Source organism: Salvelinus alpinus, chromosome 9, assembly GCF_045679555.1.
Source record: "Salvelinus alpinus chromosome 9, SLU_Salpinus.1, whole genome shotgun sequence".
Taxonomy (NCBI): Eukaryota; Metazoa; Chordata; class Actinopteri; order Salmoniformes; family Salmonidae; genus Salvelinus; species Salvelinus alpinus.
In genome coordinates this window covers 48,746,082-48,807,029 of record NC_092094.1, presented here as the reverse complement: position 1 = coordinate 48,807,029, position 60,948 = coordinate 48,746,082, and the positions used below count along the sequence as shown (strand labels likewise).

General features: G+C 43.0%; 1 protein-coding gene across 3 annotated transcripts; it reads right to left on the bottom strand.

Moving 5' to 3' along the window:
- Positions 1-8,372: 8,372 nt before the first annotated feature.
- LOC139530247 (ceramide kinase-like) lies at positions 8,373-45,139 on the bottom strand. 3 transcript variants are annotated; one of them, XM_071326462.1, is made up of 13 exons: positions 44,853-45,139; positions 15,515-15,649; positions 15,265-15,387; positions 14,966-15,091; positions 14,228-14,294; positions 13,497-13,642; positions 11,976-12,050; positions 11,222-11,374; positions 10,994-11,099; positions 10,753-10,838; positions 10,454-10,659; positions 10,089-10,300; positions 8,373-8,877 (listed from the first exon to the last, which is right to left on the bottom strand). In XM_071326462.1, the coding sequence occupies exons 1-13, from the start codon at positions 45,001-45,003 to the stop codon at positions 8,790-8,792; spliced, it is 1,674 nt and encodes a 557-aa protein (XP_071182563.1). In that variant the 5' UTR covers positions 45,004-45,139; the 3' UTR covers positions 8,373-8,789. The 3 variants fall into 3 exon arrangements, with proteins under 3 accessions (XP_071182563.1, XP_071182565.1, XP_071182564.1); XM_071326464.1 differs by lacking the exon at positions 44,853-45,139 and adding an exon at positions 44,101-44,191; XM_071326463.1 differs by lacking the exon at positions 44,853-45,139 and adding an exon at positions 43,726-43,868.
- Between the last annotated feature and the right edge of the window lie 15,809 nt (positions 45,140-60,948).

Genomic DNA, 60,948 nt, shown 5'->3' with positions numbered 1-60,948 from the left:
TATTTGTCACATTTGACTGTGTAAAACCTTGCAGTGCTACTTTTTTAAATCTGAGAGTGGGGTGGATATATAGCATTTTGCAACAACATTTGACTGTTTGTCTCTCTGAAATGAAACCATCTGGTGATAGATTTCAAACAAATACATGTCTGTCATTTAACAACCCTATGCCATGATTATCATTAAAAAAATATATAAAAAAGAATCATAATAATTTGCTAAAATTTCTGAAAATTTAAATATAGTGTTTTGGTGAGCGTCAGAGGGCAGAGAGGAAATCTGTTTTTCATTGGCTGAGTGGCGAGAGGATGAGCTTTTGATTGGTCTGGGTTGAGAGGAGATGGAGAAAATGTATCTTTCATTGCTTGAGAGGAGAGACCCAAGGTCCGCTTTCCCTGCTACAAAGGCAGCCAACCCATGATCAATATGGTAATTTTCCCTGTTCACTGAGCTCTCGCTCTTGCTCTCTCTCTCTCACACAAAAGTATCCAATGATAATCCGTTAGGTGAATTGACCTCACTGTGTCATATAGCTTCTTCACAAGCATCTCTTCAGCAGAAGCAGATCCTTTAACCGTTTCAATGAGAAAAGGAGTACATGGCAGCACAGGCTTTTCATGAACACTGTTCCCAATGGATGAGCTCCCAAAAGAATCATGGATCCAGTCGATTAGACCCGCAGTGGGACACGACCCATTACAGATGCGTATGAGTATGTATGCTTAGTAGTATAATTTACAGGACAGTGTGTGTGCGTGTGTAACAGCAAGCACTACTGGAATATTTTACAGCATCATTAGCTGTGCAATTCCATCTGCATTTAGCGGTGAAACAGTCCAGTTGCTAATTTCTCAGCCATAGCAGGAAGGTCAATTAGCACATCCTGGAAATATTTTCACTGAATGATCGATGTAAGGACAGTAAATGGCAGACAAATCTGTTTACTCTTATGTTCCTGCTAGCGTATGTGGATTTTCTAGATAAACTCTGCACTGCAGTGGCTCAGTGGGTTGACTGATAGTATGGAGAGATTAGTGATAGCAGCAGTTTCTCCATGTGACCCCCATCAAGGCTGGCGTAGAAGTGAACTGCTGCTTTTTCATCTTGCTAAACAGCACCAAACACTGACTGGAGTTTGGTTGGGATATCTTGCTCTCTCACCAGGCACACTCTGAATCTCACCATGTCTATTACAGTAAGGGCTCTATTCAACCTGTATCGCTGAAGCGTTCCAGATTGCAGGCTAGAAATGTAAAGGTCATTTCAGATTGAGAATACATGTGCAGCACTTCTCGTGTTTGCGGTCTCCGCTAACTCGGGAACATTCAATCATGCAGTTACGCTTAACTTCCGCAATACAGATTGAAGAGCCCTTTGTGTGGGGGTTGTGGAGAGGGTTATACACACACAAACACACGCATGCTTGCGTGTGTGTCTAGCTAGGTTGTGTGTGTGTGTAGTGTGTGAGATTGGAACCCACTTGCAACAGCAAGTGGAAAATGACCCTGCTTCATTGTCATGCTGGTCCAGATAGTGCGTAATGTATGGCGGGTATCACAACAGCGAGAAAAGACGGCGGCTGGGAGGGGTAGAGAGTAGAAATATCTCCCCATCATGCCAGGGGCAGTGGCATAAAAGCGCTGGTGTAGCTTTATTTTTCTCCCTGCTGTCATTTTTATGTAACGAGCCCATAAAACCAGGTGGCGTCTCGTTTGTCTCCTCCCTCACAAATGTGTGCTCGTCAACAAAACGGGGCATGCGCCAGCGTTTGGTGTCATTGAAGGTCCAAGATAAGAGGACACACACTGGCTTTGAGTCACATATCTGTATTGATAATAGAGCTGTAAGCCTCGGAGACAGGCCGCTAGCTTTCATCGATTTGGTAAAGCCCTGTATCGAGGTCATTTCCCCCCTAAGTGTGTAGACCTGCCATTTTAAATATATTTTTTTACTAACAAATTGCTTTTAATTTGTGGCACAAAATACCTTTATATTTGTTGTGATATAAACTGTAGCCTACATCCTTTCTAAGCGGTCCCGCCGCTTTATTAGGTTAGGCACCATTATTTTAATGCAGGTATCCATTTTCTCTCAAGTGTATTAAAGTTCCCTAACCTTTACTTCCTTCTGACCTTGTCAGTCAACTGGAAGTTAATCAAGTTCAGTCAAAATGACATGGATTAGACAAATCTCTTCCGACCCCACAGCATTTCATATAGTTGAACATCAGTGATCACCTGCATTTCCAATGTATTTAAAATAAAGTAGCAGTATAACTTTTTGTGCGAACCGAACAAATTTGTGAGTTATGTAGATAAAGAAGCGATAGATCTGTTTGATGTGCGCTATTTCTATTCTTGCCGTTCTTAAGTTTTGTTTTTGCGTCTTTTAATTTAGTTTTGTTCACCAGCTTCAAACAGCTGAAACAACAATATTTTTGGTTATGGAAAATACATTTCAGTGGTTTAGATGGTAAAATTATTATCTACACTATACTAGCTTATTTCGTCACATAAACTGACATCAGGCAAACTATTAATTTTAGCAACCAGGAAATGGCAGAGCGATATCTGCAAAGTGCAATGTTAATAATCATAGGTTCCTGTGTGCGTTTTTGTGAATTAGCGGGATTTGATTATGCCTAAAATTTCTAGTCTCCTTCAACCGCTGTGTGAAAGAGCCTATAAGTCTCCTATGCAAAACGACCTCAAGCCTCTGACAATTCATTCTGACTTTACTGAATAGACAATGTATTATTGCATCAGTGTTGGAAATGAATGTTCTGCAAACCATCATTACATTGGCCGATTGCAGCAGGCATAACACAGTCAATAACATGTCCACACAATTATTCAGAGGTTTAAATACTCTTTATGTAGTCATTTCTTAGAATGTTCCACTTTCAACCAAAATAGACAGACCTCCACATCATTCTTCATAAACTCTGCAAAAAAAGAAACATCCCTTTTTCAGGACCCTGTCTTTCAAATATAATTCGTAAAAATCGAAATAACTTCAGATCTTCATTGTTAAGGGTTTAAACACTGTTTTCCATGCTTGTTCAATGAACCATAAACAATTAATAAACATGCACCTGTGGAACGGTCGTTAAGACACTAACAGCTTACAGACGGTAGGCAATTAAGGTCACAGTTATGACAACTTAGGACACTAAAGAGGCCTTTCTACTTACTCTGAAAACACAAAAATAAAGATGCCCAGGGTCCCTGCTCATCTGGGTGAACGTGCCTTATGCATGGAGGAATGAGGACTGCAGATGTGGCCAGGGCAATAAATTGGAATGTCCGTACCTTGAGACGCCTAAGACAGTGCTACAGGATGGACAGCTGATCGTCCTCGCAGTGGCAAACCACATATAACAACATCTGCACAGGATCGGTACATCCAAACATCACACCTGCGAGACAGGTACAGGATGGCAACAACAACTGCCCAAGTTACACCAGGAATGCACAATCCATCAGTGCTCAGACTGTCCGCAATAGGCTGAGAGAGGCTGGACTGAGGGCTTCTAGGCCTGTTGTAAGGCAGGTCCTCACCAGACATCACCGGCAACAAAGTCACCTATGGGCACAAACCCACCGTCGCTGGACCAGACAGGACTGCCAAAAAGTGCTCTTCACTGACAAGTCGCGGTTTTGTCTCACCAGGGGTGATGGTCGGATTCATGTTTATCGTCGAAGGAATGAGCGTTACACTGAGGCCTGTACTCTGGAGCGGGATCGATTTGGAGGTGGAGGGTCCATGGTCTGGGGCGGTGTGTCAAAGCATCATCGAACTGAGCTTGTCGTCATTGCAGGCAATCTTAACGCTGTGCGTTACAGGGAAGACATCCTCCTTCATGTGGTACCCTTCCTACAGGCTCATCCTGACATGACAATGCCACCAGCCATACTGCTTGTTCTGTGCGTGATTTCCTGCAAGACAGGAATGTTAGTGTTCTGCCATGGCCAGCAAAGAGCCCGGATCTCAATCCCATTGAGCACGTCTGGGACCTGTTGGATCGGAGGGTGAGGGCTAGGGCCATTCCCCCCAGAAATGTCTGGGAACTTGCAGGTGCCTTGGTGGAAGAGTGGGGTAACATCTCACAGCAAGAACTGACAAATCTGGTGCAGTCCATGAGGAGATGCACTGCAGGACTTAATGCAGCTGGTGGCGACACCAGATACTGACTGTTACTTTTGATTTTGACCCCCCCTTTGTTCAGGGACACATTATTCCATTTCTGTTAGTCACATGTCTGTGGAACTTGTTCAGTTTGTCTCAGTTGTTAAATATTATGTTCATACGAATATTTACACATGTTAAGTTTGCTGAAAATAGTTTATTTTTTTGCTGAGTTTACATACCTGTAACATCTTGAAACCTGCAAGATCACAGAGGGGGTTTCTGTTGTGCGCTTGTTTAGGGTTTTATTGGTAAAAACATACCAATAAATCAGGATATCAGTTGTAACCTAACGAGAGTGTGCTGTGTGTGTGTGGTGTCATTACTCTTGCACTGAGAACCCTTACAAGACAAAGTTGATCGGTGCTACGCAATGCTGAGCCTCGTGAAGCCTCCTCTGCCATGCTGTGGCTGCGTTTACACTGCACTTCCCACAGCGCTCTATTGACACCACACACACACTCCTTAGGGGTGACGGCTAGGGCCCCACAATTTCTAGTGGAGTAATGGCCTCTCAGACACACGCACACTGCTCTCCCCTCCATAGGGGAGCCGCACTCTGCTACAGTCAGCACTCCTATAATGTAAAGCGGGTCGGCATAAATGAGGGTGCACCTCCAAGATTAAGAATGCAGCATTAAGAGTGGCCCCGCTGATACAGAGAGTTTCTAATGGGCCTGGAAGTGAACCAAACTGAATGGGTGCCTAGTGCTGGTGGAGGGGTGTATGTCACAGTGGATGATGAATCAGCGTAATTCTGTTCTGCCGAGCTAAAGCTAAAAGGAACTTGGATGGATGGACGACCATCTGCCTGATGGCTGCCTGGTGGACAATTCAGAGAAGAGAGTGCATGGTCAGAAAGGAATTGTGAATGCAGCCAAGATTCCTCACAAATGAGGATGCCAAAGTAAAAATCAGTGCACAATGAGTCTAAACCAAGCTACATCACCGTAGCATACAGTAGAGACTCGTATTTTGGTCAGATGGGCGGAAAACAGCCATGTGGTGTTTGCTAGTCACTGTTGTCACAGCATATTCATGTTCAGCAACTGCTACAATTTTCCTAGTCTGCAGCAGCAAGACCAGCGGGACAGTGCGGAGGGCAGTGACACCCAGCATAGTATGTGCAGCACTGGATTATATGGTATGCAGTTAATTTTTTTTGTCATTTTAGCAGATGCTCTTATCCAGAGCGCCTTACAGGGGAAATTATGGTTCCTTGCTCAAGAAAAAAATTATCTGATTTCTCAACTAACTCGAACCAGAAACCTTTTTGGGAAACTCCACCCAAAAACAATCTTTTAGTATTTGCTTCATTAGTACAAAATGTTTTGCCTGTCAGCAATCAAGTTAGATAGATATCTTAACTTTCGAAATACAGCCGTATGATGCATTTTGCGTCATATGATTGAAATGCAGCATGAGTTGATGCAAAATGCATCATATCGGCTGTATTTCTGTATTTTGAAAGTTATACATCTTGAAAACTTGATTGCTGACATGCAAAACATTGAGACAATATCAACAATGGACTAATGAAATAAATGTCAAAAGATAGTTTAAGGGGTGGAATTTTCCTTTAACCGCTATACCTCAGATATCAAGGAATCTAAACCTGGAATGACAATGCAGCAAATGGCAGAGATAGCTTGGTAAAATGTGCCTAAAGCTACTATTTTTATGGTACCAAGTCACACGTTTTAGTGCAAACACTGTGTTGATGAGCTACATTGTTGAGTTTTCAGCATCCCATGTGAATCTTGCCAGTCTGGACATTTTGTGTACCATTAGATTTGGTGATTGTTTGTTTCAATGTCACATCAAAGGACAATGTCGTTTTTTTTATCCCAACCAGCGATTCACTTCCTCATCCTTGTTGTGCAGTACAGGGGCTCTGAGAAAGCATGAAAAAAATGCTCCAAAAACACCCAAATAAGTCCTTTTAGAAACCGGAAAGCTCCCAGTATAGTGAGGTCTTTAGAATTGAAAACTGTTCAAGGTGTGGAGAAAGGCTGTATGCAAAAGATGACGTGAACAACTATTTATTAGACAGACATGGATAGAGGGGAGACGGACACATTCCTCTAAGAGATTCGCAGAAACTCTACCAGAGGGGTTAAATAGACTACACATTTGAAACATCTTAATCGCTTAAGGACACCATTGGCCAATTTTATGGCTCAAAGGCCCAGATACCAGTTACTAAGACCTGCTTTAGTGACTTCTGGCCTTAACGAGGGGACCTCGAAGCCAAATTCCAATATTGTACACATGAAGTTGTGTCATTCTGAACTTTATTCGCAACGTTATATTCCATTTTGTTGCGACTGGAGTGATACCTCTCCGTCCATTCTAGCAGCAGGCTACATAGATAATTGAACAACTGGATATGGGAAAAACTCGTCTCACAAAACTGAATATAACGTTGCGGAAAAGTTCGGAATGACACAATTACACGTGTACAATATCTAAAGACCTGCATTACTATACTGAGAGCATTATCGTTTAAAAGATGACGTATTTGGAGCATTTACTCATGTTTTTTCCCAGAGCACCCGTATTGCACAACGAGGATGAGGGAGAGAATCTCTGTTTGGGGTTTCTCACAAACACGTGAAATCGCACCAAAAAAAAAAAGTGTCTGGACCCTTCTATAACATGCCATTTACATTCAAAATACAGATTTGTTTGTAAAACAAAATATTTAAAAAAAAACGAGCTTCTCCTTTAAGGTAAGAGTCTGGCTGGTATCTGGTACCTGTTCTCGAGTACCGCCAACAGCACACATTTTTGTTGTAGCCCCAAACAAATACAACTGCGGCCTCATTTATCAAAATGCGTACAAAAAAGACTAAACATTGCATCCGCCAGTTTTCCCGTAAAGATTGGTATTTACCAATTTTGAACTTGAAAGCATGCATAGCTCCACGCAAATCTCAAACCATGCAACTTCTAGTGGTATTGCAAGCAAATATTGTTATTTTGGCGGAAATTGGGGTGTTTGATGCACAGGAATTCTAAGAATGTTAGGCGAACAAAAACATTAAAACGTTGGTCTAACGATAACACAGATGCATTTGCCGTTGGTATGAAGATCGCATAGCAGCATGTTGCCTAATATATTTATTTAACTTTTATTATATAGACCTAAATCATATTGCAGGACATCTCTCCTTTTCTGACGACTGGTTTATTCCCGCTTCGCAACAATTATTAGGCTACCATTTATCCATCACTCATTCAATAGCCAACCATAGACTGATAGCCTATATGACAGTATGGCTAGGCCACAGTATTGCTTTGCGACAGGGGCGAGACATAATAGCCTATTCATCTCAGAGTCTATACCAAGGCAGGAGATTGTGTTTCTATCTTCTATTGATTAACTAAATATTGAACAACAATTAGATTCTTGCATAGAAGTGTGGGCTGTAGCATTTACTTTTAAAATGTTTCGAATGGACAATCAATCTTGCTGTACGCGTGGACAGTGTTTGGCACTCGCTATAGGAGGCATATGACACTGCAAAATATATATTTTTAAACATTCTGCACACACATGTACAGAAATGTGATCAAATGTGCTATTGCGATTTATTTTAGGAACTTTCCTGGCCCAGCTCCAGCATCTCCAAATCATACAGCAAATTTGGGAATTTTTGTTACCATAAAATGTGAATGGAGGGCGTTTTCCAAGTCAGGTTTTAGTGCTCGTTTACAAACCCACAAATATCGTATGGCTCTGATTTAACAATGACAACATGCGTATATGTTGCGTGCGCAAATCCTAGAATCTCCACGTACCTCAGAACTAAGTAAGACATGTATGCAAGGTTGATAAATGAGGCCCCTGGTTCAATTGTCAAGGGCTTGATGATTAGTTGACAAGTAGAATCAGTTGTGCTTGTTCGGGGCCACAATAAAAATAATGTACTGCTGGGGGTATTTGAGGACTGGAGTTGGGAAACACTGCCCTAGAGAGTTCTCTGGTTCACCCAATATCCGATCATCAACACATATGTATTCAAATTCATGCTTTTTAGGTGCTGTGAAATAACCTCTAACAAGGCATTGCTTATAAGGTCAAAATACATACGGCCTATTTGAAACAAAAGTGCAAGCAGCTAGCAAAATTCAAACATCCTCTAATTAAATGTTTTCTCGAAATGAATAAATAAACAAAACGTTGTAACAGTTATTCATAATTTGGAGCAGCATACATTGTAAAACATGCAAAGAGGAGTTCTATAAATGTTGAACAGCATGTTAATTGCTAGGTTAACATCGCTCTATTGAAAAAAGAGAGCGGAAAAGAGTTTCATTCAATACCGCTTAGTATTTTCATAATTTCTTCTTCAGGATGTGGATAGTGAACCTCTCTGTAGGTGTACCATCACCAGTACTCTTTGACCTGTGAACTTGTGACCTCTAAAATGTGGCAGACAAACAAAAATGGCCCCAGAAAACAGATGTCTGAAAGACCTCAAAGTACATCAGAAAAAGGTAGTGTACAGGGGTAAGGATATGACAGCAGTAGCCTTTGAAATGCAGTAGGACTGTTCCAGTGACTTTGATAGGGTAGGGCAGCAGAGGGGGGGGATCTATACTGCACATGGGTTGGGAAGGTCCTCAAACACAGGCTGCTCTTCGATCCCTCGCGCAAACAGCTTGATCAACTGGCAGTGCACTCTGGAAGAGCAAAAGACAAAGAAGAGATTGTTTTAAGCAAACAAAGGTAGGAAATCAAGTCAAATGTTGATTTTCTGCACTGCACTTTCAGAAGTGGGTTACAGTGGATTCGGAAAGTATTCAGACCCGTTCACTTTTCCCACATTTTGTTACGCTACAGCCTTATTCTAAAATGTATTAAATAGTTCCCCCCCCTCATTAATTTACATACAATACCCCATAATGACAAAGCAAAAACGGCTATTTTCAGGTCTCTCCAGAGATGTTCGATCGGGTTCAAGTCCGGGCTCTGGCTGGGCCACTCAGGGACATGCAGACGGTTGTCCTGAAGCAACTCCTGCATTATCTTGGCTGTGTGCTTAGGGTCGTTGTCCAAATGGAAGGTGCACCTTCACCCCAGTCTGAGGTCCTGAGCGCACTGGAGCAGGTTTTCATCAAGGATCTCTCCCTCGATCCTGGCTAGTCTCCCAGTCCCTGCCGCTAAAAAAAATCCCCACACCATGATTCTGCCACCACCATGCTTCACCGTAGGGAGGGTGGCAGGTTACTTACAGACTTGACGCTTGGCATTCAGGCCACAGAGTTCAATCTTGGTTTCATCAGACCAGAGAATCTTGTTTCTCATGGTCTGGTGACTTTTGGCAAACTCCAAGCATGCTGTCATGTGCCTTTTACTGAGGAGTGGCTTCAGTCTGTCCACTCTACCATAAAAGGCATGAATGGTGGAGTGCTGCAGAGATTGTTGTCCTTCTGGAAGGTTCTCCCATCTCCACAGAGGACCTCTGGAGCTCTGTCAGAGTGACCATCAGGTTATTGGTCACCTCCCTGACCAAGGCCCTTCTCCCCCGATTGCTCAGTTTGGCTGGGCGGGTCTTGGTGATTTGGCCGAGTCTTGGTGGTTCCAAACTTCTTCCATTTAAGAAAGGGTTATGAGTCTTTGCTATGAGTCTCATAGCAAAGGGTCTGAGTGCTTATGTCAATAAGGTATTTCAGTTTTTTTATTTGTCATGAATTTGCAAACATTTCTAAAAACCAGTTTTTGCTTTGTCATAATGGGGTATTGTGTGTCGATTTATGAGTTGAATTTCTTTTTTTAATCCATTTTAGAATATGGCTGTAATGTAACAAAATGTGGAAAAAGTGAAGGGGTCTGAATAGTTTCCGAATGCACTGTATATTTCCACAACAGGTTATAGGGAGTGGTGACGCACCCGACTTCAATGGCAGCATGGGGGAGGATCTCGCCGTCACAGTTCCAGCTGCTGTAGGCAGGGCTACAGCTGCAGGCCGGGTGGTCTCGGCAGATCCGGCTGAAGAGCCTCTTGCCATTCTCCCTCAGGTCCAACTCGGAGTCACTCTGGCAGTAGCGCGGCGTGAAGCGGAAGCGCCGCACACGGTGCACTTCTACAAAGGTCATGTCAAACTGAAGGGAAAAGAGCCAGAGGTGAGAAAATCAACTCCCTGAAACAGGGAATTGAAGAGTTAACACATCTCATGCAAACACTCCTATGGACCCGGGTTGGAGTAGCCATAAAAAACATGACATCATTGTAGTAGCCCCACCCAGTGTGGTTACCTGGTCGTATTTGCTGGTGTGGCGTAGCAGGTGGCGCAGGAAGTTGAATCGGGAGCACTTGCGTACGAGGATGAGGTCGGTGGTGCCGTCAGCGAGGTGGGCAGCGGGGGACAGGCCCTTGGGGCTTCGGGGACAGGCACAGCTCATACTGGCCGCGTTGATGGCCAGGAACTTCCCTCTGATCACCCGCCACCCCCCTTTGTATTCTGGGATAGAGCAGAAATAGAGGTTGGTGTTTTTGTAGAGACCCATGGTGTGTGGGCTTGAGGTCATATGGGTGTTCAGGCAGAAATACTTACCACTGTCTGAAACATCTGGATCAGTCTCGCAAATCTCTGGGGCATCCTCGGAATACAGCTGTCCGTTGTGTTGGCATATGAAGCACCTGGAACTCAGTGATGGAGTGAGGACAGGGGAGAATGAAGTTGGCTAGCCAAATCTAGATGATATTTACATAGACAAACATGTGGGTATAATACTAAACTACACAATTGGTTGTGGATATTATTGGACAGGTTGCATTTGTACAGTAGTACTTACCCAGCTCTACACCTGGTCTTGTCTCGTGGAGTTCCCAATATGTCAGTTGCTGGTAGAAAAGACACAGTCCCTTCATAGTAGTGATGTGTGAGAAACGTCTTAAAACCTGCACAAACATTAGCATACAATATCATTAGCAACCAATGGCAACAGTCTACCGCAACAGTATTACAATTTTCCAGCAGTATTAAACGTTTCCTAAGTGTTAAAGCTACTCTTCTGACCTACCTGAAAAGTCATATCTGGCTGGTCCCATCCATCGTTTCCTTTCGCTGTCTGCCAGCACGTCGCCATAGAAACCGTACCCAAGCAGGGACACAGAGTACCTCAGGAATGTGTTGTTGTGATGGACCGAGCACACGTCCATTGGCTGGGCATCTCCTGTGAAGAGACCACCCCCCACCCAAGTCTAGTATGAGTAATCCTCCACAGATGTGTGTAGTACAGTGTCCTACACAGGTGTGACGGATTTGTGTACTTTTACATACACACTGGTGGAAGGAGTTATAGGAGGACCAGCTTTATTGTAATGGCTGGAATGGAATAAATGGAACAAAGGCAAACATGTGGTTTCCATATTGTAAATGAGCCTGTCCTCCTATAGCTCCTCCCAACAGCCTCTGATACACCAGAACAACGCACCCACATGCACTCAAACTCACATACATGCCTACACCCGCTCATACGCCCACACACACCTCCAGCAGTTCCCTCTCATCTCAAATGAGAATAAGTAGGTCACCTGCTGTCACTTGTTGGTCAGCTGAGTGTGTGGTAGGGTTAGCATAGAAGTAACAAATGTGACAAACATTTCTGTGCACAATAGAGTCCTGGGGAATTACCTGGAACGGTGATAAAAGGTGGCTTATGCTACTTATCGGTACAGTGTAAGCATTTTAGTTACACTTCCTTTAGAGTCACTTTTAAAGGCCTTTTAAATGGGAAGTGCTGCCAATATTTCAATACGGATAACTGCACTCACCCACTATGATGTGTAAGGCCGAGGTCACAGGGTCGTTGATGCCTACAGTTGCATAGCAGATGCAGTCCGTTGAACCTGGATAACACACACAAACAACGGTACCTTATGTTTCTGACTACACAGAAACAATACTCTGCCGTGTGTGAGCATGCAAGACAGAAAAGTGGAACGTGGAAATCAGCACACAGATAAGATACTGTAGTGTACATGAAATGGAACTCGTCGTTGACGTATTAGTTTGTAAACAGACACAGTCAGTTCATAAACCGTGACACGATAAGATGGGACATCTTGTCAACATCAGCTATTGATAGCTTATGACGTGATCATTGCCAGGGCCGGTCCTGGCCGTTCTGCTGCCCTAGATGAGACAAATATAATTGCTCCCCCTGAAAGAATAATCATAGTAAGCAAAATGACGTTAAAAATATGTCTAAAATACGTATTCTTCCAGACGTGGAAGGTAAGTTCAATTTCGATTCTGAATGAAAAGGTGAAAATAGGTATTTTCCGGGCATTGAAAATACATATTTTACAGACAATGAAATCAGGATAATTTTCAGTTCTGAATGAAAGTTAAAAATGTAATTTATAGACGTCTACGTTTAGGCCAAAATCTGAACCAAAAATCAACGTCTATGGACGTGGAAATCAAGGCCGGTCGGGACTGAACAACAACAAAAGGTGTCAGCGTCGTTCTGTGCTTACTGAGGTATAGCCTATAACAGGGATGGGCAACTACAGTCCTCGGGGGCCGGAGTGGTGTCACTTTTTGCCCATCCCTAGTCAACGCAGCTGATGAAACTAATTGCATTCTAAACTGAAGATTATGATTAGTTGATTATTGGTGTCAGTTGTGTTACCCGGGGCAAAAGTATGACACAATCAGACCCCAGAGGATTTGTTGCCTATCCCTGGCCTAGTGTCGCTTGAAATAAAATGTATGTGGTAGGCTTACAGTTTGTAAAACACCAAAATAAATAGAAGGCCGGACCAACAACAAAAAAGACGTTGGCGTCAGTTAGTGCTTATTGGGGCGTTGTTTACCGTGTCAGCCCACAATGGAATGTCCATCCATGTGGTAAGCCCGTTTTATCTCCAGCCTGCAGGCTACAGAAAAAGCCACGTACATTATCCGCTACATAATTTATGTTAGATCCTTTTTTTGACAGAATTTTGGTGGAGTGCCGCAGTGATCCATCTCTCCAACAGCACCCAGGAGAGGCTAGCTGCGAAAGGACAAGATAAATATTTTGCGTCCTTGCCTTTGACAAAGTGGGCACTACTTATCATAGGGCGGCATCAGCACTCACCTAAAAAGCCAACATGCCACTGGTTGAGAGAAATGGTCATTTTTGGGCAAAATTATGTGAGGTTTTATGTGTTGTTGTAGGTGCGTCAGTTTGGCTCAGAAAATGCTGCCCTTGTCTATCTGCCACCATAGGCAGCCGTCTATTGCTGCCTAATGAGCGGGGCGGCCCATTGCTGTGTCAAAATAGTGGTGAGTGTGTATGCTCTAACCTGCGGGTATAATGCCGATGCGCAGAGTACAGGGTACCAGCTTCTCCTCCGGGCTGTTCTGGTCCACGCCGTTGTCCCTCTGGATCCGGGAGACCAGGCCGTGAACCATTTCACTGAACATGCCGTCCCCGCCCACACACACCACTCTGCATAGAGGTCAAAGGTCAGGTCGCACACAGAGGTCAAAACAACAGCACTAATGTTTTTGTTTGCTGTTTGAGAGGAAGAATATACTGGGCCTGGGGTGGTTTTTAGTTCAACTCTGAATATGACTGACGTTTGGGCTGAAAACCAGAATACAAAGAGGGGCTTCCCAAACAGACTTTTGATTACTATAGCGACAAGGACATTGAGAACCCCGCAAACCGGGAACATCTAGTTAGGGTTTTATTTAACATTAGGATGACAACATCCCAAAAACATTAAACTAATGTTTTAGTTTATTTCAGAAAATGTTAAAAAAATGTATATTTGCACAACATATGAAAAACCACCACAGAACGTTCCCTTAATGTTCTTATTAGGTTTCCAGGTAACGTAATAACAAAAGTTTTCCTGGGAAAGTTCTTGCAACATCAGCCAAATATTTTTATACAAACATTATATAATCAGCATCACAACTGGACAGTTTTTGTGTTATTAGAACCTTTGGGGGAAACCTAATGAATGTTCTGGGAACATTCACAGAACCAATTTTGGTTTGCTGGGAAATGTCTCCATCCATGACTCACCCATCATATTGCTTCAACTCAGCCTCTGTCCTCAGGTGGTCCCTGGCATGATTGGCATGCTCTGTAACTATGACAACCAACGACAAGGAAGGCGTTAGACATCTCAGCATGCTTTACATGTTTCTTTCAAGTGCTTCCTGTAGATGGGATACACTTGAAAAGTTATGATTTTAAATCAATACATTGAACAGGTTTACAATCGACTAGACGATATCGCTTGACGGTTTCATAATTTGTACTTTGGGAGTAATCCTTCACTAGCTTGGAGAAATATATTGAATAAGCATTTTCCATAAAGAATTCTAGCCCCAAAGCAGCCATTTACCTTCTCTAACCATTATAACAATGTGTAGCTAAAGGAATAGTTTGTTTTCATGATTTCGTACCCATTTTAGATTTATATTTAAAAAAATGCTAAACTATTAATATCTTGATATCAACCCAAGCTTCTATGTTGTTGAAAATACAATTGGTCATAATTTGTGACTATGAAATGACGATGTCCACAGCGGTTCTCCAGTCTGAGAAGTAAAACGAATGTAAAGTAATCCAGTATTCATCGACCATCATGCTATCCATTAAGGAACTTGGGTGATGGATGGGGGCGGTAAATTATGTCACAATCCTGTGCGGCCTGAGAGAGCTTGTGCCCATTTGCCTACAGTGAGAAATGTGACTTGGGCCCATAAAGACTCATCTTTTATTAAAGCATGTTTAATGTTGTTGACAGGAACTCACCAATCACGTGCGTGGAGATGGAGGCAAGGGTGAAGAGAGGGGCGACTTTCTGCTCGTAAATACGCTCGCCTTGCTGCTTGCCCCCATAGGGGTTGATGTACACCAGCAAATGCTTGGGTCTGCTGGCTGAAAAAAGTCAAGTGAAAGATGTTACTGGTTTTTCCGGAGAGAAGGGCATAACAGTACCGACTGAGGCCCATACTCATTTCTGAGTTAGCCTCGCAACTAGACTTCACAAATCATATTCAGTGACTGTAACAGTGTACACTGAATAGAGAGTCAGTAATACTCAGCCATACTCAGTGCTGTGAGCTGCTCTCTGATGGTCTGGACCCACTGCTGACACAGCGCCCCCTCTAGACAGTGGAAGGTGACGTCACTACACCGCCAGCGGTGCTGCCACGCTCTCTCCACATAGGACACTGTGGCAAGGGGACACAAAGGCAGTGACGGGAGAGAGGCTTAACAGAACATAGATTTACTTTGCAGTATCATCTACCATATTGAGTCCAATGTCTGTAGATTGCTCAAGATCGTCAACATTCTTACCTGTGAATGCGTATGGATAGGCCTCAGCCGATTTCTGAGGCATTTTCTGCCACCTGCCGTCATCTTTCGTCCCGCTGTCCACATCGAGCTCCCTGACTGCTAGGATCTCAGACACTGACACGCCGTGACTGGTACCTGTTAAACACACACCAAATCAATCCGTCACAACGTGGTAGGAACCAGTGATATACCCTTTATAAATTAAATTCTTAGAGAAAGGGAAAAGCACACGCAGACAGATAACTGTGTGCTAGGATAATCTATTTTCAAAACTTTATTTTTATTTTTACCATCCCAGCCAAACAAACTGGTCAGGCTGCATCAATTACAGCTTGGATAGCTTTATTCTAATAAAGTTGAATGGGTTGAAATGGGAGCTTTAATGGACTAATTAACAGTTTGATTTCAGCATTAGGGTGGAGCTAGTGTTGGGCTGAGAAGGCAAGGAGTGGAAGAGCCATTAGTCTTGTATGTCTGACGACCATCATAGACAACGCTATTGATGGATAATAACACAGCAGGTGGGATTATTTGAAGGCAGATGAGATCTTTCACTATAGTCCAAACAATACCATAGTTAGCACAATGCCGACATTAATGGTGCCTCTTATTACCAGCCTATGGCCCTTTCCTGCAGTCATCATCATTATCATGATCCGAGTCTGCATTCATTTGACTTTGTGCCCACTGCCCAGCTCAGTTCTATAACAGCTCTATAGGAAATCAGAAACATTAATGACCTCTGAGTGACTTCTATGTTCATCATTCATTAATGCACTCCATAAAATGGCCTGTTGTGGCACAACAGAGGCCATAAGAGTTGCATTATAATAAAAATACAGTTCATTTATGCCTGCATACCACAACCCAACTAGCTGAAATCGAATGCAGTTTGTGTGCTGAATGAAGTCACTTTTCAGCTATCACGACCTGTTTATGACATGTCACTACTATGACATTGTCATTTAGTCTTCGATGAAAGTCTACCGTTGCCAGAAGTGACAAAAAACCCATTGGCTGAGGAGTGTAAATAGAGGCCACTACAGAGGAGAGGGATGGTGCAGTGACTTGGCTCAACAGGCTGCAAGGCACTATCCGTGTACCTTTACACACAACCCCGAGGACGCGGATTATGTGACAAGAGGCATGGAGGGAGAGGGGGTTTTGGAGAGTTTGTAGTGTGAGGAAGAATTAAATACACCGATGAGTATGGAGAGACTTCAAAAATCCTGAAGCCAATGTCATACAACATTCATGGAAGAGACACGTGCACAGGTGTCAAGTTAGGATTCAGGCCAGGGTGCTAAGACACAGACTGAAGAGAAAGGGCATGACTCCAGTCACTTTTGATGTGTAATGGTTTTTCTTGGCACAAACTCAAGTCACGAGCATAACACTGATCTGGTTAATGATTACCTCAGAGAGACTCGGTTGATGGTGCTAATCCTGACAATGTCTCCCAGGACCTAACTGAGAAACACAGCACAGAGGGATGGCCAGCGATAACAACATGCTCGGAAACAGTCACCAGAAAGCAATTCAATGGGGAAATCTGGGATTGGTAAATCAACTTTTGGACTTCTTGAAGAATATAATGTATAAATGACTAATGAGCTTTAGTTCAACTTTTTTACAACTTTTTGTAAGCAATATAATTGCAAACAAACTGTATAGCTTCAAAACATGGTTTAAACTATACTTTTGATCTCATGGATGGTCGGTCTTTGCATCCATATCTCCAGCCCCATGCCTCAGCTGTTTTCCAAAACAGTGTTAATGAAAATGAAACAACGGGAACCATTTCTGTCTGGGCCTAGACACACAGCAGTGTACGTATGAATCACTGGGATGATGCCCCATTCAATTACATAACCTACCCACTGAGGGTGCAAAAGCCTCAGTGAAATCTCACACTGTTGCACAATGAGATGAAAATGCTACACAATAGCAGGAGGCGAGAGCAATACAAAAGTGGAATGACATGGTAAATATCAGTTTATATTAGCACGAGAGCGACAGAGATTTATAAGAACAAAGGATAATTCCCTCTCAAATGTAACTGCTGTGGTTCACGGGCCGTGAGGGTGCCAGTAACGTAACGCCGGAGAGACACTTAGTATCACATTGGTCACGTTGCAATGCACAGCCTATTCACATTTAATGATGAAGCAAAGTGGCAACAGGACACAGGAGTGTCATTGTTCTGTTTGCTACAGGTTGTTAACAACAGATGGCTCTCCTACCCCGGTGGAGGTACGGAGAGCCCAAATGAAAACCATACATCAACTGTGATGACTCAGCAAATTGTAGGTGTTAAACACACGCGATGGAAAGGACCTGATCATTTTTAAGTCATGAGCATTAAAACACGTAGATTTTACACCCCCCAGATCCAATGTCTCCAAGTTGAAGGGGTGCCATCCCTTTTACAAAACAGGTCAGGTCAAACCAATTAGGTCAGAGAACATTTTATGTTCACAAGGTTCCCCCTTTTTCAAACAAACGTGTTGCAGAGAACGTGGTTCATCACGCCACTTTTCTTTAGATATTGTACCAAAACATCTCCCTAGGACTTCCTTGACCACACGTTTTGTACATACTTATCAAGGTTGCGAACGTACTGAGCCATTTATGATGTGAGTGTGTGATTCCCTGTGGGAACACCACTGTTGGCTGAGGGCAAGAAATAACAGCACACTCCACTACAGCTAGGACCACTAGTCACCCCTACACAAGCAGCTAACTGTATTTGATGTAGGCCTACATAGGCTAAATAGGATGTAAGGGACCTTTTTGCAATGACTTTGAAGTCATACTCGTCAAGCTGAACTTCAAAATCCAGCCTGATTCAGGAGATCTCTAATCATAGCAAATGGTTTTAATTTAATCTCGCCAACTTTTCTGTCTTCTAAATCTGATCTGATCTAGAGGAACCCCATCAAATACAGCTGGCAAAAGTACTTCAAACTACTCACTCTAGCGAACACGTCACCCAATTCTTTGACCACATTGTGGTAAGTGCTCCTACCTGACTCTCCTTTGTCTCTGCGCAGAAACTTAGGAAAACAGAAACCTGGAAGGGGAACAGTGGAGTTATTGTGGTTGGTTGCACTAAGATGAGCAAACGCTTGATATTTAAATTTTCCACCCTGGAATATGGATTTTTTAAATGCTAAATAAAACTTTAAGAACATCCTGCATTAGCTTGCTTTACAATTTAGCCAGGGGAGTTCAAAGTTAAGCAAGCGTTTTCCCCTCAGTAAACCACAACAATGGCACCACAATGAATTCATTGGAGGCCAAGATGCAGCAGATTTTGTTACTGAAGTCAGTAGTGTGTTCGAGGGAAGGAGCCAGCATTTGATTAAGCAATCTCTACTCCAAGATAAGGTCTTATGTCATTCGATCCCTTTCAGCTAGAGAATGGGAAAAAAATAATCTTATGAGAAATGCGTAGGAATGCATTTACCCTTTAGGCCTTTTGTGAAAAAAAGTAATTTTTTATCAAAGACTTCATTCCCCTTCATCTGGAAAGATGATCATTTCAATAATGCTCCTTGTGATTGCTCATTTTCAGGCGTTATGTCCTTGAAACATCCAGATATCTCTGAATTGAATGCTCTTTTTACAGCTCCTGAAATGAATAGGCTCGACTCCAAATCCCATCCATTCTGAAATAAAAGGAGAGACCTTTGACAGCCTCAAGACGTAAGATGGCAGATAGAAGGCATCCAAAGAACTAACACGATACAGGGAGGCTACTAGTCGATCTCTACACAGATCTGGTGCCTTCAGAAAGCATTTACACATCCATTGACTTTTTCCACATTGTTGTGTTACAAGCTGAATTTAAAATGGATTCCATTGAGATTGTGCCTAGGCCAGTGACACACAATACTCCATAATGTCAAAGTGGAATTATGTTTATACATTTTTACAAATGAACTAAAAATGAAAAACTGAAATGCCTTGAGTCAATAAGTATTTATGGCAAGCCCAATAAATAAGTTCAGGAGTAGAAATGTGCTTAATAAGTCACATAATAAGTTGCAGGCACTCACTCTGTGTGCAATAAGTGTTTAACATTTTAATGATTACCTAATCTCTGTACCCCACACATACAGATAATTGTAAGGTCCCTCTGTCGAGCAGATTCAACCACAAAGACAAGGAAGGTTTTGCAATGCCGCACAAAGAAGGGAACCCATTGGTAGATCGTTAAAAAAAGCAGACATTGAATATCCCTTTGAGCATGGTGAAGTTATTAATTACACTTTGGATGGTGTATCAATACTCCCAGTCACTACAAAGATACAGGCAGGCTTCCTAACTCAGTTGCCAGAGAGGAAGGAAACCGCTCAGGGATTTCCCCATGAAGCCAATGGTGACGCTTAAACAGTTACAGAGTTTAATGGCTGTGATAGGAGAACACTGAGGATGGATCAACAACATTGTAGTTACTCCACAACACTAACCTAAATGACAGAGTGAAAAGAAGGAAGCCTACACAGAATAAAAATATTCCAAAACACACATCCTGTTTGCAATATGGCACTAAAGTAAAACTGCAAAAGAATGTGGCAAAGACATTAACTATGTCCTAAATACAAAGTGTTATGTTTGGGGCAAATCCAACAACACACCACTGAGTACAACTCTTCATATTTTCAAGCATGGTGGTGGTTGCATCATGTTATGGCTATGCTTGTCATTGGCAAGAATTAGGGAGGTTTTCTTGGATAAAAATAAACCAAATAAACTAAGCACAGCCAGTATCCTAGTGGAAAACCTGGTTAAGTCTGCTTTCCAACAGACACTGGAAGACAAATTCACCTTTCAGCAAGACAATAACATAAAACACTAGGCCAAATATACACTGGAGATACTTACCAAGACGACATTGAAAGTTAATGAGTGGCCTAGTTTTGACTTGACTTGAAAAATATGTGGCAAGACTTAAAAATGTTTTATTTCACCTTTATTTAACCAGGTAGGCTAGTTGAGAACAAGTTCTCATTTGCAACTGCGACCTGGCCAAGATAAAGCATAGCAGTGTGAACAGACAACACAGAGTTACACATGGAGTAAACAATAAACAAGTCAATAACATGGTAGGAAAAAAAAAAGAGAATCTATATACAATGTGTGCAAAAGGCATGAGGTAGGCAATAAATCGAATAATTACAATTTAGCAGATTAACACTGGAGTGATAAATCATCAGATGATCATGTGCAAGAAGAGATACTGGTGTGCAAAAGAGCAGAAAAGTAAATAAATAAAAGCAGTATGGGGGGTGAGGTAGGTAAATTGGGTGGGTAGTTTACAGATGGACTATGTACAGCTGCAGCGATCGGTTAGCTGCTCGGATAGCAGATTTTTAAAGTTGTTGAGGGAGATAAAAGTCTCCAACTTCAGAGATTTTTGCAATTCGTTCCAGTCGCAGGCAGCAGAGAACTGGAAGGAAAGGCGTCCAAATGAGGTTTTGGCTTTAGGGATGATCAGTGAGATACACCTGCTGGAGCGCGTGCTGCGGGTGGGTGTAGCCATCGTGACCAGTGAACTGAGATAAGGCGGCACTTTACCTAGCATAGCCTTGTAGATGACCTGGAGCCAGTGGGTCTGACGACGAACATGTAGTGAGGGCCAGCCGACTAGGGCATACAGGTCGCAGTGGTGGGTCGTATAAGGTGCTTTAGTAACAAAACGAATGGCACTGTGATAAACTGCATCCAGTTTGCTGAGTAGAGTATTGGAAGCTATTTTGTAGATGACATCGCCGAAGTCGAGGATCGGTAGGATAGTCAGTTTTACTAGGGTAAGTTTGGCGGCGTGAGTGAAGGAGGCTTTGTTGCGGAATAGAAAGCCGATTCTTGATTTGATTTTGGATTGAAGATGTTTGATATGAGTCTGGAAGGAGAGTTTGCAGTCTAGCCAGACACCTAGGTACTTATAGATGTCCACATATTCTAGGTCGGAACCGTCCAGGGTGGTGATGCTAGTCGGGCGTGCGGGTGCAGGCAGCGAACGGTTGAAAAGCATGCATTTGGTTTTACTAGCGTTTAAGAGCAGTTGGAGGCCACGGAAGGAGTGTTGTATGGCATTGAAGCTCGTTTGGAGGTTAGATAGCACAGTGTCCAAGGAGGGGCCGGAAGTATATAGAATGGTGTCGTCTGCGTAGAGATGTGGATCAGGGAATCGCCCGCAGCAAGAGCAACATCATTGATGTATACAGAGAAAAGAGTCGGCCCGAGAATTGAACCCTGTGGTACCCCCATAGAGACTGCCAGAGGACCGGACAACATGCCCTCCGATTTGACACACTGAACTCTGTCTGCAAAGTAGTTGGTGAACCAGGCAAGGCAGTCATTAGAAAAACCGAGGCTACTGAGTCTGCCGATAAGAATATGGTGATTGACAGAGTCGAAAGCCTTGGCCAGGTCGATGAAGACGGCTGCACAGTAATGTCTTTTATCGATGGCGGTTATGATATCGTTTAGTACCTTGAGCGTGGCTGAGGTGCACCCGTGACCGGCTCGGAAACCGGATTGCACAGCGGAGAAGGTACGGTGGGATTCGAGATGGTCAGTGATCTGTTTGTTGACCTGGCTTTCGAAGACCTTAGATAGGCAGGGCAGGATGGATATAGGTCTGTAACAGTTTGGGTCCAGGGTGTCTCCCCCTTTGAAGAGGGGGATGACCGCGGCAGCTTTCCAATCCTTGGGGATCTCAGATGATACGAAGGAGAGGTTGAACAGGCTGGTAATAGGGGGTGCGACAATGGCGGCGGACAGTTTCAGAAATAGGGGGTCCAGATTGTCAAGCCCAGCTGATTTGTATGGGTCCAGGTTTTCCAGCTCTTTCAGAACATCTGCTATCTGGATTTGGGTAAAGGAGAAGCTGGGGAGGCTTGGGCGAGTAGCAGCGGGGGGGGCGGGGCTGTTGGCCAAGGTTGGAGTCGCCAGGAGGAAGGCATGGCCAGCCATTGAGAAATGCTTGTTGAAGTCTTCGATTATCACGGATTTATCGGTGGTGACCGTGTTACCTAGCCTCAGTGCAGTGGGCAGCTGGGAGGAGGTGCTCTTGTTCTCCATGGACTTTACAGTATCCCAGAACTTTTTGGAGTTAGAGCTACAGGATGCAAATTTCTGCTTGAAAAAGCTGGCCTTTGCTTTCCTGACTGACTGCGTGTATTGGTTCCTGACTTCCCTGAACAGTTGCATATCGCGGGGGCTCTTCGATGCTATTGCAGTTCGCCACAGGATGTTTTTGTGCTGGTCGAGGGCAGTCAGGTCTGGAGTGAACCAAGGGCTATATCTGTTCTTGGTTCTGCATTTTTTGAACGGAGCACGCTTGTCTAATATGGTGAGGAAGTAACTTTTAAAGAATGACCAGGCATCCTCAACTGACGGGATGAGGTCAATATCCTTCCAGGGTACCCGGGCCAGGTCGATTAGAAAGGCCTGCTCGCAGAAGTGTTTTAGGGAGCGTTTGACAGTGATGAGGGGTGGTCGTTTGACCGCGGACCCGTGGCGGATACAGGCAATGAGGCAGTGATCGCTGAGATCTTGATTGAAGACAGCAGAGGTGTATTTGGAGGGCAGGTTGGTCAGGATAATGTCCATTAGGGTGCCCATGTTTACGGATTTAGGGTTGTACCTGGTGGGTTCCTTGATGATTTGTGTGAGATTGAGGGCATCAAGCTTGGATTGTAGGACTGCCGGGGTGTTAAGCATATCCCAGTTTAGGTCACCTAACAGAACAAACTCTGAAGCTAGATGGGGAGCGATCAATTCACAGATGGTGTCCAGGGCACAGCTGGGAGCTGAGGGGGGTCGGTAGCAGGCGGCAACAGTGAGAGACTTATTTCTGGAGAGATTCATTTTTAAAATTAGAAGTTCGAACTGTTTGGGCATAGACCTGGAAAGTATGACAGAACTTTGCAGGCTATCTCTGCAGTAGATTGCAACTCCTCCCCCTTTGGCAGTTCTATCTTGACGGAAAGTGTTATAGTTGGGTATGGAAATCCCAGAATTTTTGGTGGCCTTCCTAAGCCAGGATTCGGACACGGCAAGGACATCAGGGTTGGCAGAGTGTGCTAAAGCGGTGAGTAAGGCAAACTTAGGGAGGAGGCTTCTGATGTTGACATGCATGAGGCCAAGGCTTTTTCGATCACAGAAGTCAACAAATGAGGGTGACTGGGGACATGCAGGGCCTGGGTTTACCTCCACATCACCCGAGGAACAGAGGAGTAGTAGGATGAGGGTGCGGCTAAAGGCTATCAAAACTGGTCGCCTAGAGCGTTGGGGACAAAGAATAAAAGGAGCAGATTTATGGGCGTGGTAGAATAGATTCTGGGCATAATGTGCAGACAGGGGTATGGTGGGGCGCGGGTACAGCGGAGGCAAGCCCAGGCACTGGGTGATGATAAGAGAGGTTGTATCTCTGGACATGCTGGTCTCAATGGGTGAGGTCACCGCATGTGTGGGGGGTGGGACAAAGGAGGTATCAGAGGTACGGAGAGTGGAACTACAGGGTCCATTGCAAACCAAAACAATGATAATGATAACTAGCCTGAACAACAGTATGCAAGGCATATTGATATTTGAGAGAGACATACAATAAGGCATAAAGTGATTGCAGGTCTTGATTGGGAGAGCTAGCTAAAACAACAGGTAAGATAACATCAGCAATAACAGGGTGCTAGTCTAACACAGCAACAACAGGTAAAAATGGCGACGACTAGGCAGAGAGGGTCGGATTAACTACACACAGATCCTGAGTTAAAGCACAGAGCCGACAGATAAAACACAAATAAACAGAATGGAGTACCGTGAATTAATGGACAGTCAAGCAGGCATCAGCTATGTAGCCGAGTGATCATAGTGTCCAGGGGGCAGCCGTAGATGGAGCAGGGAGGCCTCCCTGTCTAGCAATGATCAAAAATGGCTGTCTAGCAATGATCAACAACTAACTTGACAGAGCTTAAACATTTTTATAAACAATAATATGCAAATATTATACAATCTAGATGTGCAAAGCTCTTAATAAGATACTTACCCAAAAAGAGTCACAGCTGTAATCGATGCCAAAGGTGATTTTAACATGTACTGACTCAAGGGTGTGAGTACTTATGGAAATGAGATATTTCTGTTTACATTGTCAATACATTTGTAACAATTTCTAAAAACATGTTTTCACCATGTCATTATGGGCTATTCAGAGTAGATGGGTGAGACAAAATAAATATGCAATAAATGTTGAATTCAGGCTTTAACAGCTAAATGTGGAATAAGTCAAGGGGTATGAATACTTTGAAGGCACTGTATATCGTCCACATAAGAAGCCATTACATAAGTATTACAGGATAAAGTGTGTAACTATGATAACTTACAGGTATTTCTTTAACAGATAAGATGGCACCGAATAGGCTGACTGATGTTTTACATGCACCTAACCAATTGTGCTATTTTGTTAGTTTTTTTGCATTGTTTGTATCTTATTTTTTAAACTTATTTTGTAAATAATGTTGCTGCTACCGTCTCTTATGACCGAAAATAACTTCTGGACATCAAAACAGCGATTACTCACCTGAAAGAAACCTTTTCCTTTAACGAGTCCGACGAGAAGGATATACTGCCCTCCCGGGAACAGGTGCAAATCCCCATCATTTGCGTGAAGAAAAGATGGAAGAAAAGAGGAAGCTGCTTTCTGAGAATCCTTAGGCGAGCGAGTAAACTCCCACTGCCATCCATTCTACTTGCAATCATCGGAAAATAAAATTGACCTACGATTATCCTGGCATTAAGAACTGTAATATCTTATGTTTCACCGAGTCGTGGCTGAACGACGACCCGGATAATATAGACCTGGCGGGATTTTCCATGCACAGGCAGAACAGAGAAGTTACGTCAGGTAAGACGAGGGGTGGGGGTGTGTGTCCTTTTGTCAATAATAGCTGGGGCACAATGTCTAATATTAAAGAAGTCTCGAGGTATTGCTCGCCCGAGGTAGAGTACCTTATGATAAGCTGTAGACCACACTATCTACCAAGAGAGTTCTCATCTATATCATTCGTAGCCAACTATTTACCACCACAAAACAAAGCTGGCACTAAGACCACTCTCAACCAACTCTAAGGCCATAAGTAAACAAGAAAATGCTCTCCCAGAAGCGGCGCTCCTAGTGGCCAAGGACTTTAATTTGTTTGCCTGCATATCACCATTTTTTTTACCAGCATGTCACATGTGCAACCAGAGGAAACCACCATTTGGCAAATCTGATCATAATTCTATCCTCCGGATTCCTGCTTACAAGCAAAAACCTCTGTCAGGTTGGATGACAACGCAGAAGTGGCTTTGGTACAAGTCTCTGAATGTCCTTGAGTGGCCCAGCCAGAGACCTGAAAAAAGCTGTGTAGCGACACTCCCCATCCAACCTGACCGAGCTTGAGTGGATCTGCAGAGAAGAATGGGAGAAACTCCCCAAATACAGGTGTGCCAAGCTTGTAGTGTCATAGCCAAGAAGCCTCGAGGCTGTAATCACTGCCAAAGGTGCTTCAACAATGTACTGAGAAATGGGTCTAAATACTTATGTAAATGTGATTTTAAAAAATAACAAAAATAGCAAAATAATGATAAAAAAACTGTTTTTTTTTTTAAATTTGCCTTTATGGGGTATTGTGTGTAGGTTGATGAAGGAAAAAACTATTTAATACATTTTAGAATAAGGCTGTAACGTAGCAAAATTTGGTGAAAAGTAAAGGGATCTGAATACTTTCCGAAAGCACTGTACAGTGTACCAGCCAAATTGTATGGAGCTGCTCTGGAAAGTCACAGTTTTCCCATGCCATTTAAAAACACTAGCCAGATCATTCCTATGTGTACAACTGTACTGGTTTGGCTACCAACAACCACAGAAAGTGGTCGACCGATTAATTAGGGACGATTTCAAGTTTTCATAGCAATTAGTAATTTGCCTTTTTGGACGCAGATTATGGCCGAATACATTGCAATCCATGAGGAAACTGCGTGGCAGGCTGACCACCTGTTATGCAAGTGCAGCGTCAAAAGGACCTTGTGGCTGCAATGAGCCAAGGTAAGTTGCTAGCTAGCCTTAAACTTATCTTATAAAAAAAACAATCAATCTTCACATAATCACTAGTTAACTACACGTGATTGATGATATTACTAGGTTAACTAGCCTGTCCTGCGTTGCATATAATCAATGCGGTGCCTGTTAATTTATCATCGAATCACATCCTACTTCAACTTCGCCAAACGGGTGATGATTTAACAAAAGTGCATTCGCCAAAAAAAAAAAAACACATTCGTTGCACAAATGTACCTAACCATAAACATCAATGCCTTTCTTAAAATCAATACACAGAAGTATATATTTTTAAACCTGCATATTTGGTTAAAATAAATGCATGTTAGCAGGCAATATTAACTAGGGAAATTGTGTCACTTCTCTTGCGTCTGTGCAAGCAGAGTCAGGGTATATGCAACAGTTTGGGCCGCCTGGCTCGTTGCGAACTGTGTTTCTTCCTAACAAAGACCGTAATTAATTTACCAGAATAATACATAATTTTGACATAACATTGAAGGTTGTGCAATGTAACAGAAATATTTAGACTTAGGGTTGCCAACCATTCAACAAAATACGGAATGGTTCCGTATTTCACTGAAAGAATAACGCTTTGTTTTCTAAATGATAGTTTCCGGATTTTACCATATTAATGACCAAAGGCTCGTATTTCTGTGTGTTTATTATAATTAAGTCTATGATTTGATATTTGATAGATCAGTCTGACTGAGCGGTGGTAGGCAGCAGCAGGCTCGTAAGCATTCATTAAAACAGCACTTTTTCTGCGTTTGCGAGCAGCTCTTAGCAATGCTTGATGCTCAGCGCTGTTTATGACTTCAAGCCTATCAACTTCCAAGATTAGGCTGGCAATACTAAAGTGCCTATTAGAACATCCAATAGTCAAAGGTATATGAAATACAAATGGCATAGAGAGAAATAGTTGACGCGTGAAAATTCCTATAATAACTACACCCTAAAACTTCTTAACTGGGAATATTGAAGAACTGGGAATATTGAACCACCAGGTTTCATATGTTCTCATGTTCTGAGCAAGGAACTTAAACATTAGCATTTTTTACATGGCACATATTGCACTTCCGCTTTCTTCTCCAACACTGTGTTTTTGCATTATTTAAACCAAACATGTTTCATTATTTATTTGAGATTAAATAGATTTTAGTTATGTATTATATTAAAATATTGTTGTAATTGAGTATTCAGTATTGTTGTAATTGTCATTATTACAAATCTATATATTAAAAAAATTATACAGTGGGGCAAAAAAGTATTTAGTCAGCCGCCAATTGTGCAAGTTCTCCCACTTAAAACGATGAGAGAGGCCTGTAATTTTCCTCATAGGTACACTTCAACTATGACAGACAAAATGAGAAAAAAAGTAGGATTTTTATTGAATTTATTTGCAAATTATGGTGGAAAATAAGTATTTGGTCAATAACAAAAGTTTCTCAATACTTTGTTATATACCCTTTGTTGGCAATGACAGAGGTCAAACGTTTTCTGTAAGTCTTCACAAGGTTTTCACACACTGTTGCTGGTATTTTGGCCCATTCCTCCATGCAGATCTCCTCTAGAGCAGTGATGTTTTGGGGCTGTTGCTGGGCAACACGGACTTTCAACTCCCTCCAAAGAGTTTCTATGGGGTTGAGATCTGGAGACTGGCTAGGCCACTCCAGGACCTTGAAATGCTTCTTACGAAGCCACTCCATCGTTGCGTTTGGGATCATTGTCATGCTGAAAGACCCAGCTACGTTTCATCTTCCATGCCCTTGCTGATGGAAGGAGGTTTTCACTCAAAATCTCACGATACATGGCCCCATTCATTCTTTCCTTTACACGGATCAGTCGTCCTGGTCCCTTTGCAGAAAAACAGCCCCAAAGCATGATGTTTCCACCCCCATGCTTCACAGTAGGTATGGTGTTCTTTGGATGCAACTCAGTATTCTTTGTCCTCCAAACACGACGAGTTGAGTTTTTACCAAAAAGTTCTATTTTGGTTTCATCTGACCATATGACATTCTCCCAATCTTCTTCTGGATCATCCAAATGCTCTCTAGCAAACTTCAGACGGGCCTGGACATGTACTAGCTTAAGCAGGGGGAGACGTCTGGCACTGAGTCCCTGGCGGCGTAGTGTGTTACTGATGGTAGGCTTTGTTACTTTGGTACCAGCTCTCTGCAGGTCATTCACTAGGTGGTTCACTGTGGTTCTGGGATTTTTGCTCACCCTTCTTGTGATCATTTTGATCCCACGGGGTGAGATCTTGCGTGGAGCCCCAGATCGAGGGAGATTATCAGTGGTCTTGTATGTCTTCCATTTCCTAATAATTGCTCCCACAGTTGATTTCTTCAAACCAAGCTGCTTACCTATTGCAGATTCAGTCTTCCCAGCCTGATGCAGGTCTACACTTTTGTTTCTGGTGTCCTTTGACAGCTCTTTGGTCTTGGCCATAGTGGAGTTTGGAGTGTGACTGTTTGAGGTTGTGGACAGGTGTCTTTTATACTGATAACAAGTTCAAACAGGTGCCATTAATACAGGTAACGAGTGGAGGACAGAGGAGCCTCTTAAAGAAGAAGCCTCTCACAGGTCTATGAGAGCCAGAAATCTTGCTTGTTTGTAGGTGACCAAATACTTATTTTCCACCATAATTTGCAAATAAATTCATTAAAAATCCTACAATGTGATTTTCTGGATTTTTTTTTCTCATTTTGTCTGTCATAGTTGAAGTGTACCTATGATGAAAATTACAGGCCTCTCTCATCTTTTTAAGTGGGAGAACTTGCATAATTGGTGGCTGACTAAATACTTGTTTGCCCCACTGTAAAATATATATATTATATATATAAAGAAAATTGGCCGATTAAATCGGTATCAGCTTTTTTTGGTCCTCCAATAAATCGGTATCGGCGTTGAAAAATCATAATCCGTTGACCTTCAAACCCTTGGTAGGTCATATGCATGCCATGCAGGACTTCTCAGCTCTGACTTAGAGTGTTCACTTTTCATCATTATACTAATATGGATGGGCTCCCATTTTTACATTGGACTGTTTTTGAACATTTCAACATCTGATGGAAATATGTGCCAGGAACTACATTGTGAAAGTAACGTGCTAGGCCTTCCTCCATCTCTTGACAGAGAAAGTGATGGGAATGTTTGCTTTTGTTAAGGTTCCAATGTTAGAATGAGAATGTGGCGAGTAGGCCTACTAAAGGGTATGCTGTCTACTTCAGAATTAGGCTGCAGACAAGAGTGCAACTCAATATGTGATAACGATCGGATTAACTGCAAAGGTGATACTGTTCGTGCTACTGAGGGGTTATTCAAGGGCATTAATAAATGGTAAAGGATGCTGCTGGTCAATTCCACTTTAAAATGTATGCCAAACAAAAAACATTGATTTTCAAATATTTCTCCTTTGCATATTTGGGTATTATTCTACACACTGGCTATTATTTTCATCCGCTGCCAAACAAGACCACATTTGTTTGGTCAGGACCAAATCTGAACCAATCATAGAAGTATATGTTTCACATCAAAGTACAGCTCAGTAGAGTACATTACAGTAGAGTTTAGTACGGTGCAGTTAGGTCTGGCTAATATGGCCTAAAAATCATATCTCCATTTTTATCAAACCTATGGGCGATTCACGATATATCTCAATTTAAAAAAATTTTTTTCTCTAAATAAGCGTTGTTGTACAATTAAAAGGTCAAATACACTGCAATACAGTCAGCAAAAATCTAATGAATTTAGGGCTTGTGAAGTGATACCTAGGCTAAATTTAAGCCTTCCCCAACCATAAGACCCACTAATAATTTAATGATTTTATCAAAATAGTTTAGTCAGCTTTTTTTGTTGCAATAATCACTGATCTGGCTTTGAAGTCTATGAAAATTCCCTTTTTTGAAGTCTATGAAAATTCCCTTTTTTGTTAAACATTTAACTAGAACCATGCATAATGCACATTCACAAATAATGACTGACTTCTTGTAGCAGGCGTTAGGCTATAGAAAAATAACACAGGTCTCATCAACAATCGCTCAAGCCCAGTGCTTGTGATTAGCCAGCTAATCTTTATATTTCAAGTTTAGCCAACTTGGGATCTATTTGCAAGCTAACAAGGTTGAACAGATGAATTGTTATGAACACACCCTTCTGTCGGTCTCCAACTGTTTGAACAGCATGCTAGCCTGTCCACTTTGTTCATAGGTTTGATGGATTCTATTAAAATGTAACATGTTTCAAGTTAAACTGTACAGTCGTGGCCAAAAGTTCTGAGAATGACACAAATATTAATTTTCACAAAGTCTGCTGCCTCAGTTTGTATGATGGCAATTTGCATATACGCCAGAATGTTATGAAGAGTGATCAGATTAATTGCAAAGTCCCTCTTCGCCATGCAAATGAACTGAATCTCCCAAAAACATTTCCACTGCATTTCAGCCCTGCCACAAAAGGACCAGCTCACATCATGTCAGTGATTCTCTCGTTAACACAGGTGTGAGTGTTGACGAGGACAAGGCTGGAGATCACTCTGTCATGCTGATTGAGTTTGAATAACAGATTGGAAGCTTCAAAAGGAGGGTGGTGCTTGGAATCATTGTTCTTCCTCTGTCATCCATAGTTACCTGCAAGACAACACATGCCATCATCATATCTACCAACATAGACAGGGCTCTAACTCCTCTAGCCCCACAATGAAATAGGGTGCAGGCCAGGCAGCAGGCTGTTAGCCAACCTGCCAGCTTAGTGGAGTCTGCCAATAGCACAGTCAGTGTAGTCAGCTCAGCCATACCCATTGAGACTGTGTCTGTGCCTCGACCTAGGTTGGGCAAAACTAAACATGGCGGTGTTCGCCTTAGCAATCTTATTAGGATAAAGACCTCCTCCATTCCTGCCATTATTGAAAGAGATCGTGATACCTCACATCTCAAAATAGGGTTACTTAATGTTAGATCCCTCACTTCAAAGGCAGTCATAGTCAATGAACTAATCACTGATCATAATCTTGATGTGATTGGCCTGACTGAAACATGGCTTAAGCCTGATGAATTTACTGTGTTAAATGAGGCCTCACCTCCTGGTTACACTAGTGACCATATCCCCGTGCATCCCGCAAAGGCGGAGGTGTTGCTAACATTTACGATAGCAAATTTCAATTTACAAAAAAAAAATGGCGTTTTCGTCTTTTGAGCTTCTAGTCATGAAATCTATGCAGCCTACTCAATCACTTTTTATAGCTACTGTTTACAGGCCTCCTGGGCCATATACAGCGTTCCTCTCTGAGTTTCCTGAATTCCTATCAGACCTTGTAGTCATAGCAGATCATATTCAAATTTTTGGTGATTTTAATATTCACATGGAGAAGTCCACAGACCCACTCCAAAAGTCTTTCGGAGCCATCATCGACTCAGTGGGTTTTGTCCAACATGTCTCTGGACCTACTCACTGCCACAGTCATACTCTGGACCTAGTTTTGTCCCATGGAATAAATGTTGTAGATCTTAATGTTTTTCCACATAATCCTGGACTATCGGACCACCATTTTATTACGTTTGCAATCGCAACAAATAATCTGCTCAGACCCCAACCAAGGAGCATCAAAAGTCGTGCTATAAATTCTCAGACAACACAAAAATTCCTTGATGCCCTTCCAGACTCCTTCTGCCTACCCAAGGACGTCAGAGGACAAAAATCAGTTAACCACCTAACTGAGGAACTCAATTTAACCTTGCGCAATACCCTAGATGCAGTTGCACCCCTAAAAACGAAAAACATTTGTCATAAGAAACTAGCTCCCTGGTATACAGAAAATACCCGAGCTTTGAAGCAAGCTTCCAGGAAATTGGAACGGAAATGGCGCCACACCAAACTGGAAGTCTTCCGACTAGCTTGGAAAGACAGTACCGTGCAGTACCGAAGAGCCCTCACTGCTGCTCGATCATCCTACTTTTCCAACTTAATCGAGGAAAATAAGAACAATCCAAAATTTATTTTTGATACTGTTGCGAAACTAACTAAAAAGCAGCATTCCCCAAGAGAGGATGGCTTTCACTTCAGCAGTAATAAATTCATGAACTTCTTTGAGGAAAAGATCATGACCATTAGAAAGCAAATTACGGACTCCTCTTTGAATCTGCGTATTCCTCCAGGGCTTAGCTGTCCTGGATCTGCACAGCTCTGCGAGGGCCTGGGATCGGGAGAGACACTTAAGTGTTTTAGTACTATATCTCTTGACACAATGATGAAAATAATCATGGCCTCTAAACCTTCAAGCTGCATACTGGATCCTATTCCTACTAAACTGCTGAAGGAGCTGCTTCCTGTGCTTGGCCCTCCTATGTTGAACATAATAAACAGCTCTCTATCCACCGGATGTGTACCAAACTCACTAAAAGTGGCAGTGATAAAGCCTCTCTTGAAAAAGCCAAACCTTGACCCGGAAAATATAAAAAACTATCGGCCTATATCGAATCTTCCATTCCTCTCAAAAAATTTTGAAAAAGCTGTTGCGCAGCAACTCACTGCCTTTCTGAAGACAAACAATGTATACGAAATGCTTCAGTCTGGTTTTAGACCCCATCATAGCACTGAGACTGCACTTGTGAAGGTGGTAAATGACCTTTTAATGGCGTCAGACCGAGGCTCTGCATCTGTCCTCGTGCTACTAGACCTTAGTGCTGCCTTTGACACCATCGATCACCACATTCTTTTGGAGAGACTGGAAACCCAAATTGGTCTACACGGACAAGTTCTGGCCTGGTTTAGATCTTACCTGTCGGAAAGATATCAGTTTGTCTCTGTGAATGGTCTGTCCTCTGACAAATCAACTGTACATTTCGGTGTTCCTCAAGGTTCCGTTTTAGGACCACTATTGTTTTCACTATATATTTTACCTCTTGGGGATGTTATTCGATAACATAATGTTAACTTTCACTGCTATGCGGATGACACACAGCTGTACATTTCAATGAAACATGGTGAAGCCCCAAAATTGCCCTCGCTAGAAGCCTGTGTTTCAGACATAAGGAAGTGGATGGCTGAAAACTTTCTACTTTTAAACTCGGACAAAACAGAGATGCTTGTTCTAGGTCCCAAGAAACAAAGAGATCTTCTGTTAAATCTGACAATTCATCTTGATGGTTGTAAAGTCGTCTCAAATAAAACTGTGAAGGACCTCGGCGTTACTCTTGACCCTGATCTCTCTTTTGACGAACATATCAAGACTGTTTCAAGGACAGCTTTTTTCCATCTACGTAACATTGCAAAAATCTGAAATTTTCTGTCCAAAAATGATGCAGAAAAATTTATCCATGCATTTGTTACTTCTAGGTTAGACTACTGCAATGCTCTACTTTCCGGCTACCCGGATAAAGCACTAAATAAACTTCAGTTAGTGCTAAATACGGCTGCTAGAATCCTGACTAGAACCAAGAAATTTGATCATATTACTCCAGTGCTAGCTTCCCTACACTGGCTTCCTGTTAAGGCAAGGGCTGATTTCAAGGTTTTACTGTTAACCTATAAAGCGTTACATGGGCTTGCTCCTACCTATCTTTCCGAGTTGGTCCTGCTGTACATACCAATACGTACGCTACGGTCACAAGACGCAGGCCTCCTAATTGTCCCTAGAATTTCTAAGCAAACAGCGGGAGGCAGGGCTTTCTCCTATAGATCTCAATTTTTATGGAACAGTCTGCCTACCCATGTGAGAGACGCAGACTCGGTCTCAACCTTTAAGTCTTTACTGAAGACTTATCTCTTCAGTAGGTCATATGATTGAGTGTAGTCTGGCCCAGGAGTGTGAAGGTGAACGGAAAGGCTCTGGAGCAACGAACCGCCCTTGCTGTCTCTGCCAGGCCGGTTCCCCTCTCTCCACTGGGATTCTCTGCCTCTAACCCTATTACAGGGGCTGAGTCACTGGCTTGCTGGTGCTCTTTCATGCCGTCCCTAGGAGGGGTGCGTCACTTGAGTGGGTTGAGTTACTGACGTGATCTTCCTGTCTGGGTTGGCGCCCCCCCTTGGTTTGTGCTGTGGTGGAGACCTTTGTGGGCTATACTCGGCCTTGTCTCAGGATTGTAAATTGGTGGTTGAGGATTTCCCTCTAGTGGTGCGGGGGCTGTGCTTTGGCAAAGTGGGTGGGGTTATATCCTTCCTGTTTGGCCCTGTCCGGGGGTTTCTTCGGATGGGGCCACAGTGTCTCCTGACCGCTCCTGTCTCAGCCTCCAGTATTTATGCTGCAGTAGTTTGTGTCGGGGGGCTAGGGTCAGTTGGTTACCTGGAGTACTTCTCCTGTCTTATCCAGTGTCCTGTGTGAATTTAAGTATGCTCTCTCTAATTCTCTCATTCTCTCTTTCTCTCTGAGAACCTGAGCCCTAGGACCATACGTCAGGACTACCGGGCATGATGACACCTTGCTGTCCCCAGTCCGCCTGGCCTTGCTGCTATTCCAGTTTCAACTGTTCTGCCTGCGGTTACGGAACCCCTACCTGTCCCAGACCTGCTGTTTTCAACTCTTAATGATCGGCTATGAAAAGCCAACTGAGATTTATTCCTGATTATTATTTGACCATGCTTGTCATTTATGAACATTTTGAAAATCTTGGCTCTCTCTAATATTCTCCTTCTCTCTTTCTTTCTCTCGGAGGACCTGAGCCCTAGGACCATACGTCGGGACTACCGGCCGTGGTGACTCCTTGCTGTCCCCAGTCCGCCTGGCCTTGCTGCTATTCCAGTTTCAACTGTTCTGCCTGCGGTTATGGAACCCCTACCTGTCCCAGACCTGCTGTTTTCAACTCTTAATGATCGGCTATGAAAAGCCAACTGATTTATTCCTGATTATTATTTGACCATGCTTGTCATTTATGAACATTTTGAAAATCTTGGCTCTCTCTAATTTTCTCCTTCTCTCTTTCTTTCTCTCGGAGGACCTGGGCCCTAGGACCATGCGTCGGGACTGCCGCCCGTGGTGACTCCTTGCTGTCCCCAGTCCGCCTGGCCTTGCTGCTATTCCAGTTTCAGCTGTTCTGCCTGCGGTTATGGAACCGCCACCTGTCCCAGACCTGTTGTTTTTCAACTCTTGATGATCGGCTATGAAAAGCCAACTGAAAATTATTCATGATTATTATTTGACCATGCTTGTCACTTATGAACATTTTTGAACATCTTGGCATAGTTCTGTTATAATCTCCACCCGGCACAGCCAGAAGAGGACTGGCCACCCCTCATAGCCTGGTTCCTCTCTAGGTTTCTTCCTAGGTTTTGGCCTTTCTAGGGAGTTTTTCCTAGCCACCGTGCTTCTACACCTGCATTACTAGCTGTTTGGGGTTTTAGGCTGGGTGTCTGTACAGCACTTCGAGATATTAGCTGATGTACGAAGGGCTATATAAAATAAAATTGATTGATTGATTGATCATTGCTTTGCACAAAAAGGGCTTCACAGGCAAGGATATTGCTGCCAGTAAGATTGCACCTAAATCAACCATTTATCAGATCATCAAGAACTTCAAGGAGAGTGGTTCAATTGTTGTGAAGAAGGCTTCAGGGCGCCCAAGAAACTCCAGCAAGCGCCAGGACCGTCTCCTAAAGTTGATTCAGCTGCAGGATCGGGGCACCACCAGTACAGAGCTTGCTCAGAAATGGCAGCAGGCAGGTGTGAGTGCACAGTGAGGCGAAGACTTTTGGAGGATGGCCTGGTGTCAAGAAGGGCAGCAAAGAAGCCACTTCTCTCCAGGAAAAACATCAGGGACAGACTGATATTCTGCAAAAGGTACAGGGATTGGACTGCTGTAAAGTCATTTTCTTTGGTGAATCCCCTTTCCGATTGTTTGGGGCATCCGGAAAAAAGCTTGTCCGGAGAAGACATGGTGAGCGCTACCATCAGTCCTGTGTCTTGCCAACAGTAAAGCATCCTGAGACCATTCATGTGTGGGGTTGCTTCTCAGCCAAGGGAGTGGGCTCACTCACAATTTTGCCTAAGAACACAGCCATGAATAAAGAACGGTACCAACAGATCCTCAGAGAGCAACATCTCCCAACCATCCAGGAACAGTTTGGTGATGAACAATGCCTTTTCCAGCATGATGGAGCACCTTGCCATAAGGCAAAAATGATAACTAAGTGGTTCGAGGAACAAAACATCGATATTTTGGGTCCATGGCCATTGAGAACTTGTGGTCAATCCTCAAGAGACAGGTGGACAAACAAAAACCCACAAATTCTGACAACCTCCAGGCATTGATTATGCAAGAATGGGCTGCCATCAGTCAGGATGTGGCCCAGAAGTTCATTGACAGCATGCCAGGGCGGATTGCAGAGGTCTTGAAAAAGAAGGGTCAACACTGCAAATATGGACTCTTTGCATCAACTTCATGTAATTGTCAATAAAAGCCTTTGACACTAATGAAATGCTTATAATTATACTTCAGTATTCCATAGTAACATCTGACAAAAATATCTAAAGACACTGAGGTAGCAGACCTTGTGAAAATTAATATTTGTGTCATTCTAAAAACTTTTGGCCACGACTGTACGTTGGGCCTACAGAAATAAATGCCTATAAAAACGTATTTTTCCAACAACAAAAAATGTGTTAAGGCAAGTTAGTTAAGAACAAATTCTTATTTACAATGACGGCATACCAAAAGGCTTCCTGCGGGGGGATGGGGGCTGGGATTAAAAATATAGGACAAAACACACATCACGACAAGAGACAACACAACACTACATAAAGAGAGTCCTAAGACGGCAACATAGCATGGCAGTAACACATGACAACACAGCATGGTAGCAACACAACATGGCAGCAGCAGGTTTAGTTTGGCAGCTGGGGTGAAAGAGGAGCAATTACGATAGAGGAAACCATGTCTAGATTTAACCTTAGCCTGCAGCTTTGATATGTGCTGAGAGAAGGACAGTGTACCGTCTAGCAATACTTCCAAGTACTTGTATGAGGTGACTACCTCAAGCACTAAACCCTCAGAGGTAGTAATCACACCTGTGGGGAGACCTGTTTATCCACTTGTCCACCAGACAAGGAGGTGACTGAAAATCTTGTTGTGTTGTTTGATGCAAGAAACCACTTAACAAAATATTCCCATACCATTATTACAGAGAATCAGATAAATTATGCTTCCCTCTGCCTATTGGCTACTTACCTGATTCAAGCCTGTCTCAAAATACAACACTGACTCTTTAAGACACAAAAAAAGCTCTTACCTAGAAATGTACACGTTTTGTGCTCTTGTAGGAAGCAATCACTCCATTGCTGACCACAAAGTATCCATAACTGGGCTAATAACTCACTAACTAGCAAAGGATATGAGGAAAATGTGCTCATGTGGCTACATGCAGCTCTTGCTTTGATCTCAAAACAAGCGCATCTACTCACAACCACAGCTGTAAACACAATCCAGTTCAACGTAAATGGCACAGATCCATATATGGCAAGTCTGTCTACAACAAAATCTCTTGCATAGTTCATTTTGTTTCGGTATGTTGCACTGAAGGTGGCTAATATTGCATTGATTCGATCACAATTCCCACAATAAAGGGAAACGTTGCTAGTGTTAACAGGCAAAACTCATTGAGTGAAGTTCAATCTCGTGCTTCTCTCAGTGGGCTGATATTTCTTCTGCACTGCAGTCCCGGGGGCACAGCTTAGAGGGAACATTGGTCTTGACTGATAAGGGCTGAGGAAATATAAGCGCCTTGTCTGCAAAATTAACAAAACAAGGCTATGCCATTGTACAAGCAAGCGTCACTGCTGAGGTTACCACCTTTTTGAAGATTGCGTTTCACGATAACATAACCAGCTGATACTACAGTTGATAACTTAATCTTAAATGGCACTTGTTTTTTTATTGACTGACTATACACCGAGTGTATAAAACATTAAGAACACCTGCTCCTTCCACGACATACACTGACCAGGTGAAAGTTATCATCCCTTATTGATGTCACTTGTTATATCCACTTCAAATCAGTGATGAAGGGGAGGAGAAACGTCAAAGAAGGGTTTTTAGGCCTTGAGACATTTTGACACCTTGAAGAGTCCATGCCCCGACGAACTGAGGCTGTTCTGAGAACAAAAGGGTGTGCAACTCAATATTAGCAAGGTGTTCTTAATGTTTTGTACACTCGGTGTATATGAGGCAATTTAGCAATTAGGATTTGTTATCTGTAATAGGTATGATAAATTAGGCATTTAATGCGCACTGTTGGCATATAGAGAAATGCAACATTTTTTAAAATACCATTGGGCATCTTACCAGAATGCTAACAAAATTAGCTCAAGTAATAGCGAATTTCCATGAGGCTACTAGCTAAATATGCTAACGAGCGCAAACTAAAATAAACTAATTACAAATACAGGCAATCCAGCTAATAAAGTTATACATGTATAGGTATGGGGCTACCGAATGTCATTTTTGGGGAATTTTGAAATGTAAAAGCGAATGTGAACGAGAGACATTGAACAAAATAGAAATGTTGACGCATGCGTGTCTGCTCTGAAGCAGATTGAAAAATGCTAATTTTTGTCATTTCTGCTCGGCATCAGACAAAGTTTGTGCTTCAGTAGCACTTCTCCTTTTGGATGAGAATTCACAAATGGGCATTCCATCAGCAGACAGCTCTCTTGACTGATGTGTTGCTCTTTTTCTACCTTTTTCTCGGTGTAGCCAGCCAGCCTACTTTTTTACGGTAAAGTTCAAGATTAACTAGCTGGCTACATTCTTTCTATGATAAGCATTACAAATATGATGGCCATGCATAATTTTTTTGCAAAAAAGACCTTGCAAGGTAATTTACTGTGCCTGCCAGCCAAATAGCATTGCATTTGTCATCTGATGAAAATGAAGCTATTTTCTGTGAAGGAAAACTATATTTGCACGTTCCTGATCACTCTATTGAAGCAAACAACACACAGCTGGACTCACCTGCTCCCGCTTTCACCTGTTGTGCTATTTACAAAAAAAAACTGGTCCGGGTTGGACCAAATCTGAACCAATCATGGACATCTATGTTTTGGCCAAAACAAGGCTGGTCCAGACCAGAAAAAAATCTAGACTAGGTCTAGACTAGGGCTGTTAGGGTGACAGCATTACCGACACATTGGCGGTCAAGAGTCATGATGGCAGTCAAATTTCACGTGACCGTTTAGTCACGGTAAATAGGCTTCTCCAAGCTCTGACTCTGCTGATAGTCATTACTAGCCTACCAAACTTGCTAACTGCCTGGTACTCAGCACTCTATTTGTCCCTCTGACATCAATGCAAATGTAATCGAAAATCTAATTAAGCACTTCATAAGAGCCCATGAGCTCATGTTGTGCACAATTTCTATAGGCTATGTAATTGTGTGAGAACCAGAGTGATGGCCTTTATTAAAAAGAGGATCCCATCAGCTTTCTATAGGCTAAGCCTACTATAATTCTTTCTCTACTTTTCTAAAATTAAGCACATACCTTATCTTTACAATAGGATTATATAGCCTACCTGGCTGGCATGAAAATGAACCACTGGAAAAGCGTCCTCCATTCGCTATTTAAGTGCATTGATGGCATGTATTCTTTTCGCTGCCCCTGTTTCGAGACAGGTGCATGATAATGGTCCATTATAAATCAAAACAAATTTCACACATATACTATTTAGTATATGTAAATACAATATTAAATCATGAATAGTGCGAAGAATTTGTTCTTAACTGACTTGCCTAGTTAAAGAAAGGTTAAATAAATCAAATAAAAATGGGTGACAAGATTAGCCTATCACTTGTGAATGCATTTCGCTATACCCGCAATAACATCTGCATGTGACCAATAAAATTTTGTTTTGATGATATATGATCACTTGTGAATGATGCCCAGCTCAAGGCAAGAAACAGAGCATGCTTTTTTGGGCTACTTTTTCAAATTATAGTCGCACACCTCATGTAGCCTGGCCCATAAGTTTTGATAAAGTTTATATCACAACTAAAGTGGCCAAATAACTTCTTAAAATGAAGCACATTGATCCACTTTACAATTGGTGTAGAGCCCAACTGATATACATACGCAGCGCATGAGTTTCAAGTTTGGGGAAGATGATTTACCATAAAAATGCACCTTTATAATTAAAGCATTACATACATAAATCGCATTTGTGGTCACTTTTGGGAATGGTGTTTTCATACTAATGGCATTATCAAGTGCTCGTCAAATTGTGAATGAGAAACTGATGAAGTCGGTACAGCCTGCGCAAAACATCTAAACATATACAGTGGGAAGAACAAGTATTTGATACACTGCCGATTTTGCAGGTTTTCCTACTTACAAAGCATGTAGAGGTCTGTAATTTTTTATCATAGGTACACTTCAACTGTGAGAGACGGAATCTAAAACAAAAATCCAGAAAATCACATTGTATGATTTTTAAGTAATTCATTTGCATTTTATTGCATGACTAAGTATTTGATACATCAGAAAAGCAGAACTTAATATTTGGTACAGAAACCTTTGTTTGCAATTACAGAGATCATACGTTTCCTGTAGTTCTTGACCAGGTTTGCACACACTGCAGCAGGGATTTTGGCCCACTCCTCCATACAGACCTTCTCCAGATCCTTCAGGGTTCGGGGCTGTCGCTGGGCAATACGGACTTTCAGCTCCCTCCAAATATTGTCTATTGGGTTCAGGTCTGGAGACTGGCTAGGCCACTCCAGGACCTTGAGATGCTTCTTACGGAGCCACTCCTTAGTTGCCCTGGCTGTGTGTTTTGGGTCGTTGTCATGCTGGAAGACCCAGCCACGACCCATCTTCAATGCTCTTACTGAGGGAAGGAGGTTGTTGGCCAAGATCTCGCGATACATGGCCCCTTCCATCCTCCCCTCAATACGGTGCAGTCGTCCTGTCCCCTTTGCAGAAAAGCATCCCCAAACAATGATGTTTCCACCTCCATGCTTCACGGTTGGGATGGTGTTCTTGGGGTTGTACTCATCCTTCTTCTTCCTCCAAACACGGCGAGTGGAGTTTAGACCAAAAAGCTCTATTTTTGTCTCATCAGACCACATGACCTTCTCCCATTCCTCCTCTGGATCATCCAGATGGTCATTGGGAAACTTCAGATGGGCCTGGACATGCGCTGGCTTAAGCAGGGGGACCTTGCGTGCGCAGGATTTTAATCCATGACGGCGTAGTGTGTTACTAATGGTTTTCTTTGAGACTGTGGTCCCAGCTCTCTTCAGGTCATTGACCAGGTCCTGCCGTGTAGTTCTGGGCTAATCCCTCACCTTCCTCATGATCATTGATGCCCCACGAGGTGAGATCTTGCATGGAGCCCCAGACTGAGGGTGATTGACCGTCATCTTGAACTTCTTCCATTTTCTAATAATTGCGCCAACAGTTGTTGCCTTCTCACCAAGCTGCTTGCCTATTGTCCTGTAGCCCATCCCAGCCTTGTGCAGGTCTACAATTTTATCCCTGATGTCCTTACACAGCTCTCTGGTCTTGGCCATTGTGGAGAGGTTGGAGTCTGTTTGAGTGTGTGGACAGGTGTCTTTTATACAGGTAACGAGTTCAAACAGGTGCAGTTAATACAGGTAATGAGTGGAGAACAGGGGGGCTTCTTAAAGAAAAACTAACAGGTCTGTGAGAGCCGGAATTCTTACTGGTTGGTAGGTGATCAAATACTTATTTCATGCAATAAAATGCAAATGAATTACTTAAAAATCATACAATGTGATTTTCTGGATTTTTGTTTTAGATTCCGTCTCTCACAGTTGAAGTGTACCTATGATAAAAAATTACAGACCTCTACATGCTTTGTAAGTAGGAAAACCTGCAAAATCGGCAGTGTATCAAATACTTGTTCTCCCCACTGTAGCCCAACATTTGTATCACAACTAAAGTTAAATAAACAACTAAATTAAGCATATATGAGTACCTGTTTCTTTGTTAACTGCTCAACTCCCTCAAATTGTTTAAAGAAAATATCATTTCTATTTTATTCAGCCATGTTCAATTGTATTCTTCATACTATAAAATAATAAAAAAATAATGCCACAGAATACTAAGCAAATCTTGTCTTCTAAATGAACTAGTGTAGGCCACAGTCATATGGCATAGCCAGATCAGGGCCTAACATAAGAACAACTCAGAGTATACTATTCTGTTCTTCTGAAATAGACTACATTTTCTTCATATCATGTTTCTTTAGACCTGTCTAAAATAAATAATGGATTTATTGTGATGGTGTAGGCTAAATTACATGGATATATTAGACTTTTTAAAATGTTGATGTTCCAAAGGTCTGCGTGGACGCCAGGAGATGCTAGATGTGTTTACATTAATAAACGTGAGACCGGCAGTTATTTGCTTGATAATCACTGGCTGACAAAATGTAATGACCGCCACAGCCCTAGTCAGGACCGCACCAAAAAAAAAAAGTTTGTGGGTGTTGAAATCAAGGCCAGGGCGAAATGACCAATTTCAACAACTTTTCAATGTCCATGGACATCCGGTGGATAAGGATGCTGTTTACAGTAAATGGAAAGAGAGGGCTCATGGGTAGGTGTCATTTAGAGCCAGGAGAGGTGACATTAACTGGAGAAAGAGACATTAGAGAGGCAGAGAGAGAGGAAGGTGTTGTCCAGACTTTTTACACTTGCTTGACCAGACGACAGAAAGAGAAAACAGTTGAGGTGAACATAACAGTACCTAATTTTGATTTTTAATCAGTTAATAATTCATAAACAAATTAGAAGTAAAAACACCAGTAAACACATCAGTAAAAACACCAACTACGTGATAGGTCTACCTTTACTTGTTACGTCTGTGCCCTTATTTTAAGTGTTTCTAAAATCCCCTATGACAAAAAAGATTGTGGAAAACACATTCTTATTTTCAATGACGGCCTAGGACTAGTTAACTTCCTTGCTCAGGGGCAGACTGCAACCTTTCATTTTACTAGTCCAACGCTCTAACCACTAGGCTACCTGCCGGCTAATACATAAATAACATCCTCGAATTATGATTCTTTGTGCGTTTATATGCAGTGTCTTTAGACTAACAACAACACAGTAGCCTAAAACACGAAGGCTAATTTGCAAGGGCTATGGTGGTTATTACCGTGTGAGGTGATGAAAAATGTCAGCCAGCTCATAAAGAAGAACTCCGAGGCCAAATTGTGTGCCATCCAATTGACCCGACATAGCGAGGCTATCCAAGCCATGGCCGCAGCCGCACTCCGCGGACCAGCTGTCAAACAACAAACAGCTCAGAATCGGCTTGCTTTCATTTAAAATGAAGCTCTGGGCAATGGATAGAGGACTAAACTCCACTCCATGGTGAAGGAAGTTTATGATGAACTTCACTAACGCCGTGGAGTCGCTTTGAGGATTCTAGCTCCGATTACATCTATTCGCTCATTCTCAATTCTTCCAAAAATGTCAATTATGAAACACACACCGTGTACATATATGTTTGTCCTCTGTAGTTGCGTACCTTTGGTTACTGAAATCCATATTTTTTCAATAAACGTCAATCAAATACAACCACTGACTGTTTGCTCATTGCTGTTGATCCAAGATGGCAACTAAGCACAAATGCGCATGTGCCCATTGTATATCAACAAGGAAACAGTAGGTGGTGGTATTTGTACCTATGTAATAAACATTAATCAATGTGGGGATTTCATAATTGAAATGTTTTGAAGTATTGACGTTGTGCGAATCGATGTAGTCGGAAGCTAGATTCCACAAAGCCTGGTCTCGGCTCCATGCTGTTGAAGTTCTTCAGAAACTTCCTTCACCATGGAGTGGAGTTTAGTCCACTAGTCAATGGATCGTCTTGCTGTTATAATACTCAAGCATATATAGAAGAAAAATAAACGACTACATGAAACTGTTAATGTCCTAATGTTAGTTGTCGGTGTCGGATAGGCTATGGGGCAATTAACTACATCGACCTTATACTTCTAGGGCAAATGTAGGCTATATCATTCCATGTCATTCGTTGACAATAACAAATGTTAAGAGCATGCAACGACTAATTTATATTGCCTATATAATAACATTCAGAGGATTATGTGCATGCCCACGTCATGTGTTTACGCGAATGTGGATAGCGGATATACCCAACAAAGAAAAGAGGCTAAATCACCAGTCCCCTGACCTCTTAACGTCCTTCATCGTGCACCGCGGAATATTTTAATAACATCTTTGCACTTCATAACCAGTTTATCTTTTGACACTTACCGACTTTAAATGGGTGATGTATGCCCCCAGAAACGCGTTTTTTCTTGGTCGGAATCTCTTTCCATGTCAGAAGCACACCGTTTAACGACACTTCGAATAAGCTGTTTTTCAGTAGGAGTTGGGATGCCAACAACCTCGGTTGTTTTTCCATGTCTTCCCCAAGAAGCCACAGAACTGGATGACTATTCACTAATTTATCGGATTGTCGAGGCACCTTTGTCTACAGAAGGAAACAATGTTGCTGTTTTCGACAACAGCAGTGCCACAATTGGATAGCGGATTCTTCATTCACCATAGGGGACGACCTAAACATTACGCATAGCGTCACGACGTATTCTAATTTTGGTGCTGGAGAGAAACGTTGAAATGACGGACAGCTTTCCCTGCGAGCAAATATTACGTGGTGGAAAAAGTACACACATGTCATACTTGAGTAAAGATACCCTAATAGAAAATGAATCAAGTTAATGTGAACGTCACCCAGTAAAATAATACTTGAGTACATTTTTTTAACTATTTGATTTTAAGATACTTAAGTATCAAAGGTTAATGTAATTGCTAAAATATACTTTTGTATCAAAAGTATATTTATAAATAATTTCAAATTCCTCAATAGTAGTTTCCTGCAGTCAAATGACCAAATCGTCCTCTAGTTGCTTCATTGGTGGAATGTTATTAGTATTTTTCATAACTTCATAATTAATAAACATTATTTCAAATCTGCCGAAAATCCTGTGTGTCTATGTCAAACGGTTTTGCTATATTTCAGTCTTCTGCGATGTATAGAAAGTGTAATATTGGGATTCTGACTCAAACTTCAATACATTTTAACTCTATATCTGACATGGTACAAGGTCTTATTTTGTAAGCCCATAACCATGTGTGTGAGGTGTATACGTTGGTTTCAAAGTAGATTTGTGACCCTGATTTAGCACACTCCAGTCGAAAGGTTGTTAAGCAAACCAGACGACAATATAACAGCATTTGTGTTTAGTGAGTCCACCAGATCAGAGGCAGTAGGATGATCAGGGATGGTCTCTTGATACGTGCGTGAATTGGACAATGTTCCTGTCCTGCTAACATTCAAAATGTAATGAATATCCTGGAAACATGATGGCGCCGGAGGAGATGGCTGCCGTTTTATGGGCTCCTAACCAATTGTGCTATTGTGTGTGTTTTTTCGCATTATTTGTAACTTATTTTGTACATAATGTTTCTGCATCCGTCTCTTATTACCGAAAAGAGCTTCTGTATAGCAGGACATCAATTAATCACCTCGTACTGAACAAATATTTTTTTCTTTAACTTCTTATGGCTGCAGGGCAGTATTGAGTAGCTTGGATGAAAAGGTGCCCAGAGGTGCACAGAGTAAACTGCCTGCTCCTCAGTCCCAGTTGCTAATATATGCATATTATTATTAAAACACTCTGAAGTTTCTAAAACTGTTTGAATGATGTCTGTGAGTACAACAGAACTCATATGGCAGGCAAAAACCTGAGAAAAACATCCCGGAAGTGTCAACAGAATCCCAGAAGTGTCAACAAAAATCTCTCTATTTTTGCTGCAGCCAGGCATAGGACTCAGAACCCTCAGAAAGACCAGGCAGCAAGGGTCAAAGGTGAAAAGGACCTGGACATTGATATAGCTTTAAATATCAGCTATCTGGTCTTTCTGAGGGTTCTGAGTCCTATGCCTGGCTGCAGCAAAAATAGAGAGATCTGACAAGAGAAACAGGAGTGTTATTAAATGGACTTTCAAGCGATAGTAACACAAAGCAATAAAAGACTGGAACATGGTTTCAAACATGCTCATCACTCATAATTGTATCCAAACAGTTGGATAATGTGTACAACCACAGTTGTACACAGCCCATCTGTAAATAGCCCATCCAATCTACCTACCTCATCCCCATATTGTTTTTATTAACTTTTTTGCTTTTTTGCACACCAGTATTTTTATTTCCACATCATCATATGCACATCTATCACTCCAGTGTTAATTTGCTAAATTGTAATTACTTCGCTACTATGGCCTTACCTCCTCACGTCATTTGCACACACTGTATATAGACTTTTTTTTCTATTGTGTTATTGACTGTACGCTTGTTTATTCCATGTGTAACTCTGTGTTGTTGTTTGTGTCGCACTGCTTTGCTTTATCTTGACCAGGTCGCAGTTGTAAATGAAAACTTGTTCTCAACTGGCCTACCAGGTTAAATAAAGGTGAAATAAAAAAATAAAAAAAATAGACTGGTCAGAAAGTGACAGTGAAATTGAGGAAGTAATTGAAAGTGACACTGGGTGCATAAGTGAAGAAATAAAGGAAGTTAGTGAGTGTTGCAACCGATGACACACAATTTTTACACGCTTCAGCACTCAGCGGTCCCGTTCTGTGAGCTTGTGTTGTTGCTCCTAGACGTTTCCACAATAACAGCACTTACAGTTGACCGGGGCAGCTCTAGCAGGGCAGACATTTGTTGCACTGACTTGTTGGAAAGGTGGCATCCTTTGACAGTTTCTCTATGGAGATTGCATGGCTGTGTGCTCAATTTTATACACCTGTCAGCAACATGTTTCAGCGTCGGTAGTCCTACTCTGTCTGGGGTAGAAAGGTAGGTAGGCCGAAATTCTGAAAGTACCATGGTCAGATTCCTAATGACGTCTCAGGTTTAATTATTTGCAAGCACAGACAGTTTTGTTGCAAACAAGACACACGGATTTGGCACTGGAGAAATATGATAAGATGAACACATAGGCCTATCTCTGTCCATTCTTAGCATGTTATTTCAGTAATGTGGTATTAATAAAGATTCTGCTAATATGTAAAAGGATGTAGAATTGCATGAAATATTTATTAAAGGCAATTTTTTCTCAAACCTGCAAATATGATGATAGATTCATGCAATGCTTTTACTATAAAGGATATATATTCCCCCCAACTATTGTCCACGGTGGTCTGTGAACCCACAACCTTCTGGTCCGTAGCCAGAAGGTTGAAGTGTAACGCTTACAGGACTGAGAACAGTTTCTAAAACTGCATATCTAACGCTCTGGTCTGTCCAAGAAGTGAGGGTAAATGGTAAACGTTCTCTGCTATCCACTTTATGATTTCATTATTATTTTGGGAATAGGGGAGGGTCCCTTGTTTTGTTTTTTTCAAGCGTTCATGGAGAGTTTAGGTTAAATATATTTTGCTGATGGAAGGGCCATACATTTTCATTTCAAAGAGGTCCGATTTTTTTCCATGTAACCCTTATTATAAATAACGTTCACTCCCTTACTGAAACTCCAAAGTCATCCGATCATTATAAAACATTTGAAGCAATAGCCAACCCGCGTGTGGACAACTATTGCAGCCCCGTTTCGCGCTTCTTTGAGACAAGCGTGGGTACTTGTCTTGATAAATCAATCAATATCCGATTTTTCTTTTCACTGAATCTCCGTTTGGTTAGGTTACAATTAGGGTTTGGAAATGTTCGCTAAGTTGAAGTGAGTACTTCTCATTTATTAGCACTGATCAGAACATTTTGCCAGCATGTTATGTAGCTTAATAAGTGGATTGTTATACTCGTCACTCGCAGTCGCTTAGTAGCCTAGGCCTACTCCTGACCAAAAGCCTGTGACTTGTCTTAATCAATCAACGTGATTTAGTTTAACTGAATCTCTGTCTGTGTATTTGGTTAATTGATCTCTGGCTGGATAAGTGGAAGTGGTAGCTCATCTATTCGTTTGCTCATCTATCACTGATCACAAACATTTAGCATGCAACAATGTAGCCTAAATCAAGTGTACGTCTATTATTTTGCTCGATCGCGTAAAGGCAACTCTAAAAGCCCGCGGAGGTTCTGAAATATGAACACGAGACTCACATGCTTTTGAAAATATAGATTGCTATTTCTATTGGTATCATGATAAAGATACTCTTAATGTACGACCCTACCACTGCTCCCTTACAAAGCGGATTGAGGGTAGGAAAGCGAAAGCAACTCCAGGAAGAGTTGTGGTGTTCTTGGGGACCTTCAATGCTGCATACATGTTTTGGTACCCTTCCCCAGATCTGTGCCTCGACACAATCCTGTCTCGGAGCTCTACGGTTAATTCCTTCGACCTCATGGCTTGGTTTTTGCTCTGACATGCACTGTGAACTGTGGGACCTTATATAGACAGGTGTGTGCCTTTCCAAATCATTTCCGATCAACCACTGGTGGACTCGAATCAAGTTGTAGAAACATCTCAAGGATGAAACAGGATGCACCTGATATTAATTTTGAGTCTCATTGCAAAGGGTCTGAGTACTTGTGTAAATACGTTTTTTTTTTCACCCGAAAAAATGTAAAAACTGTTTTCCCTTTGTCATTATGGGGTATTGTGTGTAGATTGCTGAGGATTTTTTTTATTAAACCCATTTTAGAATAAGGCTGTAGCGTAACAAAATGTGGAAAAAGTCAAGGGGTCTGAATACTTTCCGAGTGAAACATAATAAAAAAATCCCCATCAAAATCTTTCAGTTACAGCTGAAGATATCAGTTTTTTTTGCATTGATTGAGTCTCAATCCACCACATCTGCCAATGTCGGCCTTCCGCATCTGCGGTGGAAGGTGGCCGAGCTACAGCGCTGTTTGTCAGAAATCCCGAAAATCGGTCTTCTCATGAAAACTTCTGTTGCGTCCGAACGATTTCTCAATTTTGCTCTAATTTTGATGGTGTATATTACATTTACATTTACATTTAAGTCATTTAGCAGACGCTCTTATCCAGAGCGACTTACAAATTGGTGCATTCACCTTATGATATCCAGTGGAACAACCACTTTACAATAGTGCATCTAACTCTTTTAAGGGGGGGGGGGGGGGGGGGGTTAGAAGGATTACTTTATCCTATCCTAGGTATTCCTTAAAGAGGTGGGGTTTCAGGTGTCTCCGGAAGGTGGTGATTGACTCCGCTGACCTGGCGTCGTGAGGGAGTTTGTTCCACCATTGGGGTGCCAGAGCAGCGAACAGTTTTGACTGGGCTGAGCGGGAACTGTACTTCCTCAGAGGTAGGGAGGCGAGCAGGCCAGAGGTGGATGAACGCAGTGCCCTTGTTTGGGTGTAGGGCCTGATCAGAGCCTGAAGGTACGGAGGTGCCGTTCCCCTCACAGCTCCGTAGGCAAGCACCATGGTCTTGTAGCGGATGCGAGCTTCAACTGGAAGCCAGTGGAGAGAGCGGAGGAGCGGGGTGACGTGAGAGAACTTGGGAAAGTTGAACACCAGACGGGCTGCGGCGTTCTGGATGAGTTGTAGGGGTTTAATGGCACAGGCAGGGAGCCCAGCCAACAGCGAGTTGCAGTAATCCAGACGGGAGATGACAAGTGCCTGGATTAGGACCTGCGCCGCTTCCTGCGTGAGGCAGGGTCGTACTCTGCGAATGTTGTAGAGCATGAACCTACAGGAACGGGTCACCGCCTTGATGTTAGTTGAGAACGACAGGGTGTTGTCCAGGATCACGCCAAGGTTCTTAGCACTCTGGGAGGAGGACACAATGGAGTTGTCAACCGTGATGGCGAGATCTTGGAACGGGCAGTCCTTCCCCGGGAGGAAGAGCAGCTCCGTCTTGCCGAGGTTCAGCTTGAGGTGGTGATCCGTCATCCACACTGATATGTCTGCCAGACATGCAGAGATGCGATTCACCACCTGGTTATCAGAGGGGGGAAAGGAGAAGATTAATTGTGTGTCGTCTGCATAGCAATGATAGGAGAGACCATGTGAGGATATGACAGAGCCAAGTGACTTGGTGTATAGCGAGAATAGGAGAGGGCCTAGAACAGAGCCCTGGGGGACACCAGTGGTGAGAGCACGTGGTGCGGAGACAGATTCTCGCCACGCCACCTGGTAGGAGCGACCTGTCAGGTAGGACGCAATCCAAGCGTGGACCTTGCCGGAGATGCCCAGCTCGGAGACGGTGGAGAGAATAAATCCATATTCAATGGATTTATTAAAATAGATTCCCTCCCACATCTGCACACCACTACAATGTCACCAGCACGCCAGCATGTGCACGGGAGGTGTAAAAGGTGTATGCAAGCAAGAATGTGGTCAAAATTGGCCTGTTTGTAAGGGAGTCGTATAAACATTACCCTGGCTTGACGTTTTGATAACTGTGTAAATCTCTCTAGAACAAGGTGACTTTTATCAATATATTCGCCTGTATTTACCCCCCCAAAATGAAATGCTAATTAGTTGCTATTGTGACTACCATAAAGAACTACAAATGCCATGATCATCTGGACGAGACTGCCGAATTGAGGCAAAGCTAAGAATCTCTGGATTACCTTTGGCAACATTTATTTTAATTAACAATTCTGTGAACTGCCTTGTGCAAGTTTTAAATGGACACAATACCTGTTAGCAAAGGTGTCAGCTAGAGATGACGTGCAGGAGCTTGCAGGGATTTGTAGTCTTGAATGATGTCTACTCTGATGCAAATTTGCTTTTTCGAATCTGAGAGTAAATAGAGCTGAATATATTGTTAATTTTCACCTTGTCCGAGAGAGGTTTACATGGATATCAAAGCGTCACGCCAGTCTAAACCTATACGAAAGACAGCCCTTATTTCAAAAGTTCCTAAAATTCCCTATGGGAAAAATGAATGGTGTAAAAACGATTGCAACCAGTTTGACCGCTAGGTTTTATGGGTATTATAACACCTCCACTGTGGGGTTTTATAGTAGTGAGGCAACAATGGATAGTGACAATGAGTTCATACATTATGTAAAGTCGAATGGAAAAACTGGAATGTGGACATTGAGGAAGAGAAAGCTCCTACACAACTCCAAAGTGATGGGAATGCAGCTGAGAGAGATTAAATAAACCAAGAGAAGAAAAAGAAAGAGGGAGTTGAAAAGAAAAAGGTATTTCAGGAGAACCAGCCAGCAAAATGCAAAGGTAAAACATGTGGACGAAAGAGAGAGACTTTAAAAAGAAATCCCACTATAGAGGATAAAGAGAAGAATAACTCTATTCTTGAAGTTCAGAATGTGAAGTGAGCATGAATACCGTCAGTATGTTTATCTATCTCTCCTATCTATCTCCTTCTGCAGATGTATCAATCTTTTCGGCTGGTGTTCAGGTCAAAGAGACTCAGCACACCCAGCAGTGCAAAGGTAAGAAAGAGGAGAGGTGCAGCATTATGAATTACTGTTTGTTATTGTCACATACTGTAAGACCTCACTTATTCATTTTTCCTTTTCATGACAGATTCCTCAATCTTTGCGTAGTCTGGGGTGATGAGTCAGATTGGCTCAGGAGGACCAGCCAGCAAAGTGCAAAGGTAAAAAAGAGAGAGGATAGACGGAGAATAAAGTGTGATGTGTAAGGTTAGCTTCAACACCTGTTTCCCACCTCCCTCTCTTCCAGATTTCTCCATCTGCTCAGCTAGTGCTGAGGTCAAACAGACCCAGTTCAAAGTTCATCTTTGTTTACAGTTGTTTTGTGCAATGAAACGTTTAACTCTATGGTAGTCACAGATTGATATTTTGGATTGCAGCCTATTAAATGAATAGGATGGTCTGTTGGACTATTGATACTCAAACTGTCCTGAACTTGTCTGGAAAAGTCTATTGTGTTTCGCTAATTTGAAAGCAAACTCAGTTTGAAAGCATACTCAATACTGTACATATTTTAGTGTTGAGGGTACTATAATCAAACACACTCCTTTTGATATTAATGCCAGTAATTTTATTTTTTCTTGTCAGATTTCAGTTGCTGCAGCTGAGTCAAAGACTCTGAACCCTCAGGAGGATGAGCCAGCAAAGCGCAACTGTGAAAAAAAACAGAATGGTAGCATATTGATACAATGATGAGTGCTGCGCTAGTTTGAAAGCATGTTCAAGGCATTCCTCTTGTTTCTGTTTTTCTGTGTGTATTAATGTCCCTTCACTCTCTTCTCTTGTCAGATTTCTCTGTTTTTGCTGCAGCTAGAGGAAAGACTCAAGACACTTAGACAGACCAGGCAGCAAAGGTCAAAAGGACCTGGACATTGACATGGGCTGGTCAGAGAGTGACTATGATATGGACGATGAGTTCATACGTGCAAAAGTATGGCAAAAGTGGAAAGAGGAGAATTGGGAGAAAAGACAAAACAAAGATTACAGTTACAGCATTACCGAATACAGATAAGCTTGATGGAGAGAGCTTAAGAAAATAGAGTGAAAAGATAGATCAGCCAGCAAAGGTCAAAGGTGAAAACGTCCTGGCAAGTGGGGGGATGAATCAAGAGAAGACAGAGAAAGAAGTCATTCAGAGATCTTCTTAGGACCAGCCAGATATGTGCAAAGGTAAGGAGGGTCGGAGTTACAGTACATGCTATGATATGTAGAGCTGTCTGAGTGATGGCGTGGCCAAGGTGATGGCGTGGCCTAGGTCCCCCCCCCCCCCCCCCCCCAGCAGGCCAAAGTGAGTAATAAAAGAGAGATTGTCCAAAAGAAAGATGGGAATGACAAAGTTGCAGAGTTTAAGACAGATGCAGAGCTCATTATGGAAACACACAGTGCATTCGGAAAGTATTCAGACCCCTTGACTTTATCCACATTTTGTTAAGTTACAGCCCGGTCTAGTCAGCCTAGATTAGGCCTACATTTTTACGTTTTTATTAGCCTACTATTAGGCCTATTATAGTTCCCGCGCATCAAACACCTCCCATTTCCACCAAACAAACAATATGACCATTTGCTTGGAATACAGTTGATCAATATTTTAGAAGTTGTGCTCACAGTTTGAAATTTACATGAAGATACACCATCCCACAGTCAAGTTGAAAATGGATAAATACCAACCGTTGCGGGAAAATTGGCACATGCAACGTTTAGTCTTTTTTTGTGCACACAGCAACTTAGATAAATTAGGCCCCTTGTCTTTTCAGGGGCAGTCTGCCACATTTTATGTTCAAAAGGGCTAGGGTGACACTGAGTAGGATATCTATATTTAAAGGAATGACAAACCAATGTGCCACCTACATATTGTTTATCTTCTTTTTGCACAAAGAGACTACCTCCCACATCACGGATATAGGGCCACATTTGAACAAATAAACCAATATTGTGTGCAATGTGCTGTAGACAAACAGTTTATCCTCTGAATACATGACCTACCTTGTTGTCATGTGTTCTGTCTAACTTCCCTTCTTACCATGCATAAGCATGTCTAAACATGTCGATAAAGGAAGAGAAAGACGTACAAGCCAGGTTGATACTGTATGTGGGAAGATCTCATTGAATAAAGGCTGTGTGTTTACTTGCGTGTGTGTGAGCGTGTGCGTGGGTGTGCGCGTGTGCGTGCATGTGCATGTGTGAGCTTGTGGCACCGGAAGGCAGCTTCCTGCAGTGCAATGTAAGAGCAGGGGGTTGATGAGCTTAAATCATGCTTCTATTCAATCACTCAACCACTGTAGTGCATTGACCACCAGCCCTATGCTAAAGTTGGTGTGCTGAATTGATAACTCAAGTGAATAAGTAAGAGGGGGCTGTTCACTTGTTCCATTACTTACTTTGTTTGGTTTCTACTTAAATGACCCTGTCACGACTTCCACCGAAGTTGTTCCCTTTCCTTGTTCGGGAGGTGTTCGGAGGTCGACGTCACCGGCTTTCTAGTCGCCACCGATCCATGTTTCATTTTTCCTTTTGTTTTGTCTGTTTACACACCTGGTTCCCATCTCATAATTATGTTCCTTATTTAACCCTCTGGTTTCCCTTTCTGTTTTGTGCGTGATTGTCTTTCGTGTATTCCGGTGTGTTGTATTTTGAGTCCTGTTTTGTCCTTGTTTGGAATGGGATTTTGTTATGTTTTGGATTTGAGTAAATCAGTGATTGTTACTCTTACCTGTGTCCTGCGCCTGACTCCTTCGCTATCTTTTAGATAGACTCTGACAGACCCTGATGTATGGGGATAGATCACATTGACCAGTCACTCCACAATTGCACAGCATTTCCAACCAATTTAATATATATTTGTCATCTAACACATTACTCTTTCTCAACATGTATGATATTTACAGTAAACAACCACATTCAGCATCTGCATGAAAAACTCCAAATAATACAACAACAATTCCCTTTTTTTGGTCTTATACACTTCATTCGGAAAGTATTCAGATCCCTCAACTTTTTCCACATTTTATTGTGTTACAGCCTTATTCTAAAATACTGTATATTAAATACCCAATAATGACAAAGCAAAATCAGGTTTTCAGAATTGTTTTAAAATGTATTTTAAAAAACCCCGGAAATGACAAATTTACATTAGTATTCAGACCCCTTACTCAATACTTTGTTGAAGCACCTTTGGCAGCAATTACAGCCTTGAGTCTTCTTGGGTATGACGCTTCAAGCTTTGCACACTCTCCCATTCTTCTCTGCAGATCCTCTCCAGCTCTGTCAGGTTAGATGGGGATCGTCACTGCACAGCTGTTTTCAGGTCTCTCCAGAGATGCTCGATTAGGTTCAAGTCTGGGCTCTGGCTGGGCCACTCAAGGACATTCAGAGACGTGTCCCGAAACCACTCCTGCATTGTTTTGGCTGTGTGCTTAGAGTCATTGTCCTGTTGGAAGGTGAACCTTCGCCCCAGTCTGAAGTCCTGAGCACTCTGGAGCAGGTTTTCATCAAGGATCTCTCTGTACTCTCTGTAATCCGTTCATCTTTATCTCGATCCTGACTAGTCTCCCAATCCCTGCCGCTGAAAAACTTCCCCCACAACATGATGCTGCCACCACCATGCTTCACCATATGGATGGTGCAGGTTTCCACCAGATGTGATGCTTGGCATTCAGGCCAAGGAGTTCAATCCTGGTTTTATCAGACCATAGAATCTTGTTTCTCATGGTCTGAGAGTCCTTTGGGTGCCTTTTGGCAAACTCCAAGCGGGCTGTCATGTGCCTTTTACTGAGGAGTGGCTTCGGTCTGGCCACTCTACCATAAAGGCCTAAATGGTGGAGTGCTGCAGAGATTGTTGTACTTCTGAAAGGTTCTCCCATTTCCACAGAGGAACTCTAGAGCTCTGTCAGAGGGACCACAAGGTTCTTGGGCACCTCTTGACCAAGGCCCTTCTCCTCCGATTGCTCAGTTTGGCCGGGGGGCCAGCTCTAGGAAGAGTCTTGGTGGTTCCAATCTTCTTCCATTTAAGAATGATGGAGGCCACTGTGTTCTTGGGGTCCTTCAATACTGCATAAATGTTTTGGTACGGCAAAGTGACATGGACAAAAATACAAAACAGTGCCTATAGAAAGTCGACACCCCCTTGAACTTTTTTCACATTTTGAAGTGTCAGTGCCTCAGAGTTTCATGCATTTAAATAACGATTTTCTCCCACTTATCTACATACCATTCTCCACACTTTAAAAATACCAAACAGTTTGGAAGGAGGGCATGGTCTTGGTGGTGCCATAGACCTTCCATTTCTTACTAATCATCTTGACTGTGCACCAAGGGATATTTTGAAATCTCATTTGGTGCTCATGGTTGAGGGGGGTGTAGAATGTTCATAGGGGGAGCAGCTAGGGGGAACCACTGCCCACTGCCGCTATCATCCAGATGACGAGGTCAGTAGAGTTGCATCAAAGCTGGGACCGAGAGACTGAAAAACAGCTTCTATCTCAAGGCCATCAGACTGCTAAACAGCCATCACTAGCACATCAGAGGCAACTGCCTATAGACATAGATTAGGAATCACTGGCCACTTTTAGAAATAGATCACTAGCCACTATAATAATGTTTCCGTATCTAGCATTACTCATCTCATATGTGTAAACTGCACTCCACACTATTCTATGATATCTTAGTCACTTTTAAATTGTGTTTACATATTGCATCACCCATCTCATATATACATACCATATTGTATTCTATACTACACCACTGACTGTTAAACTGCCATCTCCAGCACATCAGAGGCTGCTGCCTATGGACATAGATTAGGAATCACTGGTCACTTTTAGGAAATTACACACTAGCCACTTTAATATTGTCTCCGAATCTTGCATTACTCATCTCATATGTGTAAACTGTACTCTATACTATTCTACGGTATCTTAGTCGCTTTAATTGTGTGTAAATATTGCATCACCCATCTCATATGTATATACTGTATTCTGTACTATGCCATTGAATCTTAGTCCAATGCCGCTCTGACATATAGGTATATATTCTTAATCCATTCCTTACTTAGATTTACATGTATTTTGGGTATATGTTGTGACACTGTTAGATATTACTTGTTAGATACTATTGTACTGTCGGAGCTAGAAGCACAAGCATTTTGCTACAACCGCAATAACATCTGCTAAACACATGACCAATACATTTGATTTTATTTGAAAAGACAACACGATATACAGAAGATAAGGCACTGATAGTTATGCACACATGTCCAAAGTTATTATTTGTAAGAAAAACAACAATGAAGGCAATGCGGGCACCAGCCAGAAAATGTGCCAGGGGGAAAAAGTTTGTGCAAGGCCTATTTTGACTATAGATGCACAAATGTATGCATACTTGATTTGAGGAAACACTGGGGAAGTGCTTGGGCTCTCCTCAAAGAGAGGAGTTTGTCCAGTTCAGTAAAGTCTCAAACATAAATTGTCCACAACATTGAAATGGTCTACTTCTTACGTGAATTAATGAGGAGGCAGAACACACCAGAGATAAAATGGAGCATAGTTTTGTTTGATTAAATACATTTTTATATTCAAATGTAGGAACTGGGCACAGAAATGCCCTTATCCAGATGGTGTGACAAAGACATTTCCTAACAGACCTGCTAACTTTCTTTGTTGTTACTTTCTACGGTTGGAACCAACATGCAGTACTTCCAGCAGGAGAGAGGCAAGAACCATTTGTCCACCAGCCCAGGAAAAAGTTCCCAGTCCTATGTTATGTTCAATGTAATTGCATTGCTGGACATTTCTAACTAAATATATGTGTATTGTTGAATTTTTTTTACAAATAAAAGGAAATGTATGGCTTTAACATGTCTTTGACTTTATAATAAGTACAGCTTCATATGACAAGGCATTTATGTATGTGTTATAAATGACCAAAGGGGTCTGACTTTATAAAAAAATATACAGCGTCATGCGCTATAGTCTTTTTGGATGTGTTCTGAATGACCAAAGGTGTCTCACTCACTACATGATAAAGTGTCAATAAATAGGTTATTAACGTCTGCTGATTTATGAATGTTCTTTCATGATCCGCAGGTTACGGTAGGGTGTGAGAGGTATTTCAATGGGTTGATGGTGTAATGGGACATTTTTATTGTATGTGTCCACATAACTGTGATTGTGACTAACCTTGTCAAACTGTGTGAAACTGTCCTGTTCTCGGAAGTATCATCCTGTGTTGCAAACCAGCTTGCACCTGCGTCCTTGTATAGATAAAGTCCCGCCGAAGAACAGGAGACTATAAAGACATGTGCCTATCACCCAATGCTTCGGAACTCAGACTGTCTACACTGCGCTGTCTAACTCTGCTTCTCTCTGAGCTCAGAAATAAAGATTCTTAGTTTGACTTGGACTCCAGCAAATCTTTATTTTTGCACCCGTATGGTGAAAACACTAACACAGGAAACAACCACCCACAAAACACAATAGAAAACAGGCTACCTAAATATGGCTCCCAATCAGAGACAACGACTGACACCTGCCTCTGATTGAGAACCATACTAGGCCAAACACATAGAAATATAACAAAACATAGAAAAACAACATAGAATGCCCACCCCAACTCACGCCCTGACCAACTAAAATAAAGACATAAAAAAGGAACTAAGGTCAGAACGTGACAGTACCCCCCCCCACAAAGGTGCGGACTCCGGCCGCAAAACCTGAACCTATAGGGTAGGGTCTGGGTGGGCATTTCACCGCGGTGCGGGACGTGGTGCGGGACGTGGACCCCACTCCACCATAGTCTTGGCCCACTTATGGGGTGCCTTTGGAGCGGCGACCCTCGCCGCCGACCTTGGACTGGCGACCCTTTCAGTGGGCCCCGAATAGACGGGAGACTCCGGCAGCGCCGGACAGGCGGGAGACTCCGGCCGTGCCGGAGTGAAGGGCGACTCCGGCAGCGCCGGAGTGGAAGGCGGCATAGCCGGAGTGACGGGCGGCTCAGGCAGCTCCTGACTGACGGACGGCTCAGGCAGCTCCTGACTGACGGACGGCTCTGGCAGCTCCTGACTGACGGGCGGGTCTGGCAGCTCCTGACGGACAGGAGGGAGACTCTGGCTGCTCCGGACAGGAGGGAGACTCTGGCTGCTCCGGACAGGAGGGAGACTCTGGAAGCTCCGGACTAGAGGGAGACTCTGGAGGCTCCGGACTAGAGGGGGACGCTGGAGGCTCCGGACTAGAGGGCGACGCTGGAGGCTCCGGACTAGAGGGCGGCGTTGGAGGCTCCGGACTAGAGGGCGGCGTTGGAGGCTCCGGACTAGAGGGCGACGCTGGAGGATCCGGACTAGAGGGCGACGCTGGAGGCTCCGGACTAGAGGGCGGCGTTGGAGGCTCCGGACTAGAGGGCGACGCTGGAGGATCCGGACTAGAGGGCGTCGCTGGAGGCTCCGGATTAGAAGGCGTCGCTGGAGACTCCGGACTAGAGGGCGTCGCTGGAGGCTCCGGTATGATGTCCTTCGTTGGAGGCCTCATGCCATGGATCCTCACCGGAGGCTTCATGCCATGGATCCTCACCGGAGGCTTCATGCCATGGATCCTCACCGGAGGCTTCATACCATGGATCCTCACCGGAGGCTTCATGCCATGGATCTTCACCGGAGGCTTCGTGCCATGGATCCTCACAGGAGGCTTCGTGCCATGGATCATCACTAGAGGCTTCGTGCCATGGATCATCACTGGAGGCTTCTTGCCATGGATCATCACTGGAGGCTTCTTGCCATGATCATTACTGGAGGCTTCGTGCCATGGATTATCACTGGAGGCTTCTTCCCATGGATTATCACTGGAGGCTTCGTGCCATGGATCATCACTGGAGGCTTCGTGCCATGGATTATCACTGGAGGCTTCATACCATGGATCCTCACAGGAGGCTTCATGCCATGGATCCTCACGGTAGGCTTTGTGCCATGGATCACCACTGGAGGCTTCGTGCCATGGATCATCACTGGAGGCTTCGTGCCATGGATCCTCACAGGAGGCTTCGTGCCATGGATCATCCCTGGAGGCTTCGTGCCATGGATTATCACTGGAGGCTTCTTGCCATGGATCACCACTGGAGTGGAGAGACACACAGGAGGCCTGGCTCTGGGAGAAGGCACAGGACTCACCAGGCTGGGGAGACATGCAGGAGGGTTAGTGCTTAGCACAGACACAGAACTCACCAGGCTGGGGAGACATGCAGGAGGCCTTGTCCTTGGCCGAGGCACCGGATGCACTGGACCGTGGAGGCGCACTGGCGGTCTCGAGCGCAGAGCTAGCACCCCTCGTCCTGGCTGGATCCCCCCTGTAGCCCGGCAAGTGCGGGGAGTTGGAACAGGCCGCACTGGGCTGTGCTGGCGAACTGGAGACACCGTGCATAGGGCTGGTGCAGTATAACCCGGGCCGAGGAGACGCACTGGAGACCAGATGCGCTGAGCCGGCATCATCCCTCCTGGCTCGATGCCCACTCTAGCCCGGCCAATTCGAGGAGCTGTGATGTAGCGCACCGGGCTATGCGTGCGCACTGGGGACACCTTGCGCTTCTCCGCATAACACGGTGCCTGCCCAGTCACTCTCTCGCCACGGTAAGCACGGGGAGTTGGCTCAGGTCTCCTACCTGAGTCCGCCAATCTACCCATGTGCCACCCCCCTAAAAAAAAATCTGGGGCTGCCTCTCGTGCCCGTTACCTTGCGCCAATTCCTCGTAGTGGCGCCGCTCCGCTCTAGCTGCCTCCAGCTCCTCTTTTGAACGGCGATACTCCCCCGACTGTGCCCAGGGTCCTTTGCCGTCCAAAATGTCCTCCCAAGACCAGGAGTCCAGAACCCTCTGCTCCTGGTTACCACGCTGCTTGGTCCTTTTTTGGTGGGTGGTTCTGTAACGGATTTCCTCTTCGTCTGAGGAGGAGTAGCAAGGATCGGACCAATGTGCA

What these genes read in the sequence shown, in the direction of transcription:
- LOC139530247 (XM_071326462.1), bottom strand. Translation starts at nt 45,003, where the DNA reads ATGGAAAAACAACCGAGGTTGTTGGCATCCCAACTCCTACTGAAAAAC. An exon ending in ACATCACCCATTTAAAGTCG is followed by an intron (nt 15,650 to 44,852) that starts GTAAGTGTCAAA and finishes TGTGTTTAACAG; the next exon opens with GTACCAGTCACGGCGTGTCA. An exon ending in GGCCTTACACATCATAGTGG is followed by an intron (nt 11,375 to 11,975) that starts GTGAGTGCAGTT and finishes GTCTCTTCACAG; the next exon opens with GAGATGCCCAGCCAATGGAC.